This window comes from Lycium barbarum, chromosome 8 (genome assembly GCF_019175385.1).
Source record: "Lycium barbarum isolate Lr01 chromosome 8, ASM1917538v2, whole genome shotgun sequence".
NCBI classification, from domain to species: domain Eukaryota; kingdom Viridiplantae; phylum Streptophyta; class Magnoliopsida; order Solanales; family Solanaceae; genus Lycium; species Lycium barbarum.
The window spans coordinates 113896154-113968242 of NC_083344.1; the positions used below are offsets into that span (position 1 = coordinate 113896154).

General features: G+C 38.8%; 1 protein-coding gene, 1 non-coding gene and 2 pseudogenes across 2 annotated transcripts; 2 read left to right on the forward strand and 2 right to left on the reverse strand.

Annotated features, from left to right (window-relative positions):
- The first annotated feature begins 3638 nt into the window (after positions 1-3638).
- LOC132608477 (small nucleolar RNA R71) lies at positions 3639-3744 on the forward strand. Its single transcript, XR_009570395.1, has one exon. It is a non-coding gene; the product is annotated as a small nucleolar RNA R71 (small nucleolar RNA).
- A 13736-nt stretch (positions 3745-17480) lies between these two features.
- Positions 17481-26990, forward strand: LOC132608161 (uncharacterized; annotated as a pseudogene).
- Positions 26991-38950: 11960 nt separating this feature from the next.
- On the reverse strand, positions 38951-49088 carry LOC132608162 (wall-associated receptor kinase 1-like; annotated as a pseudogene).
- Positions 49089-67753: 18665 nt separating this feature from the next.
- On the reverse strand, positions 67754-68128 carry LOC132608163 (uncharacterized mitochondrial protein AtMg00810-like). The gene has a single exon (XM_060322239.1). The coding sequence runs from the start codon at positions 68126-68128 to the stop codon at positions 67754-67756; it is 375 nt and encodes a 124-aa protein (XP_060178222.1).
- Between the last annotated feature and the right edge of the window lie 3961 nt (positions 68129-72089).

Here is a 72089-nt window from a genome sequence, read left to right on the forward strand (position 1 = left end):
TGGCAATGTCAGCATACCACGGTGCCACCTCATTTGACACAGCCAACACCCTCTCATCCGGAAAAGCATCCTCTATATCAAGCTCATAAGAAGGTCTCCCAATCTCTTCAAGCCGAGAGAGATGGTCAGCAACTTGGTTTTCAGTGCCCTTGCGGTCCTTCACCTCAAAATCAAACTCTTGCAGCAATAGCACCCATCTGATCAGTCGCGGCTTTGCTTCCTTCTTTTCCATGAGGTATCTCAAGGATGCATGATCAGTGTAAACCACTACTTTGGACCCCAACAAGTAGGACCGAAATTTCTCAAAAGCAAACACAATGGCAAGCAGCTATTGCTCCGTCACTGTATAATTCATTTGAGCATCATTCAGTGTTCTGCTTGCATAATAGATTGGGTGCATGATTTTATTGTGGCTCTGCCCAAGCACAACACCTATTGCGAAATTGCTAGCATCACACATCAGTTCAAATGGTAAGGACCAGTCAGGAGCAACAATAATAGGAGCAGTAGTGAGACGCTGTTTTAACTCCTCAAATGCCTTCTGGCACTTATCATTAAACACAAATTTAGCCTCTTTTTCAAGAAGGTTGCACATTGGATTGGCAATCTTGGAGAAATCTTTGATGAAGCGCCTATAGAATCCAGCATGTCCCAAGAAACTTCGGACACCTTTGACTGAGATAGGTGGTGGAAGTTTTGCAATCACATCAATTTTCGCTTGATCGACCTCGATTCCCTTTTCAGAGATTTTGTGACCGAGGACGATTCATTCCTTCACCATAAAATGGCACTTCTCCCAATTTAGCACCAGGTTGGTCTCCTCACACCTTTTTAGCACTTGACCCAGATGGCCAAGACAATCTTCAAATGAATCACCCACCACAGAAAAGTCATCTATGAACACTTCCAAGAAATCTTCTACCATGTTAGAGAAGATTGACATCATGCATCTCTGAAAAGTGGCTGGCGCATTACACCCAAAAGGCATTCGGCTGAATGCAAATGTCCCATAAGGACAAGTAAAATTGGTCTTCTCCTGATCTTCCAAAGAAATGCTGATCTGATTATAGCCCGAATAACCATCAAAGAAGCAATAGTAGGAGCGCCCTGCTAGCCTATCAAGCATTTGATCAATGAAGGGCATAGGGAAGTGGTCCTTGCAAGTGGCTGTGTTGAGCTTGCGATAGTCCATGCAAACTCTCCATCCGGTGACAGTTCTGGTCGGGATCAACTCATTCTTTGCATTCGGCACAACAGTGATGCTGCTTTTCTTAGGACCACATTGGACTGGGCTCACCCATTTACTATCCGCAATTGGGTAAACCACGCCCGTATCCAGCCATTTGATGATCTCTTTCTTGACGACCTTTTGCATATTCTCGTTCAGTCGCCTCTGATGCTCTACACTCGGTTTGCTATCTTCCTCCAACTGGATTTTGTGCTCACAGATCCCAGATGGAATACCTCGAATGTCTGCTATTGTCCAACCAATAGCACATCTATACTCCCTCAACACCTCCAAAAGCTGCAAAATCTGCTCCTCAGTCAATAGGGCTGAAACAACCACCGGTAATGTATTGTCCGGACCAAGGAACTCATATTTCAGATGTGATGGGAGCTGCTTAAGCTCCAACTTAGGTGGCTCAATGATCGAGGGCTTTGCTGGAGGGGTTGTTCTATTTTCCAAATCAAGATTTAGCTTCTTTGGGTGGTATGAGTATGAACCCAACCCACCAAGTGAATTGACTGTCTCCATATATCCTTCCATGTCTTCAACATCAAAATTCATAAGAATACCAGCTAGAGCTTCACCCAAACTTCCTTCTTCCATCTTGAACTCCACTGCTTCATCAACAATATCAAATGAATCAATTACCGAAATACTCTCGTAAGCACTTGGTAACTTCATCCCTTTGCTAGCCTGAAAAGTCACTTCTTCATTGTTGACTCGGAACTTGATTTCATTTTTCTCCGAATCCATCAGAGCCCTCCCTGTAGCAAGGAAAGGTCTCCCCAGGATGATAGGAATGTCCCGATAGACAGCACAGTCAAGAATCACAAAATCAGTGGGCAACATAAAATCACCCACCCGCACGATCACATCATCAACTACCCCAACAGGTCTTTTGATAGACCTATCAGCCATCTACAATCTCATAGTAGTCGGCCTTGGCATCCCCAAACTTGATTATTTATATATAGCAAGGGGCATCAAATTAATACTCGCCCCATTATCACACAAAGCACGAGCAAAATCATGGTGCCCAATAGAACAAGGAATGGGGAACGCCCCAGGATCTCCCTTTTTCTGAACAGTTGTAGATGAAATGATTGAACTCACAGTGTGAGTCAAACTCACGGTTTCATGCTGCATCATTTTATTCTTAGTCAGCAGATCCTTTAAATATTTAGCAAAATCGGGCATTTCCTTGACAGCTTCCAAAAAGGGAAAATTCAGAGATAATTGCTTCAACTGATCATAAAACTTCTCGAACTTAGCATCTTCCTTCTTCTTTACCAACCTCTGAGGAAAAGGAGGTTTAGATTTGAAAAGCTGCGTCAAAGGGCGGAGAGCCCCTTTTACAGCCTGCTTGCTTGTGTTTTCAGCTTCCTTCACCATCTCTGGAATATCAACACTCTTCTTGATAGTAGGATTCTCATCAGCAATAATGGGTGCTTCAGACTGCTCCTCATCCGCTTCATCTATCTGCTCAAGATCAATCACCTTCTCATCAGCCCCCTGGAGTGTTTTACCACTCCTAGTAGTAATGGAAAACACACGATCTACACCGCCTCCCCCATTCTTGGGATTTGGAATAGTGTCACTCGAAAGTACTCCATTTTTAGGAGGGTGCTGCACTCTAGAAATATCCCTCATCTGCGACTCAAGCTTCTGAATAGCTGCTGTATGGGAACCCACTGTTTCTGTCAGCCCAGATAAAGTCCTTTCAGACTTAGATTGATTTGCCAGAATCTTGTCAACCATTGTTTCAACCTTCGAACTACCGTGCTCTGGTGACTCACCTTTCGGTGGTATATAAGGATTGGAACTCTTGTTCCCAAAATTGTTGCTGTTGTTGTAGCTCCTGTGGTTCGCACCACCATAATTATTGTTGTAATTCCCAGAGTTGTTGTAAGCACCTTGACCTTGTTGAGGTCTTCATGAATTCTGATTCTGATATCCACCTTGGTAATTCTGTCTTTGGTAACCCCCTTGAGAGTTATTAACATAATTAGCATCTTCAACCTGCATAGGTGGCCCATCATGGAATAGACCATCTTGAGCATGGAACATCCCTTTTGGCAAAACTGTATCATCCTCACAAATATTTACCTGCTTGATTTGGGATTCATCAATCTTCTTCGTTAGCAAGGAAATATTTGTTGCAAGTTCTGCCAAAGTTTACTGGGTGTCTTGATTCTCCTTCATTATATTCTGGATCATAGCAGTACCATACGGTACCACATCAGCATTGTTTGAGTGCCAAGCTTGATTATGAGTCGTCAGCTTGTTAAGTATGGTGGTCACTCGTCGAAAGGTCTTGTTCATGAAACAACTATCAGCTGCATTATTAGCTACTGACTGTGTCACTGGATCTAACCCTCGGTAGAAATTCTCCATTAATATATGTTCCGGAAAACCATGATTCGGGCTCTTCTGCAAATACTCCTTGAATCTTTCCCAGGCTTCATATAGTTGTTCCCCCAGTCGCTGCTTAAATTCATATATCTTGTCACGAATTTCAGCGTTTTTGCTAGGGGGTACCACTTTGTGAGAAAAGCAACTACCATCTCTGCCCATGAAGTAATCGAATTTCGGGGCAGCTTCTCAAACCATGTTCTTGCCTCTCCAGCTAAGGAATATTTGAATAACCTCAACCGAATAGCATCTTGTGGAACATTGTTCTGGATGTGATTAGCACATACATCCACAAAATTCTGCAAATGACGTTGAGGGTCATTCTTGGTAGAGTTCCGAAAGTATCCCTCAAGTTTCAACAACTGGTATAGAGAGGAGTCAATTTTCACAGTAGCAGCTCCAACTCGAGGCTGAACAATAGCAGATGCATAGTCCTCCTCCGGAACAATTTCAGCGAAAATATTCTCATCGTCTGATTCATTCGCCTGATTGTTCACCCGATTTCCCTGGATTTCAGCACGTTGATTTTGCTGATTTTGATTCATGTTCACCTTATTTACACAGAGTATCAAACAAGGTGTGACGGAATAAGAAAAAGACTTTAATCAAAGCAAACACTATTTAGTAATTTCAAAACCGTATTCCCCGGCAACGGCGCCAAAAATTTGATACGCTCAAATTACACCTATTGTTGGTATAACGCGGACGTTATCAAATATAGTAACCGAACAAGGTTGGGGTCGAATCCCACAGGGAATGTGGTGTGAAAAGGTTACCAAAATCGTAAGATGCTAAGTCTAGGTCTAATGTCTTAATCCGATGATTTTTATAAAAGTTGGTTTTTCTATAACTAATTGCTATCTATTGCTTTGGTGGAAATTTATAGTAGAAGAAACTAAGGTTGTGTCCCCGTTAGATAGGGTGTATGCTCAGGGGTATTGATCTTGATATACTTCTAATGGATCTTATATGAATGCATTTAATCTCTATATGAATCTCTACTATTTCCCAATAAATAAAGATTATCTCTTTCTATGATTTTCCCAAATAAGAAAGTAACTATGAAGAACGATTAATCATGCCAAGTAAATTCTTCTTATTCCTAAGTGAATTTATTAAACAAAGTTTAAAGCTTTGAGTCCTTGTTAGTTATTCTTACCAACCATAATTATTTTCCCAAATAAATCAAGGTTTATGGCTTTAATCAATGTTTGCAACCATTAATTATAGATGAAGAATGAAGAATAACTAAACCCTAAAAATCCATTATGTGTATACCAATCACAAACCCAATCATAAAACACCCATCATTGGGTTCACAACCCTAGTAAGGGAAATTTTCTACTCATAGAGAACGAAGAACAATAAGAAATAATGAGAATCATAAAGCTTACAATTGATTGATAGGACTTGAGGAATTACTTGCAATTGTTTGTAATCTCCAAAAGAACTCAAAAATATTAGTACTTATGCTGAGGAATATAAAAACTGAGATCTGTCATAAAAACTGCGTACAAGAACCTTAAAATCAGGTATTTATAAGTGCCAAAATCATGAGAAGTGAAAAGGCACATTTGCCCTTCGGGCTCGTTTTACGCTCCATTTTACGGTCCGTAAAATAGTTCTACGGACTGTCAAATTACTTTCTCTCATCCGTCAAACATCACAGCATTTTTACGATACAATTTGACGGTCCGTATAATTGTTCCGCAGAAATGGCTCGTCGATCATTGCTCACTGTGACCACTATACGGTCAATTTGACGGTCCGTATAAGGTTTTTACGGCCCGTCTAATCTCTCCGTCAAACTGCCTCTTCAGTGACTCCTATTTTCTCCACTTCTTCAACTTTTGCCATCAAAACACTTAATACCTGAAATCCACTAAAAAACACGTAAAATCACGTAGACTTGCTTAAAAACAAGTAACACTTATAGCCGAAAAGCATCGATTGTGGCGTAAAATCACGCCACATCAAAGTCCATCCCCCAATGGCGGAGAGTGAGATGACGACGCTCTTTGTACAGTCTTTAAAAGATGCAACATACTATGAAAGACTGATAAGTGTCATCGGACAAAAGTTTTCTGAAGTTATTAGAATGGGAGATTTCATAGAAGAAGGTATCAAGACGGGAAGAATCACAAATCTTGCAGCCTTGCAAGCAACAAATAAGGCAATTCAATCAGATTCAGCTAAGAAGAAGAGGGACGGAGTGTCCGCGATCATGACCATCCAGGAATGAAGACCAAACCAGATGTTAACCTACCAATACCCTTCATCCCAACCTTCATATTACAGCCAATACACCCAAGCCCCTCAGCCTTATTACCAACCTCCACCCACTCCCCATCCTGTTTACCATACCCAACCAGCATATTACCCACCCCGAGCACCTGCCCACCAAAACCCATCACAATACTAGCCAACCTACTCGCCCCTCAACCCCAATACCAATCACAAAACCGTTCACAAAATGCACCCAGACCTCACCCAAACTTTGAAAGAAAGCCAACCAAAACTTACACACTGTTAGCCGAACCCTTAGCCCAATTGTATGAAAGGTTGAGAACCGCAGGGATACTCCAACTAATTCAAGGAAGATTTCCTAACCCCCTTCCTGGATGGTATGACGGGACTAAACATTGTGCGTATCACTCAGGAGTTGCCGGACATGATACTGAAAATTGCCTTACTCTCAAAGACAAAGTCGAGGCATTAGTCAAAGAAGGAGTCATCCAGCTCAAAGGAGCTCCCCCAAATATAAACAACAACCCTCTGCCAAATCATGGTGATACAAATGTGAACATGATTACCATTGATGAAGATTGTGATTTGGAAGGGACTATTGTATCGGTCAAAAAAGAGAAAAAGGTTGAATCGTCAGCCTTTATCGCCCCCGTAATCATAGTCCAAATGAGAGCACTTATTGAAGTGGAAGTGCTTACTCCGAGGCCTAAGATCACGGCCTTAGTTGCTCAGGCACCTTCTTTCAACACCAAAGCAGTTCCTTGGAATTATCAGTCTGATGAAAGGAACAAAGCAAAAGGAAAATTGGTTGTAGAAACTGTTGTTGCTGGATTGACTAGATCTGGGCGGTGTTATGCCCCCGAGGAGGTAGAACGAGGAGCACCGAGCAAAGAAAATGGCCAAAAGAAGGCATTGACTGAAGCTGAAGTCGAAGAATTCTGGAGAAAAATGACAACTAAAGAATATTCTATTGTAGAACAACTAAAGAAAACACCAGCCCAAATTTCTTTATTGGCGTTGTTGATGAGTTCTGAAGGTCATAGGAACGCTTTAGCGAAGGTACTGAATGAAGCTTATGTTCCGGCTGAGACTTCCAGCGAGAAATTTTTGGCCATGGTTGGAGAAGTCCTCGAAGCCCACAAAGTTTCTTTTCATAACGATGAGTTGCCACCTGAAGGTTTGGGGCACAACAAGGCATTGAACATTACAGTCAAATGAAGGGACAAGTTTATTTCTAAGGTGTTGATTGATGGGGGCTCAGCTGTTATCATATGTCCTGTCACTACTCTCCGAGCTTTAGGAATTGATGTCGGGAAACTTCGCGACAGTCACGTGAGAGTTAAGGGTTTTGACGGAGCTCAAAGAGGTGTCGTAGGAGAAATCGACTTAGCATTGGAAATTGGACCCGTGGAGTTCACGGTGGAATTTCAAGTGATGGACATATCCGCCAGTTACAACTTGCTGATAGGAAGATGTTACACCTCATACCTTGGAGAAGCACTGGTTAAATTTGAATGTAAGTATGTCGAGTTACGACTAGGTAAAATAACTTTGGAGTATGAGGAACGAGGCATTATTAAGTATATTGTTTAAGTAAAGGATGATTATGATCTCGTAAGTCGTAATCGAGAAAGAATATTTTGAAACACAAGAACATGGCCATTATCATGTATAATAAATGATAAATATCATGTATGGAGAGTTTTGGAAGGTTTCGAGGTCAAGCAAATTGAAGAAAATAAGTTTGACGAAAATTTGAGAAATGTTGGGCAGATTTTTAGTCAACTTTGGAGGGGCATATCTCCTAGCATATTAGGAGTTTTAAGGTGTTTCAAAAGCCTAAAATGAATTTCGTCGAGTGTAGTGTCTAATACAACAAACCGCTCATCGATAGGACATCGGGGTAGAGAATTATAGACGTTACAAACTAAGCTGTCAACATAGAAACAGGGCGCTACAGTACTGCCGACCCAATCCACTATAAAAGGGCTAAAACCCCCCATTTTATTCATAAAAAATCCTCCAAATGTTCCAGAATTTTCAGCAAACAAGAGGGCTTTGGTGCCACATAAAAGTGAAGATTTTGAGCAAAATTTCAAGCTACGGAATACTAATCGAAGTCCGGACAACCCGTAGACGCGATTATAATTTTCTTTTGTGTTGGAGTAGCTTGGGAACTAGAAATTATGGAATATCTTGTTACTTTAGTGAATACAAGGTATGAGTCATTGAATCTCTCTCCTTATCAACTTTGATTAAGGAATATTGGCAAGAATAGAGGTTATAGTTTGTTGTGTTGATGTTGTTGATTTATTGATTGAGTTTGAAGAGAATTTTGGATGAAAATATATATAATTATCTTGTAAAATGTTGAGGGTATTGTTGTTGTTATTATTGGTATTAATTTCGGCTTCTTTACGGAAATAAAGTTATTAAATGGTCGTATCACAAGTTGGTTAGTTGGGAAATTTAGAAAACATCGTGTGGGATGTTTTAGGAAATATATTGGCATGGATAATGGTATTGAGGATGTTGGTATTGTTGTTTTTGATATTATGATTTCGGGCTAGGCATATAAACAGGGGAGATGCTGCCCGAATTTCGACAGAATCTAAAAGAATTTTAATTAAAGTTTTGAGACGAACATGATGACGAGCCTAACAATGATATGAATGGTTGTATGTGTAGATTACGAGGCTACGAATAATCTTAAGTGAATTGCGAGACAAGAAGTAAGTTGGGAGTCGAGAAATTATCTTCCAAGTATGTTAAGGCTTGTCCCTTTCTTTCAAAGGCATGATTCCTATTATTATAATTCCATAAATGTTTTCATAGCCTCCGTATTTCCAAAATTTAGATGTTCATGATTCCAAGGCATAACCCCTTTCCTAATAATTCATGAATGTTTCCAAAAAGTTCGTATTTCCTAAACCAGAGGTTTATGACTTCGTAAGCTTTTATGACAACAACGATGGATATGTTTTACAATGACGACGATGATGTCAAGGGTGAGAATATTTCTATGATGACTATGATGAGAATGATTTCATGTTTAAAGGTTCCAAGTTTATTATTTCAATGACGATATAAGAATGTTGAAGTATTTCTTGATGTCTCGATTTTATTCATGGATGATAACTATTTTTTTTAAGATTCCAAAGTATATGAATTGACGCCTTACGAGATTTATGACCTTATTCTATGTTTTCTCTTGATGCTATTCTTCATTGATAGTCTCACCTTATAATAATTGTTCCTTCAAGGTGAGATAAAGCGATGATGATTATTCCATAATATAATCGGAGGTTATCGACCTTATGTCACTCCGATGTATTTATAGCTTTTATTTGGCTCTTATGCATGATTTATATATATGTATGTATTTTCTCACACCGCGCCGTGCTATAGTCGGCCGGGCATGGAACGTAGATGTGCACACCACTGCAGTGGGCATGTTCAGATATTGCCTCGGACGCGGGAGGCCTGGATGCAGGCTAATGATGATAACACCGAGCCTTAATGGCCGGGCATGATACTATATATATGACACCGAGCCTTAATGGCCGGGCATGATACTATATATATGACACCGAACCTTAATGGCCGGGCATGGTACTATGTATATGTATAGAAATAGTTTTTTAAAGGCTAAGCATGCATGACATCCTCCTTATGAGGCATTCAGATGTACAGGTTATCTTTCTTATTCCTTGTTACTTTTCATATCTATGTTATGTTGTTACTCATGCCTTACATACTCAGTACATTATTCGTACTGACGTCCCTTCTTGTGGACGCTGCGTTTCATGCCACGCAGGTGTATACAGATGAGTAGAGGATATTGCTAGAAGATGTTCCAGCTGGATTGGCGAGCTCTATTTCTTTCCGGAGTGTTGCCGAGTCAGAGTATCTATGTTATGGTATATTGATTTTTGTTAGAGACTTTGCAGACAGAGTCACGTATATAGCATGTCATTCTTGACAGCGGTTTTACAAGCCGATGTATCATTATGCATTATATTACAAATTTCATATGATTACAGATTTTACTTGATTTGAGAAAGACGAAAAGAATGTTTTTGGAAAGCTTTCATTATGCATTTCATTTCGTGATTTAAGAGTCCAGTGAGATTATAAATATAACGAGAACCAGCGGGTTCGCTCGGCTCTAAGTAAAGGGTCGGGTGCCCATCATGCCCTATCAGGACCGGGGTGTGACAAATTGGTATCAGAGCAGTTCGTCCTAGGGGTTGTCTGCAAAGTTGTGTCCAGTAGAGTCTTGTTTATGGGTGTGAAGCGCGCCACACTTATAAACAAGAGGCTGCAGGGCATTTAGGAACCATTGACCTTTCTTTCTTATCTTAGATCGTGCCATAGAGCTAAATCATAGGATATGACGTCCCTGATCCTAACCAAATGCTTTGATCATGGGTAAGCAGTTGATTATGTCGCTACGAGGAAATTGCTTCGAATTGAAGTTGTTCATTCGAACGGTATGTTTCCTATTTTATTAATATTGATAGATGTTGATATAAGAACTTGAGCAAGATATTATTATATCCGTGAATGCTCTGTGGAGCATTGGATGTGTTTTCTGGGCTGTGTGCAGGAATGAGGCAGTATGAATTATAGAGGAAACTTTGTCGAAATTTTTGCAAATTGAATTGTGCATGTCTATAGAGAAAGAGTAAAGGGAAAATGTGATCATTAGCCGTTTGGTAAGTCATGATTGAAGGAACAATTATGGGACGCTTTCAAAGAGCAGTTTTAGAATGATCTTAATTTAATTTAAGGGAGGAATCCTGGAGGTAAAAAAAATGATTAGTAGTTAAGAAACTGGGATGAGTTGCATCCGAGATTTCGACGGATTGGGACCTATTGGAAACATAAATAAAGTTGACATCAGGAACTCAAATACAGTATTACGATTTATAGATTAGATTTGCTAGTAAGTGATGCCAAAGAGATATTGATATGAGAAGGAAGTTAACGAGTACGGGAAAGTTTCACCCTAGAAGTATATATATATATATATATATATATATATATATACGAGATTAAGATGGGTTTGTACTCATAGTGGAATGTTTTTCAAACTTCTAAGTAGATACTATGAAGTGGCAAATGGGAAAAGAGTACTTTAAGAGCAACAGAAATCTAGGAGGACCTTCAGGACAGAAGTACGAGAGAGTGCGGTTATAAATTAATTAAAGAAAGTTATGTGATCGGTGACGATAAGAGGAAGCTTAGTAAATTAGTAAGGTTGGCCAAAGGTAGACAGTGATGGCATACGACCGTGGATTTGGAATAGAGATACGATTAAAAAGGAAACATGATGGATATACGAGAAATAAACTTACATACGAGCAAGCTTTGCTATCGTAAAGGGAAATAAGGAATGAATGAAGGAAGAAAGAAAAGGGCGTATTTACAAAAAATTCATGATGAGAACAAGAATCGGCGGGACATTAGAAGGACTATGACGCATGGTTATGATACAATCAATTAGTTAAGAGAACTATGGAACGCTATGAGCTAAATTAAGAAAAAGGACGAATCGCGAGAATATGAGAGGAAGTATTGACTTTTACTGATATGATATGAACCCAACTAGAACATGAACATGAGCGATCCGTAGTAAATCCACTCCATTCCCATGCTTTGTATATCAAGTCTTAATGTCTTGTTATTTGATTGATTCTTGGAAATATTATTTTACTCATCATCGATTACTCCTTTGGATTCGATACGAATTCCATAAGCTATTCGGGGGCTATCGACCTTATGTCCCTCCTAAAGGCCAAGATCAGATTATTGACATCCTATTCAAAAATCAGCCTCAGAACATTGTGCTTTCCTTCTGCATCGCGGAAAGAAAGCGGAGTCCTGCTCAGAAGGCCTCATAACTTTTCGCTTTTCGTCCGCATCGCGGAAGGAAAGTGGAAGGTCTCAGAACATTGTGCTTTCCTTCCGCATCGTGGAAGAAAAGCGGAATCCTGCACAACTTTTTTTTTCGGACCAGACCAATAACAGTATATACGTATGAATAAATGCAATGCACTATTTTACGGCTGAAGGAGCCTAACGAATTCTAATGTCGCCATTGATTCATTAACCTAGGGGACTATTAGGCATGAAGGAAGGAAGAGGTTTGAGTTGTGTCCAATATGTGTGGACATTTGACTTGATACAAGAATTCAATTAGCAAAAGAGAAATAAGTCAAATCATGCAATGATAGTAACTCTGGCCTTTTATGGACTATAGGAATTGAAGGATCGCTGGGCTAGGCCAATTGACTACCAAAGACGGTTAATACTCGAATGCTACTGGTATATGAGAACCTTCTTAGACGAATTAGAATAATTCCAAGTACAGAAGTAAGAAATGTATCAGCTTGAAGGAGTCGAAATTCGAGAGGAACTAATATAGCAAGGATGTGCTAAAGAGAAGTGAAAATGGACTAAATGCAAGTATATTATGAGACAAACAGGGTAAAGGAGGCATGACAAGATAACGGAGGTTGAGCAAATCAAAGGAAATAAGTTTTGTCAATGCAATACGTGGTGTCCCGGGCTATGATTCGAATAGCTCGTACCAGAGAAATATTTTGTTACAAGTAAATATGCAGCAGACGTACCCCAAAAAGGTAACGGAGGAAGTGAGAAGGCCTATAAGAGATCAAGGATAAGTATCAGGAACACAGACGGAATTACTAAAGAAAAAAAAATCGCGGTGTTGAAAGAGATAAGAGTTTTAAAAGAGGAATATTTATAGGAATCTCAATGATCGTCAAAAGAAAGAAATACAGTATGCCTATGGATAGCACGACAGCAGTACTACCTGAGATTTGAAAATACCTCATGCGTCGTGAAATCATAAGTCACCGTTTATATTAAATCGTGAAGAGCATATGTCATAGTACCATATAAATAATCGTCCTGATGAAACGGCTAGTAAGATGGTGTGGGGACGACAACAACTATTTGAAGAAAATGAAAGCTAGTTAAGTCTCAATTAGCCGCTGGTATAGGAGATCCAAGTACTTAAAGAGTGAAACACACTCGTACTGAAAAGAAGTTTTGATTAAGGAAGATTTTATTTTAGTCTCCGGCTTATGAGTTATTTTGTAATGATGTTAAGAATTGAGGAGAGGAAATTGGAGGAAAGATTCAACCATGGAATTGAAGATATTTTGAATAGTAGATTAGCTGGAGATATGATTATTAGTATGTTGTAAGTATAATCTTGTTATGAAGGACAACAATGATGACGAGAAAATGTTGTATACGAGTGTATAAAGGATGGTGCTGAGGTTGTTGTATGGGTTGAATTGAGTCCCATTTGAATATAAATTCCTTGGATATGGTATTTTGACGCATTGAATGAATAATCTAAAGTAAAGTAAATAATGAGAATAATAAGCCCTTAGCAAGGAAATGCTATTGCAAACCATCTGGGCACTACCATAGGTGGAACTATGATGACAATGCAAGGAATTAAGCAGTCCGACTAAGGAATTAAAAAGGAGATGAGATGATATGTATGTAAAATTGATTAGTATTACGAGGAATAATCTAAAGTAGAACTAGAGAAGCAAGCAAGGAAAAGTGCCGCAGCTAAATAAGAAAGTTGCCCACTAGTAGAGAAATAGAGGGCTGCGAAATAGGAGGGACTAAGTCAATGGAAGGTGAAGTCGTGAAGACACGATCGCAGGAAAGGGATTCAAGGATATAACTAAAGGAGATGGACATTTGAGGAATTAAGAGATCCGCTTGATTGGTAAATCGAAATGACAAATAATTGCGTCAAACTATGGGAAAGACTTATTAAGTGATAATCGGGCAAAGGTTAAAAGTAGAGGGAGAAACCCAAAGGAAGTGATCAAAGGATATTGCGTTTGATTAGATCAATTGGGTGACAATGAAACCTCGTAGAACAAGCAACATGATAGCTCTTATTGGAAAAGTAACAAATGAAGGTTACAGACAAAAGAAAGAATGAAAAGATCCGCATTCGCTGCATGACTAAGAATCTTGGTTATTTTTCGGCAAACTTCTAAATTCACCCATAATTTATTAGCCGAACTAAGAATCAGAAACTTTAAGAGTAAATTGAAGGAAATGAATCATTAAAGAAGAGGTTTGAGATGCTTTTGATATAAGTACAAGAATTATCGTTAGTTAGCCAACTGCCAGAAGTCCAATTGAAGGAAAGAGAAATTGAGCGAAACATTTCGGTGTTGAATTAGTTGAAAGATAAAGTACCGCAAAGATTAATTCTACTGCTACAGAAAGCAAAAGATGCTAAAATATGACCAGTCTTGAATTTATCTTTAAGGGAGTAAGAATAAGAATAAGTCAACTCCAAGGAGATAAAGGCTTGGGACATCTGTGGAATGTAAGAAAGATACGTGGAGATCGAAAAGAACAAGAAATTCTGAATAAAAAGAAGATGAGATCAAAAATTGGATAAAGGTGTGTGGTAAGCACAGCATGAAAGGGCATACAAGAATGTAAACAACGAAGGCTGAAGAGACAAGGAAAGCAATATAGCATGGAGAGTTAGTAGACAGACAAATAATAAGAAAAGGGATGACCTTGAGTACAGGCATAAATTTTGGCTACAAAAGAGGAAGAATAAACTGCATAATTCGAATAAGTTTAGTTTTAAATGAGCAAGTAAAACTGCAAGTAAGTAAAGTAAAGACCGACAAATACGGGTAAAAACATTGACATCTACTTCGGAGCGAACTCTACCTCAACATTCGAGGACGAATGTTTTTGAAGGGGGAGAGAATGTTACACCCCATACCTCGGAGAAGCACTGGTTAAATTTGAATGTAAGTATGTCGAGTTACGACTAGGTAAAACAACTTTGGAGTATGAGGAACGAGGCATTATTAAGTATATTGTTTAAGTAAAGGATGATTATGATCTCGTAAGTCGTAATCGGGAAAGAATATTTTGAAACACAAGAACATGGCCATTATCATGTATAATAAATGATAAATATCATGTATGGAGAGTTTCGGAAGGTTTCGAGGTCAAGCAAATTGAAGAAAATAAGTTTGACGAAAATTTGAGAAATGTTGGGCAGATTTTTAGTCAACTTTGGAGGGGCATATCTCCTAGCATATTAGGAGTTTTAAGGTGTTTCAAAAGCCTAAAATGAATTTCTTCAAGTTTAGTTTCTAATACAACAAACCGCTCGTCGATAGGACATCGGAGTAGAGAATTATAGACGTTACAAACTGAGCTGTCAACGCAGAAACAGGGCGCTACAGTACTGCCGACCCAACCCACTATAAAAGGGCTAACCCCCCCCCCCCCCACCCCCTCCCCCATTTTCTTCATCAAAAATCCTCCAAATGCTCCAGAATTTTCAGCAAACAAGAGGGCTTTGGTGCCACATAAAAGTGAAGATTTTGAGCAAAATTTCAAGCTATGAAATACTAATCGAAGTCCGGACAACGCGTAAACGCGATTATAATTTTGTTTTGTGTTGGAGTAGCTTGGGAACTAGCAAATATGGAAGATCTTGTTACTTTAGTGAATACAAGGTATGAGTCATTGATCTCTCTCCTTATCAAATTTGATTAAGGAATATTGGCAAGAATAGAGGTTATAGTTTGTTGTGTTGATGTTGTTGATTTATGGATTGAGTTTGAAGAGAATTTTGGATGAAAATATACATAATTATCTTGTAGAATGTTTAGGGTATTGTTGTTGTTATTATTGGTATTAATTTCGGCTTCTTTACGGAAATAAAGTTATTAAATGGTCGTATCACAAGTTGGTTAGTTGGGAACTTTAGAAAACATCGCGTGGGATGTTTTAGGAAATATATTGGCATGGATAATGGTATTGAGGATGTTGGTATTGTTTTTGTTGATTGGTTGTTGATATTATGATTTCGGGCTAGGCATATAAACAGGGGAGATGCTGCCCGAATTTCGACAGAATCTAAAAGGATTTTAATTAAACTTTTGAGACGAACATGATGAGGAGCCTAACAATGGTATGAATGGTTGTATGTGTAGATTATGAGGCTACGAATAATCTTAAGTGAATTGCGAGACAGGAAGTAAGTTGGGAGTTGAGAAATTATCTTCCAGGTATGTTAAGGCTCGTCCCTTTCTTTCAAAAGGCATGATTCCTATGATTATAATTCCATAAATGTTTTCATAGCCTCCGTATTTCCAAAAGTTATATGTTCGTGATTCCAAGGCATAACCCCTTTCCTAATAATTCATGAATGTTTCCAAAATGTTCGTATTTCCTAAACCAGAGGTTTATGACTCCCTAAGCTTTTATGACAACAACGATGGATATGTTTTATAATGACGACGATGATGTCAAGGGTGAGAATATTTCTATGATGACTATGATGAGAATGATTTCATGTTTAAAGGTTCCAAGTTTATGATTTCAATGACGATATAAGAATGTTGAACTATTTCTTGATATCTCAATTTTATTCATGGATGATAACTATTTTTTTTTTTAAGATTTCAAAGTATATGAATTGACTCCTTATGAGGTTTATGACCTTATACTATGTTTTCTCTTGATGCTATTCTTCATTGATAGTCTCACCTTATAATAATTGTTCCTTCAAGGTGAGAAAAAGCGATGATGATTATTCCATAATATAATCAGAGGTTACCGACCTTACGTCACTCCGATGTATTTATAGCTTTTATTTGGCTCTTATGCATGCTTTATATATATGTATGTATTTTCTCACACCGCGCCGCGCTATAGTCGGCCGGGCATGGCACGTAGGTATGCACACCACTGCAGTGGGCATGTTATGATATTGCCCCGGACGCGGGAGGCCTGGACGCAGGCTAATGATGATAACACCGAGCCTTAATGGTCGGGCATGATACTATATATATGACACCGAGCCTTAATGGTCGGGCATGATACTATATATATGACACCGAGCCTTAATGGCCGGGAATGGTACTATGTATATGTATAGAAATGTTTTTTTAAAGGCTAAGCATGCATGACATCCACCTTACGAGGCATTCAGATGTACAGGTTATCTCTCTTATTCCTTGTTACTTTTCATATCTATGTTATGTTGTTACTCATGCCTTACATACTCAGTACATTATTCGTACTGACGTCCCTTCTTGTGGATGCTGCGTTTCATGCCACGCAGGTGTATACAGATGAGTAGAGGATATTGCTAGAAGATGTTCCAGCTGGATTGGCGAGCTCTATTTCTTTCCGGAGTGTTGCCGAGTCAGAGTATCTATGTTATGGTATATTGATTTTTGTTAGAGACTTTGCAGACAGAGTCATATATATAGCATGTCATTATTGCAAGCGGCTCTACAAGCCGATGTATCATTATGCATTATATTACAAATTTCATATGATTACATATTTTACTTGATTTGAGAAAGACGAAAAGAATGTTTTTGGAAAGCTTTCATTATGCATTTCATTTCGTGATTTAAGAGTCCGGTGAGATTATAAATATAATGAGAACCAACGGGTTCGCTCGGCTTTAAGTAAAGGGTCGGGTGCCCATCATGCCCTATCAGGACTGGGGTGTGACAGAAGACCATGGATTCATATGGCTGGTGCAGTCCCTTCTACCCTACATCAAAGTTTGAAATTTGTCTGGAATCATCAGGAAATTGTGATCCATGGGGAAGGCAGCAATTCGATCTACCCCGAAAACTCAATTCTTGTTATTGAAAGTGTAGAAAGGCTAGATGGATTTGTCTTCCATATCAAGGAAAACATGTGCACTACTCAAGCTGAAAGGGTAAAATTTCTACGTGTGCTTATGATGGTGGCTTGGGAAATATTGAAGAATGGTTTCAAGCCTGGTCGAGGTCTTGGGGTGAACTTGGATGGAATAGTGGAACAATTCAGTTACCCGGGCAAAAGGATACTTTCGGTCTTAGATACGAACCCACCCTGGAAGAAATCTCGTTGGCCAGTCTCAAAAGAAAAAGTGATATTCCCTTGCCAAAGCCTGTTCCTCTCCTGAATCAGTCATTTTTCAAGGCATCCGTCACCCAAGCATCAGAAGAAGCCACTGAAGACAACCTCGTGGAAGGACTCAAGAATCTATTCATTGCCGAGGAGGAAGCTGAATGCAACGTGATTCTGGATGATTGCCCTGAAACTCCAACCATTTGGGATGCTGAGCCTGGAGATGTTTTAAACAATTGAACTTGTACCCCACCCCCGGTTCTCCGGGAGTCTTGGTAGACGATTTGTATTTGTATTTGATGAAACAACGCGATTCAAAATTGAGGCCTGAATCATGTTTATGCTGTTGTTGTGTTTTGCCTCTAAACTTTTGAAACCTTAAATGCCAAATCCAAACTATGCTTTTCTATCTCTTATTTCGTCTTTATTTAATTATTTTTTATTTTATTTTTCAGCAATCAAACTAGTAAATCTGCTGATACTGTGAATGTGACACGTAATGAAACAAGCGAGCCCATAGTAAATGCCGAACTAGACTCTGAAGAATATGAAGAGGACATGCAACCTGAAGAGTTAACTAAGGATTTTGAACATTTTGAGAATAAGCCAAAACCAAATTTGGATGAAACAGAAACCATAAACTTGGGAGATTCAGAAACAGTGAGGGAAACAAGAATTAGCGTCCATTTAACCCCGTCACAAAAGGAAGAATTGATCAACCTTTTGAGATAATATATAGACGTGTTCGCATGGTCTTATGATGATATGCCGGGTCTAAGCACAAACATTGTTTCGCATAAGTTTCCTATTGATCCATCTTGTCCTCCGGTGAAACAAAAGAAGAGAAACATTAAACCGGATTTGAGTTTAAAAGTCAAGGAAGAAGTTTCCAAACAATTTGATGCAAAGGTCATTCGAGCTGCAAGGTACCCCACTTGGCTAGCCAATATCGTGCCTGTACCAAAGAAGGATGGCAAAGTCAGGGTATGCGTGGATTATCGGGATCTCAACAAGGCTAGCCCGAAAGATGATTTCCTCCTCCCAAATATTCACATACTTATTGATACCTGTGCGAAGCATGAGTTGCAGTCATTCGTTGATTGCTTCGCAGGATATCACCAAATTCTAATGGATGAAGAAGAATCTGAGAAAACGACATTCATCACGCCTTGGGGAGTATACTATTATCGAGTGATGCCTTTTGGACTCAAGAACGCAGGTGCCACCTATATGAGAGCCATGACTACCATTTTTCATGACATCATTCATAAGGAGCTTGAAGTCTATGTGGACGATATCATCATCAAGTCACGGAAGAGCTCAGATCACATGACGGATTTGAAAACGTTCTTTGACAGGTTGGGGCAATACAATTTGAAACTGAATCCTGAAAAGTGTGCATTCGGTGTTCCTGCTGGGAAGCTGTTGGGTTTTATTGTGAGCAGGAGGGGCATAGAATTGGATCCTTCGAAGATAAAGGCTATTCAAGACTTGCCTGCCCCAAAGAGTCGAAAGGACGTGATGAGTTTCCTCGGTCTCCTCAACTACATTAGTCGATTCATAGCATAATTGACAGTAATATGTGAGCCAATAATCAAGTTATTGAGGAAGGATGCAGCTACCAAATGGACGGAAGATTTCCAGTGAGCCTTTGAGAGGATCAAAGAATATTTGTCTAATCCGCCTGTTTTGGTGCCTCCAGAAGCCGGAAGACCTTTGTTATTGTATTTGTCTGTGTCAGCGAATGCATTTGGATGTGTGTTGGGACAACATGATGAAACGGGAAAGAAGGAGCAAGCAATATACTATTTGAGCAAGAAGTTCACGCCTTACGAGGCTCGATATACTTTGCTGGAACGCACCTGTTGTGCTTTGACTTAGGTTGCACAAAAGTTGAGACATTAGATGTCAGCATATACTACTTATCTCATCTCAAGGATGGATCCACTCAAGTATATCTTTCAGAAGCCTATGCCTACTGGGAAGTTAACCAAATGGAAAATTTTGCTAAGTGAGTTTGATATTGTATATGCTACCCAAAAGACTGTCAAAGGGCAGGCAATAGCCGATCATCTTGCTGAAAATCCCGTAGATGAAGAATACATGCCCCTTAAGACTTATTTCCCGGATGAAGAAGTGTTGTTTGTCGGAGAAGACATCTTAGAAGAATATCCAGGGTGGAGAATGTTCTTTGACGGGGCAGCAAACTCTAAAGGAGTCGGCGTTGGAGCAGTCTTAATTTCGGAGTCAGGCTAGCATTATCCAATTTCAGCAAAGCTCAGGTTTCTGTGCACCAACAATATGGCAGAATATGAGGCTTGTATCCTTGGACTCAGAATGGCCGTTGATATGAACATACAAGAATTATTGGTTATAGGTGATTCTGACTTATTGGTTCATCAAGTACAAGGCGAATGGACCACTAAGAATGTGAAGATACTTCCGTACCTGCATTGCGTGAAAGATCTGTGTAAGAGATTTATCAAGGTGGAATTCAAACATGTCCCAAGGGCTCAAAATGAGTTCGCTAATGCTTTGGAAACCTTGTCCTCTATGATTCAGCACCCGGACAAGAACTATATAGATCCTATCAAGGTGAATGCGCACGATCAGCAAGCCTATTGTTTCTATGTAGATGAAGAGCCTGATGGAGAACCTTGGTATTATGACATTAAGAAGTATCTCAAGGCAGGAGACTTCCCAGAAGGCATAACCAGGGTTCAGAAGACAACACTTCGAAGATTAGCTAACCACTTTTTCCTAAATGGAGAAATCCTTTATAGGATGACTCCAGATTTAGGACTATTAAGATGTGTTGATGCCAAAGAAGCGGCCAAGTTGATTGAAGAAGTGCATGGCGGTACATGTGGGCCTCACATGAATGGTTTTACTCTGGCTAAGAAAATTCTACGAGCAGGCTATTTCTGGATGACTATGGAATCAGACTGCATTCGTTTTGTGCAAAAGTGCCACCAATGTCAGATTCATGGCGATTTGATTCGAGTCCCGCCAAATGAGTTAAATGTGACGAGTTCTCCGTGGCCGTTCGCAGCTTGGGGCATGGATGTCATTGGTCCTATCGAGCCAGCCGCGTCAAATGGACACAGGTTCATTTTGGTAGCCATCGACTACTTCACAAAATGAGTAGAAGTATCTTCGCACAAGTCAGTGACGAAGAAGGTGGTAGAAGATTTTGTTCTCAATAACATCATCTGTCGATTCGGAATCCCTGAGTCGATTATAACAGATAATGGAGCTAATCTTAATAGTGGTCTGATGCGTGAGATTTGCGAAACATTTAAGATTACTCACCGCAATTCCATCCCATACAGACCCCAGATGAATGGAGCAGTTGAAGCAGCCAACAAAAACATCAAGAGAATATTGCGGAAGATGATTGACAATTACATACATTGGCACGAAAAATTGCCATTGGCCTTTCTCGGTTATCGCACCACGGTTAGGACTTCAACTGGGGCAACGCCTTATCTTTTGGTCTATGGGACAGAGGCTGTGCTACGTGCAGAGGTGGAGATACCATCTTTGAGAATTATCTAAGAAATTGAGTTAAGTGATGCCAAGTGGATACAAAACCGATATGAACAGTTGATGCTCATTGATGAAAAGAGGATGAATGCAGTTTGTTATGGGCAACTTTATCAGAATAGGATGGCCAAAGCTTTCAATAAGAAGGTGTAGACACGTGATTTTTGACCCTCCCCGGGGTGTTTCACCTTCTAGTATCTAAATTTTCCTTTAAATATGGTTTGGACATTTTATTTGGTTTTATTTTTGTTTAGTAGGTCTTATTTGAATATTCAAAAATCACAAAAATAGAGTCACAGTTTAGGATATATGTTTAGTTTCATTTTATTTTTATTAGTACAAAAAGAAAAAAAATGTCCGAAAATGTGTTATCTATTTTTAGTTTAATTTCCAAGTTAAAAGTTTTAATAAATAAATATAGAGTGAGTCCATATTTTAATCTTGCTATTTTAATTTAGTAGGAATAATATTTTATGTCCTCATTGGTTAATCATATGTTATTTCACACATAGGAACAGATAAAAGAAAAAAGGGTGGGGACCACTCAATTTTAAATACCTCACCTACACACATATGCCACATGCACCCTTTATAGATATATGTTTTTTATTAAATAACAAAAAAACAAAAAACAAAAAAACAAAATTTCCTTTACATTATAAAATCCATGCATTTTTCTTCGCCCGATCTCAACAGATGAGTCGAGGTGCCATTTGATTGAGACGTCGAGGCTTTCCGGTCGTGGTCTTTTGGTCGGTCGCGGTTTCATTCGTGGGTGTAAGTTTACTCGTCGGATTATGTTCATTGTTTTCAACTATAACACCAAAGGTGCTTTCACTGATATTGAAGAAGCATATTAGCTCCATTGAAGGTCTAGTTCCTTCTCTTTTGTTTCATCCCTCATTTTATTTCTTACATGAATCTGGTGTATATTGATGGCTTTTTTTTAATGATACTTTTTGCTAATAGCATTTAGTTAGTTGCATTGATGACTACTCTTATGTTTGAACGTTCTATTCAGTAATTAGTTTGAAATTTAGTTGGTCTATATTTGATTTAAGTATCATCTTATTCAAGAATTAAAGATCATGTTTTAGTTGGTTTAATAAAAATAGGAGGATCAGTTCTTTACTTCTTATACAGTGAGTACGATTTGTTGGGTATTAGTGTTTTGTAAAAAAAAAAAAAAAAAAGCAAAAACGTTAATATTCATATGGTGTTTGTTTTGATTCTACATGTAGTTTTGTTTGTGAAAATAAATGGCATTTGTTTTGTTTAGTATCTTCATATTCGTATTTAATTCTCCAAGTTTGGTGCTTAATTAATTTAGTGATTTCCAGTGGACTTTAGCATGTTTAAAATTTTAATAGTTAGTAGCAAAATGTTGGTTTAAGGTTTGAATTTGTTTGGAATTGTGGAAGTTAACGTGAAAGTCTTTAAAGCATGATATGGTATTTATTGTTTGGCTTCCATACCTCTTATCTACATTACTTGGACATTTTTGTTTAATCACTTGAATATATTCACATTTTTGTTGACTACGAGCTGCGTGTTCTGGAATTTAATATTAGATGCATACGGTACTTTGAGCCTCAACAAATATTTAAGGCTCGAATTAGTTAGTTAATTGTGCGATGAGCGAGATGGGATGCGAATTTATTTCAAATCCCGCTGTCAAGTATAAAAGAAAAGAGCGTTAAAAGCAATTGTAAGGGAGCGAGATGGGTTGCGAATTTATTCAAAACTCGTTGTCAAAGAGTAAAAAAAATGACTAAAATAATTTTAAGTCTCGGATTTTAGAGACAAATAATTGTCTTTAACGCTAGACGAGCTTTAGGCACGTTTTAAGACGTTTGTTTCGATTAAGAATGAGGTTACGCATCTTATTTCGAGACCTTTTTTTAATAACTCAAGGATGCGGTTACGCAGCTTGGCTAAACTCGTTTTAATAATTAATCTTGCTTCGAGTAAGAATGCAGTTATGCATCTTATTTTGAGACGCTTAAAAGATCCAGAATGCGGTTACACATCCGAGTTAAAACCAATAAAAGGTTCAACAAATAAAAGTACGAGCAAATCAAGGCTCGGATACATAATTTAAAATATCCAAAATTAATTTAAGCTAAGTATAAGTGGATAAAGCGACCGTGATAGAACCACGGGACTCGGGGAATGCCTAACACCTTCTCCCCGGTCAACAGAATTCCTTACCCGGTCTTCTGTTTTCGCGGACCATAATAAAAGAGTCATTTCCTTTTGATTAGGGATTCATAAGGTGGCTTGGAATACCAAAACTCAATTCCAAGTGACGACTCTGTAAATAAAATAATCCCTTTTCAAAATTGTCACTTCAAATGGAAAAACCCTTTACTAATAAAAACCTGCGCGTTTATAGCGCGAGGGCGCAAAAAGGGCTGTGACATCTCTGGTGACTCTGCTGGGGACTACCAGATTTCGAGCTTTGTGATATTGCCTTATACTTGGCTTTTATTATCATTATTTGGGTTTATTGTGTGCTTTGTTGAGCCTAATGTGCTAACTGCCGCTCATTTACCGCTTTGATATTGTTGAACTGTATTTTAAACTGTTTTCTCTCGCGCACCCTTCTGAATCTCTGAAACACTTCACACATGGGCACATGAATGCAGTTATGCATCCTACCTTTCTGTCAAGATAAAGCTGGAGCGTCTTGGCGCCCGGTGAAGGATTTTAGTCACACATGTTAGGCGGGACTAGATAAGCAATGAAGTCGGAATAGCACTGCTATCGACAGTATTGCCCCTCCCCGGCTCGAGTTGTCCGCTCGGGTTAGCCATTCTAGACACCGTTTTCCATTAGGTTTTAAACCTAGCAGAACTGAAATGCAGACATGATTATCCTTAGTAGGATCCGCTTATATGCATCACTTGCATTTGACTAAGTGGGACTCGGCATAGGGGTCGGGTCTGTCTAGGATAGGTATCCCTTTTTCTGACTGACCTGTGCATCTCATGTGCTATTTGCAATATTATTTTTAAGGCTTGCTTGATTGATTGATCGGCTTTAGGCTAACTAGTGAAATAGAAGAGAGAGAAGCATTCATCTGAGTTTTTACACACCCATTTTCCTTAAACCTCTAATTTGTCTGGCTCTTGCTAAAAATAAGAAAAGAAGAGTTCAATCGAGATGAGTTTATTAATTAATTTATTTATTTTTATAAAAACAACTTAGCAGTCTAATCTGGACGAACTACGCACACCTGATTCCCGTCCTTCGGGGCGACGATACGTAGGCAGCCCATATCGGGTTCAGTGATCAGTATTCAAAAAATTAAAAAAAAAAGTGTTTTTATTTTGTATTAGAAAATCCGAGAAACAAAGGAGATAGTTTTATAAAAAAAAAAAAAAAAAAAGGGGGGGAGATTCTTTTTTAACGCCCTATCCAAAAGAAAAAGGAAAACGCAAAAAATTTTTACTTCGAGTAGTATTTTTAGCGGGGCTTCTTTGGAGGAAATTTTACAATCAAAATCCAAAAAGTTTTTGTAGTTTTTTTTCTCTTCCTAAATTTCAAAAAAAAAAAGAGAAGAGAAAATTCGAAACAATTTTGTTGATTACTTTTTGCCGAAACTTCCCGAACTACGCAAAGATATGATTCATGTCCTAGCATGATACGTAGGCAACCCAAGTTGGGTTCGATCGAATTATTTTCAAAAAATCCAAAAAGAGTAGTGAAAGAGCGGAGAAGAAAAAAGAGTGGAAAGAAAAAAAGATATAATCATAAAAAACAAAAAGGAAAGAGAGCGAGTGAACTGAGAGGTGTAGAATGGAAAGATACAAAGAGAGGAATGCCAAATCGAGCGAAAATTTAGATGATGTCAAAATAACATTGTTACCCTTAGAACCGTTCTAGAATTGATAATTGTGGCTACGTGCATTACACGTAGCGTGATATTATACTCATAACGTCCCCTAACTCAATCGTCTTTGATTCATGATGTGTGATTCTAGAAGGTGGTTGGTTTGTGGTTTTAAAACTGGCGACTCATCCTTACCACACAAGGTCGAAAACCAAAAAGGCAATGGCGACCAACGAGGACACTGGGATGGTTGACGCTAGCGCTCAAACACCGTTGGTTGACCAAAACTCGAGGTTAGCCGAAGAAGTGAGAATGTTAAAACAACACATGGCAAGCATGTATCGGGCTTGGATGACTGGTTAGGCACTACCTCCACCGCCACCTGGCTTCCTTGACATTTCCCCTAATATGCTAACCTCGACCCGAGCTCCACTCACTGTGCCTGGTGATCTATCTAACAGTGGGCCTTTGTTCAAAACCCCTAATGCTCAACCCTATACTCCAGAACCGACTTTAAATGTCTCTAACCCATATGGTTATAACCCTCACCTTGAGCCTCCCGTTAACAGTGAAAAATTTGATAAGACCGTGGATGATGAGGAAATGACTGGAAAGATGAAAAGCTTGGAGCAATCCATAAGATACTTGCAAGGTCAGGAAGGTCATAAGAGTGTTTCATACAAAGACTTGTGCATGTTTCCTAATGTTCACTTGCCCTCTGGTTTTAAGACTCTAAAGTTTGACAAGTATGATGGGCATGGTGATCCCGTGGCCCATTTGAAGAGGTATTGCAATTAATTGAGAGGAGCTGGAGGTAAGGACGAAATGCTTATGGCCTACTCTAGTGACAGCTTAACAGGAATAGCCTCGGATTCGTTCACTGATCAGGACGTCATTAAGGGGCATATTTGGGATGACATGGCTCAAGAGTTTGTGCGACAATTTCAGTATAATATAAACATTGCTCCAGATAAAATGTCCATGACCAAGGTGCAGAAGAAATCTACAGAAAGTTTCAAGGAATTCGCCATTAGGTGGAGAGAGCAGGCTGCTAGAGTAAAGCCTTCAATGGTAGAAGGTGAGGTTGTAGATACTTTTCTCCAAGCCCAAACTGAAGAATACTATCAACACATGCTCCCGGCACTGGGCAAACCGTTTATTGAGGTCATTAAGATAAGGGAAATGATAGAAGATGGAATCAAAACAGGATGTATCATGAGTTTTGCTGACATGAAAGTAAATGCTGAAGTAACTCAAAATGGTTCCGGAAGCCTGAGCGACATGAGGGAAAATGATGATGTTGCCATGATTATACCAGAATCGCGTCGAGGTGTAAGGGGTCGATCTCGCTCATATACCCAGCCACAACCTCAAGTCTATGCCCAAACTCTATACACTCAACCTCAACATTACTTCCCTCTACAAGACCCTCAATATTCTATGCCACCTCTCCAATACTTTTCCTGTGGTGCACAACCATATCCTTACCAACAATGGTGCGCACCAGCTCCACAAGGTTCTTACCCGACCCCACAAGCATACTGACCTCGTACTAGCTCCAACTTTCGACCTAGGTCGGAATACAAGAAAGATAGACAACAGAGAAGAGAGGCATCTGGGAAACCTCTCGGGCTATCAGTCTCAGTTCCAGAAGTTGATAAGGATGAATTGGTTAAAGGGGCCCAGAACTTGTTTGCTGAGAATAATTTGATTGAAAATGATAATGGTTCAAGTAATGCTTATGTGCAACTTAGTGGCTAAGATGGCAGCTTTGCAGTTGGGAAGTCACTCCTCTCCCCTCTAGGAAAGAATCTTGGTAGTTTGTTTTGATGTTCCTTCTGTTATCCGGGTTATTCTAGGGTTGTAATCTAGAATTTTTTTGCTTGTTTTAATGTCCACAACTCTTCTATCATTTTGTTTAATAATAATAATTAAAAAAAAGAGTTTTTGTTTTGTCATTTCCTAGTATATTTTCTTTATTTTTTCTTTTGTATAGTTCTTTTCAGGCTGGTTCTACTGACATGACATGCATGCGGATATTTTTAGCCAGATCTTGAAGGCCAGTTTAATTACACAAGAAATGCACCCAAAGGATTGAAAATGGTAAAGAAAAACATGGGAGGAAATAGTAGAGTACTAAAACTTTTTGAGAGTAAGCTGAAGTTTGGCTTGAATGAAACTAAGGCGAGCACTTTGGAACCGTGAGAATGGTACTAGTGTATAACAAAATGTTCATCCCAAGTGATTTGAAGTGGGTCAATATCAAGAGAAGTCAAAAAGCAAGTGTCCTCCGATTAACTTAAGTCATCCATTGTAAAGATATACCGTATGATTTTCACTTCTCATTCTCGAATCGCATGCTTTGTACTTGACATTTTAAAGGATTGGTATGACGAAGGCATTTCATTCTGTTATCTGAACATTGTGTCACCCTTTTCTACCCCTTTTGAGCCTTAGTTTTATTTTCTTTCATACCCCTCTTTTGGAATCAAAGTACAGTAAAAAAAAAAAGAAAAGGGAAAAGGTAAGGAGAAAGTCAAATGAAGATAAAAGAGTTGAAATAAAAAGAAAAAAAAAGAAAGGCCAAGCAAAAAAAAAAAAAAAGAGAAACACACAAGAAATGAGCTTCATGAACTACGTTCGGCCTGATTCTTGTTTCGGCAGGATACGTAGGCAACCCTACTGCAGGGTTCGGTCCAACCAAAGAAAAATTCAAAATTCCCCATTTCAATGAAACTGGGGCATAAGTTGTTTTTAATTTTTTGAGTCGGTTCCAAGAGTTGTAAGCCCCAACCCTTCTATTTTAGTGTTTTCTTTGAGCCTTCATGCGGTCATTTTCTTTCTAACCCTGTCCAAAAGCCACGTTACAACCAAAAGAAAGACCTTTAGATCAATCTTTGAGAATGACAAGTCAAACATGCTTTGAGTGGTGATTATCATACAAGGAACAATGTCATGTTACTTATGCAAGGAATGAAAATCAAAAGTGAAAAATGAGAGTCTTGTCGGTGAAAACCCTCATGGGTACCATAAGGCGACGGTGAGTGAGTGAAAGAACCGAATAAGAAATTCTTATCGGTGAAAACCCTTACGAGCACCATAAGGCGATGGTGAGTGAAAGAAAGAGCCAAATGACAGAGGCTTGTTGGTGAAAACCCTTCGTGGCATCACTAGCCGAAAGAGGTTCGATGATAGCGATGTAGTTTTTGGAATTTGGAAGTCTAAGTGTATGACACGATTTGAAGGTTAGATTGATTGAAGAGGTCAGGCCGCTTAATCCAAAATGCATGTCATGATCATTGGAGCCGGCTACCACAATCAGAAAAGTGTCATTTCTTAGTCTTTCCCCAAGAGGGACGTCTCTTATTGAATACTATTTCTTTTAATTTCTACATCACTTTTTTTCTCTTTCTTTGTTTCTTGAGTCAGTCCATGTCAAACCAAGCAAGAAGGGACATCAAAATATGCTACCAATTTCTCTAATTGCATAAAGCAAAATTTGGCCAAATCATTAAGGTGACAAGATTCAAGCAAAAGTTATATGCACAACAAGTTTGTTGACGATTGACAGACATTTGGATTCATGGTTAACTCAAAAGTTCGATGATTGTTGAAATACGAGTACTATACATTTATTTTGAGGTTTGAGGTTTGAGATGTATGAAAAAGGTTATCGAGATAGGTTGAAATCAGAGCTGCATGGGGCAAAGATCCTCAAATCCAAGGCCACAAACCAACCACCATGCTTTTAAACTCACAAATTTTCTTTGTTTGAAACAGGAATGGGTGTTATCTTCAAATCAGAGGCTTCAGAGCCCGAATATTCGAAGGGCGCATTTCCTCAAATTGCCAACACCAAAGGCAATGGCACAACATAGGTTTGAAAGCAACAAAAATTAATCAATTTTTCAATTATTTATATTATAACCCCTAGGAGACGCAATTCCTAGCTGGGGTCTTTCACATTTTGCTGTTAGGAGACGCACTTCCTAATTTGAACCTTTACTCCTAGGAGACGCACTTCCTAGTCAGAGTCTTTCAATTTTAACCCCTAAGAGACGCACTTCTTAGTTTGGGTCTTTTAGGTTTTTCTTTTAGGAGACGCACTTCCTAAATTGAACCATTACTCCTAGGAGACGCACTTCCTAGTTAGAATTTTCAGTTTTACCTCTAGGAGACGCACTTCCTAGTTAGAATTTTCAGTTTTACCTCTAGGAGACGCACTTCCTAGTTAGAGCGTTTGATTTTACTTACATCATTGAATTATCTTACAAAGAGTTTATGATTTTGCTAACACTCACAAAAATTTTCCTAGTGTAAACTGGGGCAGAAAATTTTGTTCGTGTTGTTTGTCTTTGATGATATGCAGGACCCGCCTAAAAAATGGGAGCAAGTCAGGACCCGCCTGAAGAATGGGAAGCAAGTCAGGACCCGCCTGAAGAATGGGAACAAGTCAGGACCTGCCTGAAGAATGGGAACAAGTCAGGACCCGCCTGAAAAATGGGAAGCAAGTCACGACCCTCCTGAAGAATGGGAAGAAGTCAGGACTCGCCTGAAGAATGGGAACAAGTCAGGACCCGCCTGAAGAATGGGAAGCAAGTCAGGACCCGCCTGAAGAATGGGAAGCAAGTCAGGACCCACCTGAAAAATGGGAAGCAAGTCAGGACCCGCCCTAAGAATGGGAAGCAAGTCAGGACCCGCTCGAAGAATGGGAAGCAAGTCAGGACCCGCTCGAAGAATGGGAAGCAAGTCAGGACCCGCCCGAAGAATGGGAACAAGTCAGGACCCGCCCGAAGAATGGGAAGTAAGTCAGGACCCGCCCGAAGAATGGGAACAAGTCAGGACCCGCCTGAAGAATGGGAAGCAAGTCAGGACCCGCCTGAAGAATGGGAAGCAAGTCAGGACCCGCCTGAAAAATGGGAAGCAAGTCAGGACCCGCCTGAAGAATGGGAGGAAAGTTAGGATCCGCCTGAAGAATGGAAGCAAGTCGGGACCCGCCTGAAAAATGGGAGCAAGTCAGGACTCGCCTGAAGAATGGGGTGATCAGGAACCCGCCTGGAGAATAGGGCCACCTTTCAATTTCAAGTTCAGGAACCCACCTGAATAATAGAGACATCTTTCAATTTAAAATTCAGGAGCCCGCCTGAAGAATAGGGTGTACTTTCAGTTAGAAATAGTAGGAGCCCGCCTAAATAATAGGGTCAACATTCAACTGCTTTTCAATTTCAAGATCAGGACCCCGCCTGAAGCATGGAGTTTACTTTTAAGTTCAATTCGAGATCGAAGTGTTTATCTCACACTTGGGAAAACATGAACATTCAGGTCAAGATTCAAGAGAAGCTCCATAGCTAGGATCCTGTGCTTGTATTTCTTTTTCATTTTTGTCTTTCATTTGATGTAATAATAGGACCGCGTACCGGAGCCTCGACAGGACCTCGCTCGACTATTCACCTCAATATGTTTCATCTCCCTTCTTACTTTTGAACTACACGTGACCTGATTCCTTTATAACCCTGGATATGTAGGATGCCCAAAACCAGGGCTCGGGTGCAGCATCTTCTTTCTTTCCCTTCCGTTTAGAACAACGGTAGGGTCAAACTAGTATCTTTGCCTACTTGTTTGTTTGAAAACTCTTCGTGTTCCCAATCAAACAGGCGCAGCTGTAGACACGTGATTTTTGACCCTCCCTGAGGTGTTTCACCTTCTAGTATCTAAATTTTCCTTTAAATACGGTTTGGACATTTTATTTGGTTTTATTTTTGTTTAGTAGGTCTTATTTGAATATTCGAAAACCACAAAAATAGAGTCACAGTTTAGGATATATGTTTAGTTTCATTTTATTTTTATTAGTACAAAAAGAAAAAAAATGTCCGAAAATGTGTTATCTATTTTTAGTTTAATTTCGAAGTTAAAAGTTTTAATAAATAAATATAGAGTGAGTACATATTTTAATCTTGCTATTTTAATTTAGTAGGAATAATATTTTATGTCCTCATTTGTTAATCATAGGTTATTTCACGCATAGGAACAGATAAAAGGAAAAAGGGTGGGGACCACTCAATTTTAAATACCTCACCTACACACATATGCCACATGCACCCTTTATAGATATATGTTTTTTATTAAAATAACAAAAAAACAAATTTCCTTTATATTATAAAATCCATGTGCACCATGCCAAGGCTCATGGACCTAAAAAGCCTTTTCATCATTTTTCATACCCTACATATAAAGACTATATCCTAAACCTAGAAACATACACACAAAAATCAATCAGCCGCAAGAAACCTAAACCAAGCACTTGTTCTTCTTCATGAAAAAACGTCAGCAGCTATAGAAAATAAAAGGCACAGCATCTTAATACCATAGCACCTTGGCTTCATCATCCTTACAAGATAAAGCACCCTTTCAAGATACAAACACTAAGTTCCTCACCCAGATTTTCGATGGAAAATCAGTAGCTCTCTTAGCATCATAACAACCATGTAAACCCCATTAAGAACTGTGTCATTCCATCTGCATTTTTCTTCGCCCGATCTCAACAGATGAGTCGAGGTGCCGTTTGATTGCGACGTCGAGGCTTTCCGGTCGTGGTCTTTTGGTCGGTCGCGATTTCATTCGTGGGTGTAAGTTTACTCGTCGGATTCTGTTCATTGTTTTTAACTATAACACCAAAGGTGCTTTCACAGATATTGAAGAAGCATATTAGCTCCATTGAAGGTCTAGTTCCTTCTCTTTTGTTTCATCCCTCATTTTTTATCTTACATGAATTTGGTGTATATTGATGGCTTTTTTTTTTTAATGATGCTTTTTGCTAATAGCATTTAGTTAGTTGCATGATGACTACTCTTATGTTTGAACGTTCTATTCAGTAATTAGTTTGAAATTTAGTTGGTCTATATTTGATTTAAGTATCATCTTATTCAAGAATTAAATGGATCATGTTTTAGTTGGTTTAATAAAAATAGGAGGATCAGTTCTTTACTTCTTATACCGTGAGTACAATATCCTGCCAATATTTGTTTGAGCTTGTGTAGATGATTTGTTGGGTATTAGTGTTTTGTAAAAATAAAAAAATAAAAAAGTAAAAACGTTAATATTCATATGGTGTTTGTTTTGATTCTACATGTAGTTTTGTTTGTGAAAATAAATGGCATTAGTTTTGTTTAGTATCTTCATATTCGTATTTAATTCTCCAAGTTTGGTGCTTAATTAATTTACTGATTTCCAGTGGACTTTAGCATGTTTAAAATTTTAATAGTTAGTTGCAAAATGTTGGTTTAAGGTTTGAATTTGTTTGGAATTGTGGAAGTTAACGTGAAAGTCTTTAAAGCATGATATGGTATTTATTGTTTGGCTTCCATACCTCTTATCTACATTACTTGGACATTTTTGTTTAATCACTTGAATATATTCACATTTTTGTTGACTACGAGCTGCGTGTTCCGGAATTTAATATTAGATGCATACGGTAGTTTGAGCCTCAACAAATATCTAAGGCTCGAATTAGTTAGTTAATTGTGCGATGAGCGAGTTGGGATGCGAATTTATTTCAAATCCCGTTGTCAAGTATAAAAGAAAAGAGCGTTAAAACCAATTGTAAGGGAGCGAGATGGGTTGCGAATTTATTCAAAACTCGTTGTCAAAGAGTAAAAAAAATGACTAAAATAATTTTAAGTCTCAGATTTTAGAGACAAATAATTGCCTTTAACGCTAGACGAGCTTTAGGCACGTTTTAAGACGTTTGTTTCGATTAAGAATGAGGTTACGCATCTTATTTCGAGACCTTTTTTTAATAACTCAAGGATGCGGTTACGCACCTTGGCTAAACTCGTTTTAATAATTAATCTTGTTTCGACTAAGAATGCAGTTATGCATCTTATTTTGAGACGCTTAAAAGATCCGGAATGCGGTTACGCATCCGAGTTAAAACCAATAAAAGGTTCAACAAATAAAAGTACGAGCAAATCAAGGCTCGGATACATAAAATATCCAAAATTAATTTAAGCTAAGTATAAGTGGATAAAGCGACCGTGCTAGAACCACGGGACTCGGGAAATGCCTAACACCTTCTCCCCGGTCAACAGAATTCCTTACCCGGTCTTCTATTTTCGCGGACCATAATAAAAGAGTCATTTTCTTTTGATTAGGGATTCATAAGGTGGCTTGGAACACCAAAACTCAATTCCAAGTGGCGACTCTGTAAATAAAATAATCCCTTTTCAAAACCGTCACTTCAAATGGAAAAACCCTTTAATAATAAAAACCTGCGCGTTTATAGCGCGGGGGCGCAAAAAGGGGTGTGACAGAAGGTAAGACCGAGACAATTTGAACTGGGGCAATTGGTATTGAAGCGCATATTCCCATGCCAAAATGAAGCTAAAGGAAAATTTGCACCTAATTGGCAAGGGCCTTACATGGTTCATCGAGTACTGACTGGAGGAGCACTAATTCTAGCAGAAATGGATGGCGAAGTGTGGCCGAAATCTATCAATGCAGCTGCCGTCAAAAGATACTACGTCTAGGAGTTTTTCATTTATTTTCAATATCTTGTAATGCCTTTCTATGTAATGAAGCTACGGTCCCTCGGCGGGATACGTAAGAAACCTATATCGGGTTTGGTCTTTTAAGATAGAAATTTCCAAAATTTCCACTTGTTTGTAATATGAACTACGCCTGACTTGATTCCCGCGGTGGGATACGTAGGCGGTCTACATAGGCCTCGGTCACATTATTAGAAAATCTTAAATTTTATTTTGCCTTGTATGTTTTGAATTACGCTTGACCTGATTCCCTTAGTGGGATACATAGGCAGCCTATATAAGGCTCGGTTTCGTCATATAAAAGTTCAACATCCTCTTGTGCCAGAAACTGGGACAATTTTAAGGGTATCATTGCAAGACGACATCGAGAGACATGAAAGAGTATATGGTCAACAGAGTCATCAGACAAAGGAAAGAATTCGGAGAAAGGGCATTCGCTTTGTTTCACAATGTGTCACAGTTCCAAGTTCAGCAGAAATTATTTATCACTATATACATATTTACCATAATTTATGCATATTTCCTTTTGAAATAATATTTTCAATCAAATAGTTTTGTTAATTGGCCAAGACTTAGAAATAGGTGGAGGTTACAAGTCTAGACCAAATTGGAAGCATGAAGCATCAGGACCCGGATCTTCAAAGTCAACGCGAATCAACCTCCCCCGAAACTTACAAATTTTCTTTGAGTGCAGGTTTTCAAATTGCGGAAGCTGAAATATATAATGTTTACAGCCTTGCAAGGACTACGCGTCGAACGGTTTGAGTTTCCTTATAATATTTAAGAGAAATTATACCTTTCAAATGTCGATAATTCTCGGAATTTATGATAAATTAATGTTTAAGTCTTACAAATGATTTTTCAAATGTATCGACACACAGATATTTTCTACTGCTTTCAAATGCTTCGCATAAATGCTTTCAAATGCACTGCACATACACTATTGCTTTCAAATGCCCTGCATAAATGTTTTCAAACGCACTGCACACGCATTGCACTACTACTTTCAAATGCCCTACAAGCGCACTGCATAAATGCTTCCGAACGCACCGCACATAAATTGCACTACTGTTTTTAAATGCACTGCACAAGCATAGCACTATCGCTTTCAGATGCTATACGTGAATACTTTCAAATGCACCGAAAATGCATTGCACCACTGCCTTAAAATGCTCTGCATAAATGCTTTCAAATACACCGCACGCATATTGCAATACAGCTTTCAAATGCATCGCACATACATTGCATGGATGCCTTCAAAATGCTTTGCACCGCATACGCATTGCACAAATGCCTTCATCTGCTTCGCATAAACGCTTGCATACGCACATGCACCACACAAATGCTTTAAAATTCACTGCACAAATGCTTTGCACCATGAATCATGTTGGTTTGAAAAACCTTATTTTCATCAATCATTGGGTTTTAAAGGAAAACCTCATTATGCCGGCTTAGAAAGCCTCATTTTCATAAATCATTCGGTTTAAATAACCTCATCTTCATATCTGATTTAAGGCCTCATTTTCATTAACCATCGCCAAAGGCATCATTCTCATGAATCATCGGCCTAAAACCTCATTTGCATTAGCCTCAGCTAAGGCTATTTTACATCGCTTTACTCCAATATTTATTTGCTAACTATTTTATCTAGTTTAAGTTTCACAGGATCTTTAACGCAACGTGGAACTATTTCTTCGGCAGCGAACTGGGGCAATTTGTTGGGAAGGATAATCAGACTTCCCGACTAGGGTCAAGGATCTACCTCGAACACTCGTCTCCAACCCCAAATATTTCGCTTACATTCAATAACCGATCATCGAGTTCATATATTCATATTTCAAAATTCTCAAGTTCGATCATAATACTCAGTGTCATCATAATTCGACATTGGGACAATATCTTTAAAGATTCGCACCAATCGGGACTTGAATTCATAGGTGTCGTAGTTATCTCCGAACTACACACGGCCTGATTCTCGTGCAACCCGAGATATGTAGGCAACTCGGATACCGGAGTTCGGCCATAATCCTCTCAAATTTTCTTTACCCTTAGTCCCCCAAAATGTTTTAGTTGGGACAAAATAGGCTACTGAGTCAACGTCTTTGCCCGAAAATTCTTTCATCATTACCGGTCAAAGAGGGACAAGTTGTTGACACCCAATTTTGTCCCGCCTTTCTTCCCAAAACAGTTATTCGCGTTTCTAATATTTTTGATAATTTAAGAACGATTATTTATATTTTATTACAATTTAGCTTTCATTAATGTCGTCGTTTCCATTATCCAACTACAGTCATCGGTTATTATCGCTATTATTACCGCCATCATTATTATTGTCATTATTATTATTATTATTATTATTATTATTATTATTATTATTATTATTATTATTATTATTATTATTATTATTATTACGACTGTTATTATTATTATTAGTATCATTTTCATCATATTACCCTCGCTTAATACTATGATCGTCATGATCATTTTTCAGCTTTCCTATAAAAGCATCTTACGCGAAAACGCATCACATTTATTTTACTACTTATTTTCATACTTTATAAATGTTATCGCACGACTATTACGATATCGCGTAATCTTATCTGAGTACTAATAAATATGTTTAGCACGCGGTAACATATGATTAACTAAAGAATGCAGACCAGCCCATTAATGTTTGTCGGACCAGCCCATTACTAGTCAGCCCATCTAATTACTCCAAAATATTCAACAACCCGACCCAGTCCATATTCTTTCAGCAGCCCACTACCCGCTAACCTACTGACCCTGCCCACGAAAACAATTATACTCGGTTTCCCTAACCTAATCTCTTCCAGCCGCGCCTCTCTTGTCTCTTCTTCCTCTCTCTCTTCAACGATGCAAACAGTAGATTCACAGAGCTCTTTCATGAATACAGGCCATGCATGCCATTTTGGGGAAGGGAATTAATGATTCCGTCCTTCCCCATCCGGATTCAACCTTTGAAGAGAGGGTAAGTTTGTTTTCTTCCCCCTCTTTTCTGCTTTTCATCTGAAAACCCTTAATGGGTTTTGTCTCATTCTCCTTTTTTTCTGATCCGATGACATAGCAAGGCATTTTAACGTTTTGATTTGAATGGAATTGGACTGAAAATCCCGCCCAAATTTTTGAACCCCAGCAAAACCCTAGATGCTTTCCTATAAATAATCGTTTCTTTAGTCATTTGAGAGAGTTCTTTTTTTAGCCGCCTCAATCCCCCCTAAAAATATTAACTCACTTCTTCTTGATATTCGAAGTACCGAATCGTTTCTTTTATTCTCATTTTCGCTCCTGTTACTGTTTCGAATCCAAGTGCATGCAAACTCGGAGGTTGTAGCTATTTCGAGTGTATATCGGAGACCCCGCACCCACTTCGCTGCACCCGAAGAAGGGGATTGCGAGGAGTCTCAAATGAGACTCGATTTCGCCGCGAGATCAAACGATTTCATTGCTCCATTCCGTGTTCCTAGTTCACCGAATTCGGCTGAAATAAATCCAGTGACGATCAGGATTAACTTCTCTATTCGAACTTCTCTTTCTCCCCTCGGAAAATGACCAAGCCGATGCAATATAAGGAGGAAAAAAAATGAGAAAGACTGCTGCGTTCTTTTAGCATATCTTATATTTGCTTAATTTAATTATGTTTGTAGGTGATTATTTTAGCTACTTTAGAATAATTAATCTAGTGGGGTTAATTGGGACGTTAGTTTATATAATAATGGAAATCTTTCTTTTTAGTTCATTTCGCGAAATATTTTAGTATATATTTAAAAGGGAAAAACGGACGTTAGCTTATATAATAATGGAAATCTTTCTTTTTTTAGTTCATTTCGCGAAATGTTTTAGTATATCTATAAAAAGGAAAAACGGACGGTAGTTTGATATAATAACGGAAATGTTTTAATTCATTTTACGAAGTATTTTAGTATATCTTTGAAAGAAAAATGGGCATTATTTCTATATAATAATGGAAGTATTTTAATGCATCTTTTTGAAAGAAAAAATAAGTTTTCAATGTTTTCGAAGCCTTCATTCTCGCCAAGTGCCTAAATTAGCCAAGAAAGGTCTATTTATAAAGTTATTTTTTTTCAAATTTGCACTAGCCATTTATCTATCTTATTTGGTCATTCAATATATTTTTTTTAAGTTGTTAAAATCAATTAATACCTAGCCATTGAGTTATTTTAAATATTTATAAAACGTTGCACAATCTCACATTTTCGTTAGTTTACTTACAACTAAAGTCTTTTATGCAAATTATTATCTTTCTACAGGTCTCATTTTAAATAGCATTATTACATTTCCATTTATAACCTTAGCAACACTTACAAGCTATTTTCTTAAATATTTAAAATGTTATATTTGCATTTTTAGGCCTTAATTAATTAACCTAAGTTTGTACGGTAACCGTGTTTAACGGATCTTAATGGATGCCTAAGACCTTCCCATTAGGATGTCTAGAACCCTTACCTAGAATCACACTAATTAAGTAGACCATTAACGGAGGTTTAGTTTAGCTTTACCTTAGTTAATAAATTAGGTGTCCTAATTCACCGTTAAAATAATTAGGTGGCGACTCCTTAAAATAAACAAATAGGAATCACCAATATGTTGTACTCCGATTTGACCCGTTTAAAAAGGGGTATAACAAGGATCTTCCACTTTTATAATAATATGATTTAACATGCAAGTTGCAGGTTTGGCTCCTCTCTGTTTACTCAAGTTCTTACTTGGATGAATGACACATATCTCCTTTTAAAATGAATGGTGTAAATTGTATTGTATTGTTTTGATGAATACAACATTTGGATAGATTACATCGTTACATAATGTTAGCCATCAACAATTTGAAGAATAAACCTATAAGAAATGTAGCGTACAATATAGAGCTATCATAAAAAGTATGATAAAGAATAAAATATGATTATTAGAGGTGATAAAAATAATTTAGACAAAATGAGAAAATAAACAAGGTAACCACGCGATAACACCAAATCGGTCATTATATGAAATGAGACTTTTTGTCGTTACGTAACAATGGATTTAACGATACGATACAATAAAATTAATGTAACAATCAAAACAAACATTGTATTTAAACTAACAACACAATACAATACAGTAGGTAACAACAATCCAAACAAGTTGTAAAAGAAGAAAAAGAGAACCGCTGAAAGCAAAGGAAAATCTAAATTGAGAAGATAAAGGATAGGAACCAACATTAGAACATTCAATATGGAAGAACACATAGGGAGAGGATATTAAGAGGCAAATCTAATGCCATTATTATTGTCAAAAAAAAATCTAATGCCTTTATTAGTGACCTAGATTTTGGATTAACTTGGACTGTATTTAGGATGCATGATAGGAGACCTATCTGAATTGGGGGTATTTCCATAGGAGTTAATTGGAAATGTGTAAAGATCTGATAATTCATCCTGATCATTCTCTTCCTGTCCATGTTGATGATTAGACCAAGAGATTCCAGTTAACTTCTTCAATCCTTCAAGTTCAATAGCCACTTCCTTCATTGTAGGCCTATCTTCTCCGTGCAGTTGAAGACAGTTCTTCACCAGCTCAGCCATCTTTTGGAGTTGCTCAACACTCCCTTGCCACAAAACACAACAATCAATAATATTAAACAAGCTATTATTATTCATGGACAAAATAAAATAATCGGCCAAATTCTTGTCCTGTTCGTTTCTAGCTCTAACAATAGGTTTCAACCCTATCAAAAGTTCTTCCATAACCACTCCAAAAGCGGTAAATGTCACTTTTCTCTATCAATTGACTTGTGCGGAAATATTCAGGATCCAAGTACCCTGATGTCCCTAGAACTGACGTAGCCAAATTTGTTTGATCCAAAGGCATTAACCTCGAAGCTCCAAAATCTGCCATTTTAGTTGTGTAAACACTCTCTAACAATATGTTGGCAGACTTAACGTCCCTAGGAATTATAGGCATGGATGCAAATGAATGAAGGTAAGCAAGTGTCGTGGCTATCTTTGCTGCAATCCTCAAACGATTTTGCCAAGTTAACCAACCCGTTCCACGTTGGTTGTGAATGTGCTCGTAAAGAGTTCCCTCAGAGACATACTCATAAACCAATAAAGGAACTTCATCTTGCAAACAACATCCAAAGAGCCTCACCACATTTGGATGGTTGATCTGAGTGAGAATAAGCACCTCATTGATAAACTGCTAAATTTGACTCTCGTCCACAATTCTAGATTTTTTTAATGGCAACTATGCAATTATCACGTAGTACACCTCTATATACAATCCCGTAGCCACCACGACCAAGAATTTTGTCATTGGCATAATTATTTGTAGCTTTCTTCAGCTCCTCGGATGTAAATATTTTTGTTGCTTTCGCACTTCCTTCATTAGTGGAGATTCTATGTTTCAATAGAAAACCACCATTTTGTGTGAAGAATTTCTCCTTGATTTTGATCGATTTTCTTTTCTTGATGCTGAAATAGAGCCAAGCTATCCCAACCACCAGGGAGATAAAGCCAATTCCGCTGCCTGAATAATTAGTGGAATTTATTTTTTATTGTTTACTTCAACTAGATCAAAAGTACAGATTACTATTGAATGCATATGCTAATAAATTGGTGTTCCTAGTTCCTATTTCAAACATACGAAAGCATGTTCTTGGGATTTTTGGAAAAAAATTGAGTAGATCTTGTTCTTAGATCATAATCATCATATATACCAAAAATTTGGAGGTCTTTCAATTCTTAATAAAAAATACAAGTAATATGGGAAAACAATTTAAAAAGTACTGCTTTGCCATATGTGCAATAGCAAAAAATTGAAATTAGCTATGAACTTCGTCCCAAAATCGCTCGTAGCTAACAAACGTTTTTTGATAATCTGTCACTAAATAAGATTAGTGATTGTTGCTCCCAAACGCACACGCAAGTATACGTGGTCGTACAAGTAATATAGACTGTTAAGTCCAGATATCGATCCCACAGAGACTTAGATTCTACTGTTAAGCTAATTCAAAGTCGAATGAAACTATTCAAGGAAGTGAAAATCAAGATGTTTGTTGTGCTAAACTAAAACTGAAAAGTAAACAATTTGTGATGGGTGTTTTTGTGACTGAGACTATCTTGACAAAGATTGTAAGAATTATCAGATGAGAGAAAGATCTAGGGTCATGGCTTTCGACAATCCAGTTGATCCTCCGACAATTCCACCTATTTTATTTCCTGGGTTACTAGTTGACGGGTTAATTATACTTTATGATATTCTCTCGAACTACTCACAAGCCTGTAGATGTTACTATAACGCCTATATCTCTATGGTCATTAGAGGTAACAAGAACGGATTTATTTCTCCGTACTCAACTAAGTAGGGCTAAAGGGTATATCTCTATCCTCAGTAGCGAAACGATTAAATCGAACAAACTCTATTTATTCTTATTACGTACGTGAATTCCCTTTCTCAAGTTCAACTCGCGCACCACAGATAGTGTCTAACTGTTGGCTAGATAATCAAACCATTAAGATCAAAAATAAATAAGCAACCCAAAATATGGAAAATCAATAGATAATAATTGTCATCAAACCCTTTCAAGTCTTTCGCCACAACCCTCGAATTAAGAAGTTTAGCTACTCATGATTCGATCATAGACAAAAGAATTCATGAATAATCTAGGGTTGAAAAAGATGAAAAATAAAATAAACCTAGAGAGAGAAAAATAGAACGGTGGCTTACAAGTCTTTGAATAATCCCAGCTCACCGTTTTCAACTAATAACACGTCTATATATAGTCTAGGGTAAAAACAGAAAATAAGAAAACCTAATCCTAGTCGAACCGGGAAAGCTTGCGCAGAACCCCGCTTTCCTTCCGCATCGCGGAAGGATCGCGCAAAGTACTGAGGCTTCCCGTTTTCCTTCTGCGATGCGGAAGGAAAGCCTGATGATAATGCCTGGGCTGGTTTTTTTGTTTGCTTTCTTCATGCGATGCGGAAGAAAAGCGGACCCTTCAGTCGAATTATTTTCCTTTTAGTTTGTCCTTTGTGGTCTTCGACTCGTCACCTCGTCTACTCGTCATATGCTCCAAAATCAATCACTTTAAGCACAATTTTCCATCGTTTGTCATCATCGTACCTATACACATGAAATATAACGACATAAGTTCAAATACGACGATTGCATCATGAATTAAGCGATAAAAGTCATAAGAGTAGGATGTAAAATGACACAAAACATGATATTTGTGCCAAATATCACCACCCCCACTTAGACTTTGCTCTCCCTCGAGCAAACTCAAACCAACACCAAACTACACTTCTAGCTCAACTCATTCAAACAGGTCTGCAACGGGATTCGGCTAGAATGACTATCTCAAAAGAAAATTTTCAAAACCAAAACAATGAGCCAAGTTGCGAAAGTCATGCCAAAGATTTAAAACTTTCAATGGTTGGCACCAAGGACCACCTTCCAAAAAACACTTCACTTTTAAAACCAATTGACCCAACGACACCACTTTAAAGCATGTAAGAAACCTTACGATCAAGAGATGAACACTTCACCACTCTATTGCTAATTAGGTGCCCTCACCAAAATAAAGTAGTCCATATCTCTCAAGAATCACATATGTTTAAATCAATGGACCTGAGATCAATAAGTACGCTCACTCTCACAAAGAATATCACATGTAAAATACGACATACCATAGGCTTGCCCGTAGTGTAACCACTCCACTAATACAAGTAAGACGAACCTAGAATCAAGTAGGACTTTGAGGGTTGTAATGTAGGCTAAGGGACTGGTAGGAATTATTTGGATAATAGTGACTAACCTCCCTAAGCACTTTAATACATATACTTTTATCATTCTTGCACAATTTCTTCATTAGCCCTTATTCAACACCAACCAACCTTTAAATTTCTCCCAATTCACCCATTTTCTTTGTTTAAGCACCACTCTTTTTAAAAGTTACACAAGTTAGAAGGGAAACATTTTCGCTACATTTTTTTTTGTCTTTTTCAGATTTCTTTCTTTTCTCTTTTTTTTTTCTTTCAATTCCCAACTAACAAGTGAATTAGTTCAGTTCATTCGGTGTTCCCATTGTCTTCCTAGATTACAATTAACAACCACTTCCCCTCTTTATTTCACATCCCAACTCCCGTTATACATGTAAATGATTAAAGTGCTCATAGAGTATTTGGATCAAATTTCAAGTTTTATAGAACGAAGGCTAATTAACTGCTATCAAAGAAAAGGCTAAAGGCTCAAAAGGGTTAACTAGTGTGCTATTTGCAAGTTGGTGGGATAACTTTTTAGTATTTTTAGTGACTAATCAAAGAAACGCCTCTATAATTTTCTAGGCTCAACCGAACTTCATTTCGCTTTGTGGACACACAGGGAAAGTTCTAGACTTCAATACCAAACATGGAATCAAATGCAAAACCTTACTCACACATGGCACACAATCAACGCAAGAGGGATCCGGTTGTCCCTCGAATCAAACAACAATGAAACTCAACAATGCCAACTGGGTCATACGAGTCAAACAAAAACCATTTTCAAGTGCTTTCAAGAAAAGTGAAACAATTTCATGGCATGTTTTCACAACAACTTTCAAGATCACTCATATGCCAATACTTCACCTAACCCGTGCACCTAGCATTTGAATACACCTATCCTAAGGACTAATTTTCCCTCAAGCAGGTTGTCATCCACCCGTCATAAGGAAAAGCCCTTTCTATGACTATAAAAGAAAAATCTACCTACGCCCGGTTCAAAGGCCCCCCCTCGGGAAAGAATCGAGGCCATAAGAAAACCAAAGGGGGTGGATGATGAATGCCTACTAATGAGGGACTTAAGAAGTTATCAAAGAAAAATAAGGAAAATAAAACCTTTTTGAATTTTTTTTCAACTTTTTCTAATTTTTTTTTCGATACTAAGATGCAAAACTACCAAAAAAAAAAGGCATAAAAAAAAAATCCTAAGGCATACTAATCATCATTCGCAACCTCAAAACATGTTGATACAAACCAGGGACGTATTTTCCCACCCCACACTTAAAATTATGCAATGCCCTCAATGCATATATATTTGAAAAAAAAAAAGCGCAAGCAAGGTAAGAAATACTCCCTGGGGCCCACTAGGGCCTAGCTAGCAACATGCTCTCATCATCAAGGGGCGAATGACCCCACACTTAAAACTCTGGCATGCTTCTCAACTTTCAACTTTGGGTACTCAGACTTCCCCTAATCGTCATGGCACGACATGAATCAACTTTTTCCTCCACCTCGAACTTATGAATTTCACCTCTAATTTTGCATCCAATTTTCTATCACGCTTCTGGGGCGGTGGTGTGAAAATAAAGGAACCAGGCAATAAATATCGTTTCTTAAACTTCTTGGCCCTTAAGTGAGGAATGTCGCTTTGTCTTTTCGGTGTGGCAAATTTCAGGATGTAAGACTCTTGTTCCTCATCTATACACTTCTTCATCAGCGTGGAAGGCTCGATTTCCATTTCGCCAACCACGCATAATGTAGAAAAATGTTTAGAACGAGGACCAACACGCCCTAACTCTAAAACCGCATTATATCTGACATCCTCATTTTTGTATACCTCCTCAACAATGACATCATCAACAAAGATCCGATCGAATGGTTGGAATTCCTCTATCTGCTCCACATGCGGGCCACTATCCAAGGTAATATGTAGTTGGGCATCAGACGCCTCAACCTTTTTATTCATTTGTGCCTGCAAGCCATGGATATCTGAGCCAAATTGGTCTATCTCTTGTCCGAGTTCAATTCTACCTTCTATCAGTTGTGTATCCATGTTTATAAGACCATCATGGAGAAACCCATGAAATTTCATTTGTTGAGCTTGTTCTGTTAGCCAAGATTGGCTCACTATCTCTGCTTCTTCAAAGCTATCTACTTGTGGGAACTCGCTGTCTTCTTCTGTTTGAGGTTCGTCTTGAGTATTGACTAAGCCTGTAACTTGTAGATCATTACAAGTTTCGGCCTCGGCCTGCATCTATGTGAGTTTGGTACGAATCCTCTCTATGGCTTTCCACATTTCTGTGTTTTGCTCTCTCATTAATGCATCATGCTCTATCATTTGCTCCCCTATTTGCTTCATCATATCGCTAACCCGAGCAAGACTTTCCGCATCCTCCACTTCGTTACTCCTGTCAACATCACAAATAACAGGAGAATCATAATAGGGGCTCGATGATGGGGAGTAAGAGTTAGGACAACCATTCGAATGACCGTCTTGACCACCACATATATTACAAATATTCCACTCAAAATATTGGGAAGGTGCACACAACCCATTCCCGGAAATATTTTGACAGTGTTGCCATAAGTGGGGTCCTCCACAAATCAGACAAGGATCACCAAAATAGGAACAACCAATATTCGACCAATTTTTCCTCCAAGATGCCATGTCAAGCAAGCTAACCAAAATATTAAATTAAAAATAAAATAAAATAATAATAAATAAATAAAAACTTGAATAGAAATTCAAAAATCCATATTAGAAAAACAATAATACTGCTAAGTCCCCGGCAGCGGCGCTAAAAAATTGTTGCTCCCAAACGCACACGCAAGTATACGTGGTCGTACAAGTAATATAGACTGTTAAGTCCAGATATCGATCCCACAGAGACTTAGATTCTACTATTAATCTAATTCAAAGTCGAATGAAACTATTCAAGGAAGCGAAAATCAAGATGTTTGTTGTGCTAAACTAAAACTGAAAAGTAAACAATTTGTGATGGGTGTTTTTGTGACTGGGACTATCTTGACAAAGATTGTAAGAATTATCAGATGAGAGAAATATCTAGGGTCATGGCTTTCGACAATCCAGTTGATCCTCCGACAATTTCACCTATTTTATTTCCTGGGTTACTAGTTGACGGGTGAATTATACATTATGATATTCTCTCGAACTACTCACAAGCCTGTAGATGTTACTATAACGCCTATATCTCTATGGTCAACAGAGGTAACAAGAACGCATTTATTTCTCCGTATTCAACTAAGTAGGGCTAAAGGGTATATCTCTATCCTCAGTAGCGAAACGGTTAAATCGAACAAACTCTATTTATTATTATTACGTACGTGAATTCCCTTTCTCAAGTTCAACTCGCGCACCATAGATAGTGTCTAACTATTGGCCAGATAATCAAACAATTAAGATCAAGAATAAATAAGCAACCCAAAATATGAAAAATCAATAGATAATAATTTTCATCAAACCAACTTCCAAGTCTTTCGCCACAACCCTAGAATTAAGAAGTTTAGCTATTCATGATTCGATCATAGACAAAAGAATTCATGAATAATCTAGGGTTGAAAAAGATGAAAAATAAAATAAACCTAGAGAGAGAAAAATAGAACGGTGGCTTACAAGTCTTTGAATAATCCCAGCACACCGTTTTCAACTAATAACACGTCTATATATAGTCTAGGGTAAAAGCAGAAAATAAGAAAATCTAATCCTAGTCGAACCGGGAAAGCTTGCGCAGAACCCCGCTTTCCTTCTGCATCGCGGAAGGATCGCGCAAAGTACTGAGGCTTCCCGTTTTCCTTCCGCAGATAATGCCTGGGCTGATTTTTTTGTCCGCTTTCTTCACGCGATGCGGAAGAAAAGCGGACCCTTCAGTCGAATTATTTTCCTTTTAGTTCGTCCTTTGTGGTCTTCGACTCGTCACCTCGTCTACTCGTTATATGCTCCAAAATCAATCACTTTAAGCACAATTTTCCATCGTTTGTCATCATCGTACCTATACACATGAAATATAACGACATAAGTTCAAATACGACGATTGCATCATGAATTAAGCGATAAAAGTCATAAGAGTAGGATGTAAAATGACACAAAACATGATATTTGCGCCAAATATCAGTGATTGAGTTTGTTGTGTAGCTAGCATTTGTCCGTTTCTAATTCTTGTTTTTAGTAGTGGTGGTGCGTGTATGATGAACTATCTATAAGAAAAACATGTAATTTCAAATTTTGGTTAGCAAAAAGAGTTTAAAATAGATCTCCAAGCTCCCTAGTCGTTTCTAGCATGGAAAATAATATTCCTTATCGCTCAATTTATGTGATAATCTTTTTTAGTTATCCTAAAGAAAGAATGACATTTTATATATTTAGAAATAATTTAACTTTAAATTTATTATTTTACCCTTAATGAGATTAATTATGGCTATTATTTTACCCTCAATGAGATTAATTATAGCCACACAAACATCTATATATAGTTAAGACCACGAATTTCAAAAAATGAATTTCCTTCCTAAAACTATGTGCACACTAAAACAACATCACATAAAATGGAAGGGAGGGAGTATTAGTCTTTGTGGTTATGAAAGTTTTTCAAGATATTTACCTAGAGAGAACTTGATCCATAGGAAATTAGAGGAGGGGGCAATACAACCACGACCATCCTTTTTACCATCACCGGTATATCCCTTAGGGCAAGAACAATTATAACTCCCCGTGATGTTTATGCAGGTCCTTTCACATGAACTGGTACTTGGATCAGCACATTCATCAATATCTGGCAAAACCAAATGTGTAGATCACGTTATATCAAAGTAGGGTTAGCAAAAGTAGCCCATAAAGATAGGGAAGATATTACCCGCTCAACCTTCTCAAATTTGGGCGGGTCAATAGCCCATCCATTTGTCAACTACTAATTTGACCCGTTCATTTCAGCCATCTAAATGAGGGTTGTGTGGCCCAAATTCATCCATGAGAAATTTTGTCATAATATTTTTAAAAAAGTAATAATTTTTTGTTTGGTATGTTATATATAACTATAATAAATGAAAAAAGTTGTTTAGGCACTCAAACAAATAATAAGACTACAAATAAAGAAATTAATACTTGGTAAATACTGGCAGGGTTAGATCATTTCAGCTCAAGTAATTTTCGCCTGCCCGTTTATTAACTCAACCTATTTTGACCCGTCTGAATTAGCTCAACCTGCCTATTTGAGTAAAACAAATAGAGTGCTCATAAAGTAGTTTTCACTTCGCATAAAATGCTTCCTTTGATTTTTTATTTTTATGAAAATTAAACAACTTAAATATCATACTGATGGAAAAAGGGTCACATTTGCTCTTGTACATGCGAAATTGAGTAACTTCTTTTTCTATTAAATATTATCGTTGCTGTTAGAAGAAAGTCTTGTTTTGCCATTGACCTCTTACAAAGCTTCAGTCCGCCCCACCACACCCGAATAGTTTTTAAAATATAATATTTAGTAAATAGTTTCTACTCACAAATCAAACACTGAATTTTAGAAACATATTTTCTGTGAAACATATTTCCAAAGATTTTTTTGTGCGTGTAGTGGTGGAAGTGGGGTGGGGAGAATCGTCCTACCTTGACGGCCACGAGTGAGATATGGATTGCCCTGAAAACCTGGCTTACAGCTGCAGCGGTAGCCACCACGGCCAGTGTCTGAATCAACAATTTCCATTTCCTTTGCAAGCATAACCCTTGCTTACTAAAGCTTGCATGCAAGTATGAGAGCTGACAGCCCAGTCCAGGACAATGGGAACACTGGCCTTTGTCCTCCTTAAAAAAAATTCCAATCCTTTAGATCATCAACACCTCCGAAATTGAAGTGATCTGCCTCGCCCAGAAATGTATACGCGTATGGACTAAACGACCAAACATTGCTGCGGTTTCCTACAATAGACATGGTTGTGTTATAGAATTTCAAGCTCGTAATTATATGTCTCAGCTGGCAGCAGCCTTTGCCCATACACACTCCTTCCATGATATCATTCTCGTTCATATAGCTGGTGTTGCAGCTATAGCCAAGGTTATTAGACCCCGTCGTGGTTGCGTATTCATCGGAACCCACTACGGCAAAGCTATTCAGCGGCGAGAAACTATATGGCTCTTTTAAAAATATGGTCGGAGCGTTTGATTCATTGAGCATAGTTCCGTCGGAGTTGTAACATCTCGAGCTGATGGAATTGGCGATGCGCAATTCAGCATCGGAGATGTCATACACCATAATGTTACTTCCTATGTGGGGTTTCTCAGAGCCATCATTAGATTTGCTGCAGTTCATCGCGAACTCTGAATTCAAGACGCAGCCTGAGCCAATTCCAAATGGGTATGGAACCGTAACGTTTCCACACTGCTTAGGACATTTTGTGACACGGGCACCTTTAGTGATGCTGTAGGTTCTATTAGTGTTGATTTGGGCCGTGGCTAATGTCAGTAGTAGCACGCAAGCATAAAAACAAGCAATTTGGTAAGAAAGCTGTCGGAAATATTTTCTTTTCATTACTTGAATTGGTTTATATACAAAAATATTCTAACCTAAAATAGGAGATTACACAATATACAATGTTATACCCCATTTAAACCGGGTCCAAATTGAGTACAACATATTGGAGATTCCTATTTTGCTTTATTTTAAGGAGTCGCCACCTAATTGAATTTAAGGTGAATTAGGGCACCTAATTATTAACTAAGGTAAAGCTAACTAAACCCCGTTAATGGTGGGTTAGGCATCCTCTAGGATCCGTAACTACGGTTATCCGGCCAAACTTAAGTTAATTAATTAAGGTACTTAAATTTTAAGAAAATGGCTTATAATATTACTAAGGTTTTAAAGGAAAATATAATAACGCTGTCTAAAATATGATTTTAAAAAAATATGCTAAGGCTTTAAATAAAAATGCTATTTAAAACAAGACTTGTAGGATAATTTGCACAAAAAGAGACTTCAAATGCTATTTAAAATAAACTATAAATATTGCTAAGCTTTAGATAATAATGTTATTTTAAAAATGAGACTTGCAAAATATAATGATTTGCATATAAATAGAAGCTTTTAAGAGAAGACCTAGCCAATTTAAACTCGGGAAAAAATATGAGTATAGTGGTGTACAAAATCTAGACTTATTTTATAAATAGAATGCAAAAGGTTTAAAATAATATAAATGAGGCTTTAAATTTCAATTGATTAGATATGCTTACTTAATCTAGACTTATTTTATAAATAGGATTCAAAGGGTGATGAGTTTTCTTTCTCTTTTACTAACTTTATTTAACTATGCTCGGCTAAAAATATGTATAACTGGATGAATCTTGGAAACAATGTTTATAAAATATACTTAAGCTACTATTTACGTATTAGTGACGTTTTGAAATTTTAAGATAGTAAGTATAAAATATGATTCCCTTAACTCAAAATATATGGTCATGCTATTTTGTAAATCAATTATTCTAAGAAAGATAAATATTATAGGTATTATAAATAATTTTAACGTAGAATAAAAGAGAATGAAACTTGGGGAATTAATCATTGGTCTTCCTTAAACTAACTACCCATTACTAAAACTAAACCTACTAATTTTGCTAAGGTTCATTTTATCTAAGGAAACAAATAAACAAAGTAAAGTATTAATTGTGCAATACAAAATTAAGGCATAAAAAAAAACAGAGGGGCAAATGCTGTTAAATGGGCTCAGCCCATTTTGGGACGGCTGTGATTTCGCTGCTGTTGGGCCTCGGCCCAGCAGAAATTTTATACGTTGCTGCGGCTGGGTTGGACACGGAGAAGATTTCGTTGGGCTTTTAGCCCAACACCGAGTATGGAAGAAGAACGAGTCCCTCGGACTCGTATGCGGTGGTCATGCAAAAATGAAAGGAAAAGGATTAGTATCTAAATAAAGGCTAAGGCTTAAATAGAGAAGCTAAGTATACAGCTTGAATTAGCACATACACAATAAAAGGACACTTAGAGAAAAATATTCAAACCCAAGACGAGAGCTGGCAGCCGAAATTTATGCCATATGAAATCAGATAAAATGGGCAAGTTTGCAAAGAAAGTACAGGCGAGACTATCTACAGGTGAAAGCAAAACTGAATGCATGTTGATCTCAAAATGGCAATGCTAGCATGACAGGAATAGAATGAGCAGTTTTAGTGAGAGTACAGAGACTGCCAGATTCTTTCTAAGATTATGAGTTCAACTTTAAGCTAGTATGGGCATGCTTCGAATGTTAATATTAGTTTGCATATTAGTCTGAAGGAAAGGGGATTGAATATCCTGGCCATGCTATTAGAATCAAAAGACCCATAGTCACAACATATATTTTTACATAGATTCGAAATGACATAGGCTTAAATGCATGTGCTTGATCACATAAATTGAGTCAACAGCAAAGTCAGATTTACTTAAGACTATAAATAGCACATAAGACATAATCAACTGGTTCACATTTGGTTAATAAGAAACATATAACATCATTCTTGATAACACAGAATCAGTCTATAAGAACCATGCTTTATTATTGGAATAGGATGGAATCAAACTAGTTCATGAAAACGTGCTTAACTGGAATTGATCGTGCCATTAAGTCAAGATTTAACTTATGCAACACATTTAGACCATATCGAACCGAACTGATTTAACCTAACAAATAAATTTAGTTACCAAAACATAAGAGCATTATTGACATGGTCAGCATGCTTAATAACTAGTTAAATTAGCTTATGTAGTCTTATTCCCTTTAACTAAATCAAGCTAGGCACAAATATAACCCACACCTAGAACCGGACTATTCTAGCACATTGTAGACATTGAAGTACACATACAAATTATACGAAAGCAGTAACCCAAACTAACACAGAACAGATAAACCTCCAATACAAAAAAAAAAAAAAAAAAAAAAAAGGGAAGGGAGAATTACGGCAGCAGATTTAGAACACATACAGCTGCAGTTTGACTAATCACTTCGAACACCATGTGACCACAAAGACATTCAAACTAGCAGGCAGAGGTAACACTAAACATGTGTAATCACAAGTTAAACAAATTAATGACCAGCTTATGCCCATTTATCGAACATTAGCATGATTAGCAGTTTGAGTCATTTATAGGTCTAAGAGGGGGTATTAACTCTACTAATTATTCCTCAAGTGATCATATTAAGTTCAGAAACTTAAACTCTAGCAATATTCTTCTAAACTCAGATTTATTACTCATGTCTCGAATCCATTTTTAACTCAGATAAGCAACAAGATAAAAAAAACACTGGCTGATTGCACTATCATGTTTAACCAAGCGGAATCAAATCATGTCTAAACCTTAATACTAACACAGTGAAATTATGGCAACATGTAAATCTCCCTAGCTAATCAGTTCCAACAAGACACATATAAATCATGATTAACTAGAGCAAACAAATATATAATACACATTCAGCGCAGACAGAATGGCCTGAAATAGCTCCTAATGCATGTTTAACTAAACAGATTAAACTTATAACTAAATCATGCTTAACTGAGATAGACATTGCTATAACAACACATAAGACATGTTAGAACTAAGTTCGGCTAAACTAATGTAGAAAACAAAATAAATCTAGCCAAAACTGACATATAAATAAGCTTAACTATTAAACTAAACTAACACAGGGAAACATTATTTAGCTAACTAACTCATCACATAAACATTCTTAATCACGAAAATGACAAAAACTAAGCTAACACGTAGCAACTAAGAAACAGAAAAATGCAAAAACATAGAAGAGAAGGGGAATTACCTTCTTCGGGTGCAGCGATTCTGAGATGCGGGGGTTTCCAATCTACCTCGAAGACTACCAAATCCGAGCTCGCGATGCTCGGATTCGAAGCAATACCAAGACAAACAAAACCAAAAATGACTTGATATTTTGACTCAATATTAAAACAAGATTATAACGGCTAAAAGGACTGATATTTCAGAGTATTCTTAGGCGGCTAAACTTATGCTTTGCGTAGGGGGAATTTTGCGGCTGAAAACATTAATATTTTTTAGGGAATTTCGGTGATCAAAAGAACTCCCCTAAACGACTCAACTAGAGATTATTTATAGGGTTTAGCTAGGGTTTGCTGGGGTTGAGAAATTGAAAATTATGCGGGATGTTTTTAGGCTCAACAACCACTACCCCAGATACAACGTTCGAATTTGTCGATCTCAGACCTTGATCAGAAAAAGAAGAAGTGGACAAAACCCATTAAAATTTCGTACCCAAAGATAAAGAAGCTAATTAGAAAAAGATTTCAAGTTTCACAAATGGACGAAGTCTATTAAAGACTTTCAGAATGCAAGCAGAAAAAAGAAGAAGAAAACAAAAAAAATGACCTGCTTCACGGTTGAATCTGGCTGAGGGGGTACGAAGCATTGATTTCCCTTTCCCGTAATGGCCATACACGGCCTGGTAGAGATGAAAGGCCGCTGCGACTTTGCTATTTGCGTCGGTTGATGTGTCGTGAAATTACGGCACATTCGACGCCAACTACTTAGTCTTTTGTAAATCCCCAAGTACTTTTGATGTCGTTTCTCGTGTTTTTGTGTCAATTTGTGGAATAACATGTGTCGGAAGTAACTTGAAGCAAAATATAGCAAAATGAAGCAAAATCCAACTGAACTGAACCAGGGCATCACCTGCGAATCGCAGGTATTGCATGCGAGTCGCAAGTGGTGCAGCATCTGTTGACAGAGATGGACAAAGAAGACAACACATGCGACAACACATGCGACACCACATGCGAATCGCATCCTATGTCGCAGATCCTGCTCAACAGATGATTGAAGACGCGACACCTGCGATGATGTGGTGCAACCTGCGACTCGCAGGTTGCACATGCGACACCAAGTACGATTCGCACCAGATGTGCAGGGGAATTTTTGTCTAGAAATTGTTCCCGTTTTGGACATTCTATAAATAGATTTTCTAGGGTTTTGGACTCATTCATTCTGCAGTTTTTTAGCATAGACTCTTGTGGAGCTCATTTATTGTTGGTTGGTGAAGCCTTTAAGAGATTCCTTTTGGCTTTTGTCATCTTCTCCATCCAATACTTTTGTAAGATTTATGAATACACTTTACTTTATTGCTTTACCTTTAATGAATATTAGTAGCTAATCTTTCAGCTAAGGTTGTGGGATCAAATGTGTTAGTTATGTGATTGGGTTTCAGATTCATACTACATTTATATGCTAATGGTGTTTTCTATTAACTCTTCAAGAATTAATGTCTTGTGATGGTGTACAACATTACTTGTGTCTTAATACCATTACTTTGCTTGGAAAAGAAAGTAGAGGTTAGGAAAAGAGTTAATAGCAACAATTTGGGTCATTAAATCCATCTAATAGCTTGAGCTAGGAATAGGAAAGCCAGTTGAGGCTACATGGGTGTTCTCTTATAAAACATTCTAGGGCTTGGAAAAGCCTAGGATGAAATTTGCTAATTTGGTTGGAAAACTTTTGGCAAGAATCGCGTAACCCTTGGCTTAATGCACTTAGGCATATAAATAAGTTGAATTGATACCCAATCGCATTACTTTCCATTGGAACCACAACCTTAGTCCCATTCACCAATAGTTTACATAATATAATCATTCTTAGTCTTTAATAAATAAACAACAATCAAACCATTAGTATATTCCCCTTTCCCTTGAAATATAGACTAATGGTCGAGTGTTACACTTATTAAGTATATTTCTTCATTGTATTCTCTGTGGGATTCGACCCCAACCTCGTTGGGTTCTATATTTGACAACGATCGCTTACTCCTGTTATTGAAGGTGTAATTTGGGCGTATCAAATTTTGGCGCCGTTGCTGGGGAATACGGTCTAGAAATTTACTAACTAGTGTAAAACTTTACTTTTAGTCTTTATTTCTTTTCTTATTTCCTTTTTGTTGTTGTGTGTTGTCCAGACAATATGGATGAGGATGGTATCCCTGTCCAAAATCCACCGGTAGTGGTTGGTGAGGAAGCTGCGGGGACAGGCTATGCAGCCGCAATTCAGCCCCCGCCTTTAATTGGAAACTCGAGTTTCCATATAACCAACACAATGCTGCACCTGCTCAACACTAAGGGCCTGTTCGGTGGTCTACCCAAAGATGACCCGAATAGGCACCTTAGGAACTTTCTTGGGGTCTGTTCCACCAATGTGCACCCGGGCGTCTCAATTGAAGCAGTCAAGCTACGGCTCTTCCCGTACTCCCTAACGGGGGAAGCCACGGCTTGGTTAGATGATCTTCCATCCGGGTCCATCACTACTTGGGAGGAATTGACCGAAGCATTCCTCAAGAAGTTCTTCCCTCCATCGCGGATGTTACAACTCCGTGACGAAATCAACAACTTTCATCAACTTCCTGATGAGGCTCTCCATGAAACTTGGATTCGTTTTAAAAAGAAAGTCAAAAGCTGTCCCAAGCATGGGTTGCCCGATGGTGTGCTTCTACAAACATTTTATAGGTCTCTAGATTCGGTCAACAAATCAGAGGCGAGCAACATTGCAGATGGTTCTATTATGGATAATTCTTATGCCACCGTTTGTGAATTGTTGGATAAATTGACCGAGACTAATGAAGCATGGCACACTAGGGATTCGGAAGTGGGTGGAGGAAGTTCCTGCAAACATGTACTCACTCGTGAGATGATTAAGAAGGAGGAAGAGAGAGATGAGTCCATGGCCAAACGTGTCACCCAAATGGACCTTCTGACAAAACATGTCATGGGTGGCGGAAGCAAAAAGGTGAACCCGATAGAATCTTGTGAAGGGGGTCCTCCGGATGAGCAATGTTTCCAAATGTATGATGATGAGGCGAGTTATGTCAACAATCTAAGGGAGGGTTCCCGTCCGAACTACCAAGGTCCGAGTCAAGGATCTTGGCGGCAAGGTCAAGGGAATCAAGGTTGGAACAAAGAACAAAGTCACTCTAATTGGAGAGAGAATCGTGACAACAATCAAAGGGGTTACAATAGCAATTACAACAATCATCGGAGCATAAATCCGTATGTCCCTCCAAAGGGAAATCAACCAAGCTCTGGTCAACCTCCCAATAGCGACCCCGCTAGTTCAAAAATTGAAGATATATTGTCAAGGGTATTGAGGAAAGTGGAATCCACCGACACCTTTTGCAAGGAAACTAAAGATGAGGTCAAATCCATGGGTCAAGTTGTGAGTTCACACTCCACCTCTATTAAACAATTGGAGTCTCAACTTGGCCAAATCTCGGCAATCCTAAACCAAAGGCAGAAAGGCTCACTCCATAGTGACACAGTTGCAAATCTAAGGAATGATTGTGATCATAAATGCAATGCAATTACTACTAGGAGTGGCAAAACAATTGGGGAAAAGGCGTTGGTGAAAGAAAATTTGTTGGGTGATGAAGAGAAAATGGTTGAAGAACCCATGGTTATTAAAGAAGAAGCGAACCCAAAGAATATACGGGCTGGTATTGAAAAGCCCATTGTTAACGAGGACCTTCCGGAAAGCAATGATGCCTCGGAAAGCAAGGAAGCGGCGGAGGAGGTACCAAGGGCTTCACCGCCCGTTATGAGGCCTCCCCCTCCTTTTCCCCAACGATTGGCAAAGAAAGCGGAAGATGGAAAATTCATCAAGTTCATCGAACGATTAAAGGGTCTCTCAATAAATATTCCATTGGTTGAGGCACTTGAACAAATGCCCGGTTATGCGAAGTTCATGAAAGATCTCATGACCAAAAGAAAGAGTCCTGGTATTGAAACATTAGGGAGCACTCATCATTGTAGTGCAATCGTCGCCAAAGCTTTGGTGCACAAAAAAAGAAGACCCCGGAGCGTTCACAATTCCATGCACCATCGGTAAATACAAGTTTGCAAAAGATTTATGTGATCTGGAGCAAGCATCAATTTGATGCCGCTTTCTATATTCAACAAGTTGGGATTGGGCACCCCCCGTCCTACCACGATGAGATTACTTATGGCGGATAGAACCGTAAAGAGGCCCATTGGTATTCTTTATGATGTGCTTGTGAGAGTGGATCAATTTATTTTTCCGGCCGATTTTGTGATCCTGGATTATGAAGTTGACTTTGAAGCTCCCATAATCTTAGGAAGACCATTCTTAGCGACGGGGGGTGCCCTCGTGGATGTGGAAAGAGGTGATCTAAAATTTAGAATGAATGATGAAGAGATCACTTTCAATATCTGCAAGTCAATGAAACAACCGACGGATATGAGTGTTGTGTCGGTTATTGACACAATTGATGAAGCAATGGAGACAACCATAGAACATGTGCATATAGGTGATATGTTAGTTGCGGTGATAATGAACTATGAAGGGGACGATGAAAAAGAATTTGAGGAGACGGTCAATGCATTGATTGGAATGGGGTCCTACCACCTCAATCCAAAGAGACTCGATTTTGACTTGGAAAACCAAGAAACTCCTCCTGCAAAACCTTCAATTATTGAGCCTCCTACTTTGGAACTCAAACCTCTTCCTTCACATTTGAGGTATGAGTTTCTTGGACCCAACAACACATTGCCCGTAATTATATCTGCCCGGTTGACGGATGAGCAAATAGAGAGGTTGATGGTGATCTTGAGAAGATACAAAAAAGCTATTGGGTGGAGTATTGCGGATATTCAAGAGATTTCACCCGGTATTTGTACTCATAAAATTCATCTTGATGAAGACTGTGAGCCAAGCGTTGAACATCAAAAGAGGTTAAATCCTCCTATGCAAGAGGTTGTAAAGGTTGAGATAATTAAGTGGTTAGATGCCGGGGTTGTGTACCCCATTTCAAATAGCTCATGGGTGAGCCCGGTTCAATGCGTGCCCAAAAAGGGTGGGATCACCGTGGTTGCGAATGATAAAAATGAGTTGATTCCCACTCGCAAGGTTATCGGATGGCGGGTTTGCATGGATTATCGGAAGCTGAATAAGTGGACCAAAAAGGAACACTTCCCAATGCCATTCATGGATCAAATGCTTGATAGGCTTGCGGGAAGAGATTATTATTGCTTCCTTGATGGGTATTCGGGTACAACCAAATCACCATTGCCCCTGAGGATTAAGAGAAAACTACCTTCACTTGTCCTTATGGGACCTTTGCTTTTAAGAGAATGCCTTTTGGGTTATGTAATAGACCCGCAACATTTCAACGTTGCATGATGTCTATTTTCTACGATATGGTTGAGGAGGCCATTGAAATCTTCATGGATGACTTTTCCGTGGTTGGGGATTCCTTTGATGAATGCTTGGAGAATCTTGCCCAAGTATTAAAACGATGTGAAGAGACAAATTTGGTTCTAAACTGGGAGAAGTGTCTCTTCATGGTTAGAGAAGGCATTGTCTTAGGACATAAGATTTCGGAAAAGGGGCTTGAAGTCGATCAAGTTAAAATTGAGGTTATTGTTAAGCTTCCCCCTCCAATTTCCATTAAAGGTGTTCGTAGCTTCCTCGGGCATGCCGGGTTTTATAGAAGATTCGTCAAGGATTTCTCAAAAATAGCCAACCCTCTATGCAAATTGTTGGAGAAGGAGTCGAAGTTTGTATTTGATGATGCTTGTTTGAAGGCGTTTGAGGTTTTGAAAGAGAGACTCACATCGGCTCCTATCATCATTGCCCCGGATTGGTCTCAATCCTTTGAGTTGATGTGTGATGCAAGTGGATTTGCAATGGGGGCTGTTCTTGGCCCAAAGCGTGATAAGATCTTCCACCCAATTTACTACGCAAGCAAGACTCTGAACGGTGCCCAAATGAATTACACTGTCACAGAACAAGAGTTGCTTGCTATTGTGTTTGCTTTCGAGAAGTTCCGGGCTTATTTGTTGGGCACCCGTGTGATTGTTCACACCGATCATACAGCCCTACGTTACCTCATGACAAAGAAAGATGCAAAACCGAGGTTGATACGTTAGGTCCTTCTCTTGCAAGAGTTTGACTTTGAAGTCAAAGATAGAAAGGGGTGTGAAAATCAAGTGGCGGACCACTTGTCTCATCTTGAAGAGGGTGGGCGTCCATTGGATGGCCTAGAAATCAATAAGTCATTTCCGGATGAGCAAGTAATGGCGGGGTCGCATGTCATGATCCCTTGGTATGCCGATTTTGCTAACTTCCACGCAAGTGACATTATGCCGGATGATTTGAACTTCCATCAAAAGAAGAAATTTTTGAGTGATGTCCAGAAATATTATTGGGATGAGCCATATCTATTTCGGGTTTGCGCCGACAACATCATAAGGCGGTGCATTCCCGAAGTGGAGATGATTCCAATCATTGAGGCTTGTCATTCATCACCCGTAGGGGGGGCATCATAGTAGCTTAAGAACGGCAGCCAAGGTTTTTCAAAGTGGTTTTTATTGGCCGACAATCTATCAAGATGCTCATGACTTTGTAAAAGCTTGTAATCAATGTCAAAGGCATGGGGGCATATCAAGAAGGCATGAGCTACCAATGACACCGATTCTCGAAGTTGAATTGTTCGATGTATGGGGCATTGATTTTATGGGTCCATTTGTAAGCTCCTACAGCAACAAGTACATTCTTGTGGCAGTATACTACGTGTCCAAATGGGTGGAAGCCGTCGCGCTCCCCAACAATGAAGGAAGAAGTGTCACTGCATTTTTGAAAAGGGTTATCTTCTCAAGGTTCGAAACTCCAAGGGCAATCATTAGTGGCGGGGGCTCTCATTTCTGCAATCGATTATTCAAGACTCTTCTTGAGAAGTATGGAGTCAAGCATAAAGTTTCCACCCCGTATCATCCCCAAACAAGTGGCCAAGTTGAAGTTTCAAATAGAGAGATCAAGAGCATACTTTCCAAAACAGTGAATGCTAACCGGACTGATTGGTCAAAGAAATTAGATGATGCTCTATGGGCATACCGAACAGCCTGCAAGACCCCAATTGGCATGTCTCTATATCAATTGGTGTTTGGAAAGGCTTGTCATCTTCCGGTGGAACTCGAACATAAGGCATTGTGGGCCTTGAAAAATTTGAATCTAGAATGGGGTGATGCCTCAAACTTGAGGTTGGAGCAGCTTAACGAGCTCGATGAATTTCGACTTAGAGCATATGCGAGTTCTTCACTCTACAAGGCCCGCATGAAACACTTCCATGACAAGAAGATCTTGCAAAGAGAATTCAGCATTGGGGATCGTGTATTGTTGTTCAACTCAAGGCTCCGGTTGTTTCCCAGAAAGTTGAAATCCAAATGGTCCGGCCCGTTTGAAATCACACAAGTGTTCCCATATGGAGCAATTGAACTTGTTTGCCAAAGTGGAAATAAAATCAAAGTGAATGGGTAAAGGGTGAAACATTACTTGGGATCTCAGACTGAAGCAAAGATTATCGAGGTCTTCCTCCTCAATGAGCCATGAATGGGTTGAACAGGTACCAACGTCGTGCTGCGACGTAAAATCAAGTGCTTCTTGGGAGGCAACCCAAGTTTTATTTTCATGTGTTGTTGTTTTTACTTTTGTGATGTTTTTGATATATGTCCATGTGTGTAGGAATAAAGTGTGTGCACAAAGAAGAAGAGTTAGGAAAATGCCAACTGGCATGACATGCTGCACCACATGCCACTCGTATGTCGTGCCTGCTGCAGAACCTGCGTCTCGCAGGTGATGCCACAATTCAGTCCATGAAAGTCAAACTCTCTGTCGGCATCTGCGATGGAATGGCATAACATGCGACAACATCTGCGAGTCGCATGTTGTGCAGGTAAGTGAGAATCGCGGGTCGACCCGACCCGGCGCGAATCAGTTTTGTTTCAAATAAAAAAATGTAACTGATGTTTCATCTGTTACGATCCTTACTCTTCCTCTCCCCCTTCTCCTTCTTTCCTCCTATATCACCCCATAATCCCATTTCCCTCCAATCACCCTTAATCACATCTCCAAACCCTAACTAGTGTTTACTTCCTTTTCCCCTAAAAAAAAAAGATTTCAAGGTTTCCTACTTTCATCAACTCTCAAGGTATGTCAACTTTTCTCTTCTTTACATTAGGTGGTATCTACTAATTTCTCAATTCCATATTATTGTCATGCCATACCACTTGTTGTATTTAGTTAGTTGGGTAGCTTTATCTTATGTGTTATGTGGGTTGTTGGAAATTGAGGAACAATGGGGAATTCTTGAGTACCCATGCTTGTGTAGTCCTTCTAGGAAGTGGTTGTTGATGCCGAATTAGATAGCGACTGGGGAATTCTTGAGTACCCGTTTGTTGTAAGAACTGATAGTTGATGCACGCTCACAACTCGTGTGATGAAATGCCTAAACGACCCTGTGAGTGTTTGGATGTTGTGGAAATATGATCATTCGCCAAAATGGGGAATTCTTGAGTACCCATGGCACATTACCTGTAAAATAGGACCCGTGATGCCTTCTGAGTTGCAAAGTGTGATTGTCTTTTGTGAGGGACAACCATCGAACATAGGCGTGGGTAATTGAATAGCTTTTCCTAATGATAGACGGGGTGACAACGCTCTTAAGGGAAAAATTTACATAAACATGTTCTTGTGCGTGTGCATCTGTGTTGTGTGTAAACCAAAAAAAAAACATTCCTTCAAGTGACTCACCTGCGAGCAGTATCTGCGATTCGCATGTTTGACATGCGAATCGCACCTGCTGCAGCAGGTGTTGACAGTGAGGAACTTATAAGCAAGTGTCACCTGCGACACTACCTGCGAGTCGCAGGTCACACATGCGACTCGCATGTGGTGTTTCGCAGGTGGTGCCACCCTTCAATGCTTTGTTTTTTTTTTATATACCTCTTTATTGTTGCTAAAGGAACACCATAAATAATGGGTATATTTTTGTATGTTGTGCAGGATGGTTCGATCAAATCAAGCTCAAGGTAGAGGAAAACGAGTAACACGACAAACCTCCACCTCTAGAAGAAAAGAAAAGGCACCTACTGATCCCGTCCCCCAGTCTGAAGAGGAGACACATGAGGCTTCCTCCCCTGAACCCGAGGATGCCGTCACCAGAGGTGAACGAAGGGAAGCAATGGAGCAACGGTTCACCATGCCTGGATCTAGGAAACTGTATAAGGCTTGGAATGTCATTAAGCCCGATGGGAATCCAGTCTGGGGCCTCATTGTAGAAAAGAGGGTCACTCTACATGGTTTGCACGACCAATGTCCGGGCATCATTCGCAAGCTTGAGGCCTTGAGATGGACCTATTTCATGCAGCCCGCTGAATACTGCCCGGCCTTGGTAATGGAATTCTATGCAGCTTATGCGGCCAAATTGAATGCGAAGAGGTCGCGCCGCCAACCAAATAAAAACATGGAACACTTCTGTTGGGTTCCGGTTTGGGGGAAGGAGATTGATTGTGCTGTCGATACCATAACATCTATCCTATATGAGCAACGCAGCGAAACAGACCCTGTTGAAGGTTGGCCTCCAGTGAGTTCTGAATATGATTTAAAGATGGAGAACCCGGAGGAGCAGCGAGAGTGGGTTGCTTCAGTGATTTCCTCAGGGACTCCACCATGGCTAGATCCATCTGTCTCGATTGAGAAGAACACTTTCAACCGCGAAGCCAAGTTTTGGCTATCCCTAGTATCATCGCGGGTGATCCCTTCCAAGAATAACACCGACATATCCATTACAAAGTGTATTCTCATTGCTTCACTCATGTCCGGGTACCTCGTCAATGTGGGGGTAATAATCCGAGACGAGATCAAGAATAAGTCAACTCAAAAGGGCACATCGCTCCCTTTTCCTTGTTTGATCACTGAATTATGCCGCCGGAAAAAGATTCGTGATATTCCCCGGGTGGACAGGATGTTAAAGGCTGACCAAACGATCAATTACACCAAGTTAGAACTGGGGACTAGAAAGCGAAAGCGGGTGAGCTCAGAGCCAAGAGCTTCGAGGACAACACTTGATGCTCATATTCTTGAGCCCGAAGACTTGGCCACTGATGATGAGGAGACAGCTCCTAGCACTGCCCCTCGAGTTCCGGGGGCTGACCCTCCGAGTTCTTCCACTACATTTCCCGCTGCCCCCGTTCCACCATCCACCACAGCAGCTCGTGGAGTGTCTACCGAGGGTATGCGAGTTCTTCGGGCAGCGGATGATAAAGTTAATTGGTTGGTTGAGAAGCTTCCCAATTTTGTGAAAGAGGCTATCGAGGCAGCAATGGCACCCTACACTCAGGCGGTCACAAATATTAGGAAAGAGCAGGACAAAATTAAAGAGCATGTTCGCCAAATCGATCGTCGGTTGGAGCGTATTGAGGGGGGCAGTAAAGGCGGCCTTCCTCCCATTCGGGCGGACCTAGCTAAGGTTAAGAAGGACATTCGAGTATTGAAAGTCCCCGACATTGAGCTCAGTGCACCCATTCTACCATCCGGTGCCTCCTTATTCTCCACTAGGCCCACAGCACCTGCCATGCTTTCTGGTAAAGGGGTTGAGGATCCCGCTGAAGAGGAAGAAGAAACTGAGGAAGAAGAGGACGAAGAGGAGGAAGAAAGTGAGGAAGAGTTTGATGATGAGCTGGAGGGTGACCCAGCTATTGAGGAGGCACGTACTTCCGCTCGGGCTGCTGGTATCACTGAGGATAAGATTGACACATATGTGGCCACGTAGCAGTCCCTTGAGGCGAGCAGAAAATCCAGGGGGACCTCCCGACCCCCGAGGGCGGGTGAGGCCAGTTCATCCACCGCCCCTCTAGCTGACACACGATTGCCCCGGTCTGTGGGGCCTGAGATATTGACACCTGGGCTGGAGGGTGATACTGCACCGCCTCCATTGATAATACCTCCGTTGGAGGTCCCCCCTGCTGATCAGACACCATCGGACGCCTGATGCGTCCATCGTGAGTTACTCATCCCTTGTACTACATTTGATGTATTGGGGACACTGCATATTCCTTTTGTTGGGGGTGGGACAGCTCACACTGCAAATGTTTGTTTTTATTGTTGTAGGACAGGTCATATGTTTGTTTTTATTGTTTTAGGATAGCTCATGTTTAAGTTTGTGCACTTGTAGTTTGTCATTGCCAAGTATAATAGTGATGGTTGATCGGTTTATAGCACAAATTTTTTGGCCTGTTGCGTTTTTCCGTCGTATTTTGATAACACCCCTCTCAAAATTCTTGCATATGTACTCAGTGGGGAGGAGCAACACTAACATGACTCATTTGGTGACACAAATGTTTTGCAAAGCCTAGAATGATGGGTTGAGAAGTAGTTAGAAGATAGCAAAGTAATCCATGTGCCATGTGTGTGAGAGGTTATTGTTCTAGTCTTGTGCATAATTGTGATCTAGAACTTGCCCGGAAAGTATCTCAAGGCGAAATACTAAACTACACTTGTTTGAAAAAGGATATTAGGCTCTCTTTGGACCGCCACTAAACCTAAAAATTCCTACCTATTGCATTGATACCCTAGTTAACCCATTTTTGAGCCGTAACTTTGTTTTTCTTTTCTTTCATTACGACCTTGTGACAGGCCCCATCCCTTTTGCCCTTGTTTACCCACCTTTTGCCCTTGTTTACGCACCTTTTGGCACCCTATCTCCCTAAGCAAATCGAATACGCTACTATAGGCTAAAACGCTTAAGTTTGGGGGTAGTAGCTAAAACAAAGTGTGTATATGTTAGATATGTGTAAAGAAAGGTGTGTATATGTAAAAATAAATTATATGTTTAGCAGTGAACACAAGGGTGTGAATAATGGTTATGACGTAAGAAATAAATGGGGAAACTAGAGAAGCAATAACGATACCGGCAAAAGGAGGCACGAATGGGCGGATAATGCTTAAATGCTAAAGAAAGGACAGATTAGGTGAAGGAAGCGTGTTCGAAAATGCTTAGGGAGATGTCAAGTCACTCTTACCCAAATTCATCCCACCTTAACCCCGAACCTTAGCTATGACCCGCAAGTCCTAATTGATTTTGAACAAAGTGTGTTTACATTAGTGGAGAAATACTTAAAGGGCAAGCTTATGGCACCACATTTTTGTACTTGTACATTTTATTTTCTGAGTGTGAGTTGTTCTCTCCTTATTCATCTTTTGTCCCAGTTGCTATTTGTGAATATGTGTGTGTGGGACTTTCTTTGGTCTTTTGTGAGGGCATGTGGATTACTAAGCTCAACGAAAGAATTATTTCTTGACGCTTCATTTGAAGCTGTTTCCTTAAAAGATAGAGTACCATTGTGTCACCAAGTGCAGCGGTTGGTTAATGCTCGCCCTTTGAGGAAAGGCACCATGTCTCGCAACAAGAGGGAGGGGAACTCATATTTTAAATAATTATGTTTTGACTGATCACGATCATCATTGTAGTACCTAGCAATTGGCATATATTGTAGTTCTGTTTTAAATGCTTGAGGACAACCAAAAGTATAAGTTTGGGGGTGTTGATGTGTCGTAAAATTACGGCACATTCGACGCCAACTACTTAGTCTTTTGTAAATCCCCAAGTACTTTTGATGTCATTTCTCGTGTTTTTGTGTCAATTTGTAGAATAACATGTGCCGGAAGCAACTTGAAGCAAAATCCAGCTGAACTGAACTAGGGCATCACCTGCGAATCGCAGGTACTGCATGCGAGTCGCAGGTGGTGCAGCATCTGTTGACAGAGATGGCCAAAGAAGACACCACATGCGACACCACATGCGAGTCGCAGGTGGTACATGCGAATCGCATCCTATATCGCAGATGCTGCTCAACAGATGATTGAAGATGCGACACCAAGTGCGATTCGCACCAGATGCGCAGGGGCATTTTTGTCTGGAAATTGTTCCCGTTTTGGACATTCTATAAATAGATTTTCTAGGGTTTTGGACTCATTCATTCTGCAGTTTTTTAGCATAGACTCTTGTGGAGCTCATTTATTGTTGGTTGGTGAAGCCTTTAAGAGATTCCTTTTGGCTTTTGTCATCTTCTCCATCCAATACTTTTGTAAGCTTTATGAATACACTTTACTTTATTGCTTTACCTTTAATGAATATTAGTAGCTAATCTTTCAGCTAAGGTTGTGGGATCAAATGTGTTAGTTATGTGATTGGGTTTCAGATTCATACTACATTTATATGCTAATGGTGTTTTCTATTAACTCTTCAAGCATTAATGTCTTGTGATGGTGTACAACATTACTTGTGCCTTAATACCATTACTTTGCTTGGAAAAGAAAGTAGAGGTTAGGAAAAGAGTTAATAGCAACAATTTGGGTCATTAAATCCATCTAATGGATTTAATGACCCAAATTGTTGAGGCTACATGGGTGTTCTCTTATAAAACATTCTAGGGCTTGGAAAAGCCTAGGATGAAATTTTCTAATTTGGTTGGAAAACTTTTGGCAAGAATCGTGTAACCCTTGGCTTAATGCACTTAGGCATATAAATAAGTTGAATTGATACCCAATCACATTACTTTCCATTGGAACCACAACCTTAGTCCCATTCACCAATAGTTTACATAATATAATCATTCTTAGTCTTTAATGAACAAACAACAATCAAACCATTAGTATATTCCCCTTTCCCTTGAAATATAGACTAATAGTCGGGTGTTACACTTATTAAGTATATTTCTTCATTGTATTCTCTGTGGGATTCGACCCCAACCTCGTTGGGTTCTATATTTGATAACAACCGCTTACTCATGTTATTGAAGGTGTAATTTGGGCGTATCACGGCCTGGTAGTGGCCATACACTAAGATTTCCCTTTCCCGTAATGGCCATACACGGCCTGGTAGAGGTGAAAGGCCACTGCGACTTTGCTATTTGCGTCGGTCAAAGAGAGAGAGAGAGAGAGGGATGAGAGAGAGAGAAGAGAGAGGAAGGGAGCGGCGCTGAAGTGAATCAAAGGGGAACCCTAGTGGTTTCCTTATTTTTGAAACGGACGGGTCGGGTCAGGGTCAAAAGGCTTAATGGACTGGGCTATTCAAATAAATGATGGGCTGATCTGCAAAATATTAAGCTGTTGATTGTAAATGGACTGAATAAATATGGGCTGGTTTGAAAACAATTGTTTGGGCTCGGACTTGGACTAATAATTTGGCTGATGAAAGAAACAATTTGGGCCTCTAGATTTAAATAAACACCCATTTTAATAACTCTATACTAACGTGTGCTAAAATATTACCTAATAGAAAATATGTAATTATTAGTGCTCAGATAATAAAATTATATGACATCGTAATAGCCGTGCAATAACATTTTGAAAATCAACAGTAAATAAACGCTATTATTTAATTATGCGAAAATAAATGTGATGCGTGTGCATAAGATAGTAAAAATGCTGAAATGATAAAAATGCGGATTATCATAATACCGGTAATAATAAAATAACTGATAATAATAATAATACTAATAATGGTAGCAGTAACAAAAATAATAATAGCTAGCGAACGAAAACGCCGGTATTAATAAGAGGCTGATAATTATAGTAAAATATAAATAATTATTTTAAAGTGGCCAAAATATCAGAAGCGTAAATAAATATTTTGGGGGAAGACGGGACAAAATTGGGTGTCAACATACAAAATATGCTAACCTAAAATAGTAGACTACAAAATATTCTAATTAATATTTACATAATCTGTCACACCCCCGCAGTCGAAACGGGAGGTTTACGAACGCTGAGACTATCCCGAAAATCTTCAAATAAGACCTGTGGTAGTCCCTTGGTGAAAATATCGGCAATCTGATAGCGGGATGGAACATGAAGGACACGAACTTGTCCGCGCGCAACCTTCTCACGAACAAAGTGAATGTCCATTTCAATGTGTTTGGTGCGCTGATGTTGCACCGGATTTCCCGAAAGATAAATGGCACTCACTTTGTCACAATATACCATAGTAGCCTTATGAATAGGACAATGTAATTCCAACAGAAGATTGCGAAGCCAGCAGGACTCGGAGATAACATTAGCAACCCCCCTATACTCCGCCTCAGCACTCGAACGAGAGAGGGTAGGTTGGCGTTTCGAAGACCACGATATCAAGTTATCCCTAAGGAAGACACAATAACCAGACGTTGACCGATGTGTGTCAGGGCAGCCCCCCCCCCCCCCCCCCAATCCGCATCAGTGTAGGAAAGAAGGTTCGTAACTGAGGACGGATAAAGATGCAAACCATAGTCAAGTGTACCCTGAATGTAACGGATGATACGCTTAAGGGCATGCATATGAACCTGTCGCGGTGCATGCATGTGTAAGCATACCTATTGAACAGCATAAGAGATATCTGGCCTCGTGAAAGTAAGATACTGAAGGGCAACTGCGAGACTGCGATAGTGAGTCGGGTCATCATAAGGAGCACCCGATGTGCCGCTCACCTTCGGTTTAGTATCAACCGGAGTATAAGTAGCCTTACAAGAATACATCCCAGCTCGATCAATGATTTCTTCGGCATACTTGCGTTGCGAAAGAAACATGCCATCCTTATGTCGAGTGACATGAATGCCAAGGAAATAATTCAAAGGACCCAGATCCTTCATAGCAAATTTCGAGGCAATGAGAGCCATAATGGAGCATCGGAGAGAATCTGAGGAAGCAGTAAGAATAATATCATCAACATAAAGTAACATGTATGCCATATCGTACCCCTTTTTGTAGATGAACAAAGAATTGTCAGATCTGTTGTTTGAAAAACCAAGAGAAGATACATAATCTGCAAAACGCTTGTACCATGCTCTCGGGGCCTGATTAAGCCCATATAAGGACTTACGGAGTAAACATACATAATCCGGATGAGTGGGATCTATGAAACCCAGAGGTTGATGCATATACACTGTTTCCTTGAGCTCACCGTGTAAGAAAACATTCTTGACATCTAACTGATGAATAGGCCACTTCTTTGATAGGGAAAGACTGAGAACGGTACGGATCGTAGCCGGCTTGACCACTGGACTGAAGGTCTCACCACAATCAATGCCAACCTGTTGAGTCTTACCATCACCTACAAGACGGGCTTTATGCCTCTCAAAATCACCATTAGATTTTTCTTTATGAGTGAAAATCCACATAGAAAGAATAATATTCACATTAGGTGGACGGGGCACTAACTCCCACGTCTTATTTTTAATAAGAGCATCAAATTCATCATCCATAGCCATTTTCCAATTCGGGTCGCGAAGGGCAGTCACAGGGTTACGAGGGAGAGGGGATTTCGTAACCATGGTATTCAAGTTAAACGTGCGTTTTGGCTTAAAAATACCATGCTGACTCCGGGTCACCATTCGAGACGGATTGGTAAAAGGGGGAGGCTGGGGTGACGGTGGGATAGACGTAGCCGAAGGCTGTTGGCCCAAGGCAGCGGGGAGAGGGGTAGGTGCGGTAGGGTAGGCGGCTGCCAGCGGAGGGGACTGGGCAGCGGGCTGGGTCACGGTGGGAGGGGGGGTAGTCGGCTGTGGCACGGGAGCAGGGGGAGCTGAGCCGACTATCCTGAGTAGAAGCCAAGTGATGCAACCACAATAGGGAAATGCCATCGTCCAAAAAGTCATAAGTAATAGAAGTGGGAGAATGTAAATTGGAAAAGGGGAAGACATTCTCATCAAAAATCACGTGACGAAAAATAATGATTTTATGGGACGATAAATCATAACACTTATACCCTCTATGATTCGTAGGATACCCCAAAAAGACACACGGTGTAGACCGGGCTTGCAATTTGTGGATAGTCGGAGAAGGAAAGAGGGGATAGCATAAACACCCAAAAACCCGAAGATGAGAGTAACATGGCTTTCTTTGGTATAGCACTTGAAGAGGAGAAACGTGACCTAATAATTTACTTGGTAAAATATAAAGAAGATATGTTGCCATTTGTAAGGCGTGATGCCAGAACGAAGGGGGAAGAGAAGCATGAGCAAGAAGAGTCCGAGTGATATTATTGATAGAACGGATTTTTCTTTCGGCTTTCCCATTTTGTGAAGACGTATGTGGACACGAAAGACGAAATGACATCCCATTAGACTCACAAAATTTCCCGAATTGACCATTATCATATCCATATGCATAAGCCGATGAGGCTATCAAAAATAATACACAAAATATGAGCCGACAAGGCTGCAAGACATCCATCTATACACAACTGTCTACGAGCCTCTAAGAAGAGTATGCAACATCATATAGGCGAGACAGGACCCCGTCATGCCCATATGCATGTACACAAAAGAATAATACCCAAAAGCTGTAGCTCCGGATGAAATGGAGCTCCTCTATGTAGTCCCTGAAAAAAAATCTACGGATCAAGCCTGTCTCCCTGTCCACCTGCGGCATGACGCAGCGTCCACAAATAAAAGGACGTCAGTACGAATAATGTACGGAGTATGTAAAGCATAATCAACATCAATATAGGAGTATAAAAAGTAACATAAGAAGTAGCGTAAGATATAGCATAAGGTGGGAGAATTAGGAGGTAATAGAGCCATTGTACCTCTATTGGCCATCATCATATTTACTTACTTGTCTTTCATAGGGACCTTCCATTTCCAATGCTTACTCATGCATATATACATACAAATACATATTCGTATTCGTATTTATACCCATATTCGTATCCATATCATACCCGACCATGAAGGTTCGGTGTTTCACATACCCAGCCATGACAAGGCTCGGTGATTATACATACCTGGGCCTACCAAGGCTCGGCGTTATCCGTACCCAACTGCAGTGGTGTGCATGCAATAATTCTGTAGTAAAATATTGAGAGTTTTGTATTTGTTACATTAAGTGTACCAAAATAAAATAAATGACGGTTCATTTAGAATATATTTATTTTTCTTCCAATTAATCCTTGCTTCTTTAAATTTGACATTTAATATTATATTATTATCGATTTTGTGTTATTTCTAATTTCTTTCACCGCTGATTTTTTATTTATTTAACAAATTTGTATACTTAAGAGTTTTGGCAATTTAAAAAATAACTTTACTAATGAGTAATTGCTCGTTATTATTCGTGAGTGCATTATATGATGTATATATTTGAAAGAACATAACTTTAGCAAAGTGCAAAAATTCTAGAATGGAAAAGGATTTGAAAAATCAAAATCCTAAATATTAGAAATATAATTATATGACTACTTCTAAATATTAGGATAAATAATTAAATAATTATTCCAAAATATAAGAGAAACATTAAATTACTATTGAAATTTTACTAATTACCTAACTGATCACCTATCACAAAAGTTATTTTCAAATGCAACAAATTATCTAACCATCGGAGTGCAAACACCATATATGAATTGCCATAGCTCCTAAAACGAACACTTTCATCAGTAAATAATTTGTTAAATTATATTTTAACTTCTTTGTCCACTAGTAATTCACCCATTTCTCCTTTTATTGTTTTTGTATAGTTTTTATTTTCATCTTCCTTGCCTCTTTTACTGTTTCACCTCATGTATAAGTATTTTTGAAAAAACAAAAAACAAAATTTCGCCCAAAAAGAATTTTTGCTTGAAGGATATTCGCAAATGTTGAAATTTTCAATTTCCGTTACCTCATGTTTTTTCTCTTATTTATTAGAATTTGTGGTTGCTTTTTCGGTATATGTTATTTTAGTCAGTGATCGACCATTAATATAGAATTTGACATTAAAGTAACATAAAATTTCTTAGCGATTGTCACATATTATATAATTTGAAACAAAAAACTTTGTAAAATGAAGAGTGATATTTACGCCAATATAATCACTAATTAATACGTAGATAACATGATGTAGTACAACATTATGGCAGATACAGAAAGTAAAAGATACATGAAAAAAATAAGACTGGCTAAAAAACCTTAATGCTCTATAATTCTTTCTGCTATCCACAATAGTTTCTGGCCCTATCAATTCCACAAAAACAATATACATGAAGAATAGATTAGAAAAATTAAATTTCATATTGATGATCCAAGTAAAGTTTCCACGAAAGAAAAAGTAAATTATTCTATCTGCTTTAATAAATGGAGGACATAAAAGAATAAGCTTTAGATGTTTAGCTTAGTTGCATAATTCTTCACGTACAAGTTACATGGGTATTTATACACTTATGAAGACGCAAAGGTAAGGTTAACCTAGTCTATTTCTACCGCCTAAAGTATTTATCCTTTATAGTACAAATTCATATGAACTGATATACCTTATACGGACACACACACACAGAGCTTAGATTTAGGGATCGACTCTGATAGAGGCCTCCTCCATATGGTGTTGTCTAACAAATAAGGAACTTTTAAACCTAAAAGGTATGAAAAGTTAAAAAGTCCACAATTTTTGCCTTTTAAACAAAGTAGATACATGAAATTAATTTTGGAAAGATTATTCAAGTGATATTAATTAGGACATTAAATTTTCTGCAGAAAGGTGCGTAAACGTACATATTTTAATATGAAAAAATAAGCTACAATGTGCTTAATCTTTTCGACAAATACTATCAACTGATGTAGAATAATCAATTTCATAGCTCACAAGTGAAGGCATTAGGGATTAGTTGCAACTTCCGATAAATCACCAATGACCATAGAAAAAAAATCAATTGTCATAGCCAGCTTGAATACGATC

Coding starts and splice junctions, on each gene's coding strand:
- LOC132608163 (XM_060322239.1), bottom strand. CDS start 68,128: ATGGCATACATGTTACTTTATGTTGATGATATTATTCTTACTGCTTCC.